The 72,089-nt window shown below is 38.0% G+C and overlaps 1 protein-coding gene across 1 annotated transcript; it reads right to left on the bottom strand.

Moving 5' to 3' along the window:
* Positions 1 to 40,681: 40,681 nt before the first annotated feature.
* On the bottom strand, positions 40,682 to 52,207 carry LOC140861333 (uncharacterized). The gene is made up of 11 exons (XM_073264339.1): positions 52,094 to 52,207; positions 45,161 to 45,283; positions 44,780 to 45,074; positions 44,241 to 44,602; positions 43,683 to 44,144; positions 43,030 to 43,629; positions 42,573 to 42,921; positions 42,214 to 42,251; positions 41,666 to 41,778; positions 41,278 to 41,579; positions 40,682 to 41,157 (listed from the first exon to the last, which is right to left on the bottom strand). Exons 1-11 carry the CDS (start codon positions 52,205 to 52,207, stop codon positions 40,682 to 40,684), a joined length of 3,234 nt encoding a protein of 1,077 aa, XP_073120440.1.
* Positions 52,208 to 72,089: the final 19,882 nt, after the last annotated feature.

The following is a 72,089-nucleotide window of genomic DNA, read 5'->3' as shown; positions in this document are numbered from 1 at the left end:
TGCATGCCGAGACGTTTCATGCCATGCTGTTGAAATCTGAATCTTGATTGTATCGAGATGTCTTTTCCTCGATCATATAAATTCTAGAGCTGGAAATTTCTGTGATTATTGCAAGACCGAAGCTGTTTTGATTGAAGCCAATCCGACATTTGTACCTGAGAATTGAAAATTTTGAGTTCTATAGCAGAGTTTTGAGAGATTCTTATCGCCATGGAGTCGATTTCGCATCTAACTCCAGAGAATGCACTTGTATCTGAACCGAATCTTATGAGATCAGTTTGTTTGACATGAAGAAGAGATCGACCAGAGCTCCAGTAATTCTTATTTTCCTTTGTACTGATAATCTTCATTGCATTGCATCTTCTTATCCAGATTCTGGAGGTATTCTTATTCAGAGGAATTCTGTGATAGCTTAGTCATAGTAACAGCTAGAGTAGAACGTGACTCAATATCCGATTCACGATATTGAATTGGCAGTGATCTTATTGCTTGTAAGATCGGGCATCACTATCTCCAATGAATTTTTGAAGTCTTTTCTGAACTGATAAGTCAAAGTATGAATTTTGCGACCGAACTGATTTTAAGATTTAGGAAAAGATTGGTTTTGATGAAAAATCTGATGGTGAATTCCAGTATGATCCGAAGTAATATAATGCAAAAACCAAAGTTTGTACAGAATGATCTATTATTATTTTATCTACTACTGTTATTCTCTTGAGCCGACGAATCTGTTCTTATTTTATCTACTATCCTTGACTTTGCCGACCGATGAGTGTTGCACTTCTGATTTGGAGTCTAGAACAGATATGAAGTCTATCAGAATTCTCTTATCCGAAATGAGCCAGAATTGATTTAGAAGATGGAGATAGCGCATAAAACAGATTTGAATTGGAGAATTTATTGAAGAAGAGTCAGAACTGGACACAATCTGAGTTTCAGGACAGTGACGATACCTCAGTTGTGATTAATTGTTTTGTTGTGCCAGAGATTTTAATTGAGACAGAGTATCTTGAGATTGGCACTTTGCAGTTATTCATTATTCTTTCAGAAGACTGAAAGATATTCAGAGGATTAAGGAATCGACCTTTATAGGAACATATGAAGAATGAGGTTCGAAGGATGATTTTGTAATTGCTAGTCTGTCCACAGTCGATAGCTGATAGAGAGAAGGAACCGACTGTCTATGGAACAGTTCATTGCCAGAATGAAAAGAAGATTACTTTACGACGAATAACTTTCTGAAGCTATCGATCCGTCTGGAAATTAGAAGTCATCCGAGCTGTTGTTAGACCGATTGCAGAATCTGCTACTGTATTCCATATGGAATGAACTCCAGACTCGACCCAATGTTGATAAGTTGGTCAGAAAGAGTTTCAGATTGTTTTGCTCTGTCGCAGTTTTATCCGTGCAAAATAGAATTGGGAGCGTTCGGCATGTGGTCACGGAGGTATAGAACTATTTGATTTGGAGATGCTATCTGACTATAATCGAGGTATTGCTGTAGTCTGATTTTGTTTCCATACAGAATGGATTTCAGACACGACAATATGATTGAAATTGTTGTCAGGAGGACTTTCAGATAGTTGACTTGTCAAAGTCTGTCCTTTTAGAATGAGATTTTGAGTTAACTCTCACCTTGAACTCAGTCTTTGAGAAACTTTTGTTATTGGATTATAATTGAGCTCAGTTTATTGTCCTCAGAACGACGAACATCCAAGAATAAGCGTTATAGACTTTAAGAGGATATGATGAGCTGTAGTGCTTGATTTTGGCACTAGCTGGATGGATTTCTCATCTTTTGAGAGGTTTCTCTACAACAGCTATCAGATGAGTATCTTGATATCAATTTTTTTTTAAATGAGTTGTACGAGAAGAAATGAGAGGGATGATTTTCTGAGTTCCCTGACTTGGGATCAGATTTGATTCGAGGTTCGATAGACGGATGGAGAATTCCTGTCTAGGATGTAGACGACGTGAAAGGAAGGATGAACGAAGTATTCGGATTCCAACGCAAATCTCTGTACTTATGTTCAGGGAGGCCGAGTAATTCAGAAGATTCCTCCGTTTAGAGGTTGTGGCAGTTATGATGAGAAAGAGGACTATCTCGACGAACTCACGGGTTCCTTTGAGATTCTAGAAGATATTTTCTTTGATGTTGAGACTGAAATTGATGAGTTGCCAATTTTGTTTGAGACGACCGATTCAGATGAGTTTGTGCAGATGAGCTGATACGGATTTGAAGAAACGATACGAGAAGTGGAATTGATTAGAACCGCGATTTCAGAGTTATTTTGAGAGAAGAATTATCATAGCAGTCTTCGAACTTTATCTTGTTTTTTTTACGAGATTGAACTGCTCTGATTTCGAGGACGGAATCGATTCTTAGAGGGGGAGAATTGTAAGGCCCTTAAAATAATTATTTTGGGATTAGTGGAAATTATTTTTTTATCAGGATTTAATTGAAATGAAGGGATTAATTGAGCCGAGATTGAATTGATTTAATTTGGAGTTTCAGGTACCGGTTTGCAATTGTGCCAGTTGACTAGTCAATGGGGGGCGTATATTATTTGACATGACTTATATCTATCACCCTATCACCATTTCTCTCTCCCATCACTCTTCTCTTCCTCCCCACTCCACCACGCAGACCAAGATCGAGAGAGAGAAGCCATGGAAGCTTCTTCAAGCTCTTCTTCCGTCCGATTCGCTCGATCCGAACGTCAGATTTCAGATTCGAGTTGGGATTCACGATCACCGCAACGAGGGCGTCGTTTTGACGTAAGTTTTGCTACAATCCACAAACTTTGATTTTTGTCGGGTTGTCAGAATTTGATAATCTTCGAGTATATTGTTCTTGAGCTAGCATAGATCGTGTATTCGAAGTTGGTTCGGAAAAAGATTGAAGTTTGGATTTTATATGATTTTTTGGAGCTTCAATTCAAAAATGGGTGTTTGGATTTTGGTTGGATTTGGTTGTTTTTGATGGATTGGAAGATGATATGAGTTGTTTAGAATTGTTTAATGATGTTGATGATTTTTGGTTTGACCGTTTATAGCCGTTATGCCGTCGAAATCGAGTTTTGGACTATCGGTTGTTTGTTCGGTTTGATTCCGGGTTTTTTTGAGTTGTTGAATTGATATCGAATCCGTATGTTCAACATTTCAGATTTGGTTGACGATTCGGGTTTGGAACGAACTTGGGAGTTTGAACCGATTCGAGAATTGAAGACGGTATATTGATTGAGTTTCTTTGTTTTGATTTGTTTTGATTCAATTGATTATTGATTGAGTTCGTTGTTATTTTCAGACTTGAATCCTCGGCGAACTTGAAAAGGTAAAAAGACGACGATTGAATGAACGGGACGATTAACTCGAATTTGAATTAATTCGAGTGCCCGAAAGAAATCACATACTCGTATGCTTTTCGAAATATTTGATTTTAAATGAAATGAGTTTAGTTTCATTTGCATACATCTTGAGCCGAAGATTCGATTCGTTTTGAATTTAGACGATTTAGGGAGCTATATTGAAGTGGCATTGGATTTCGAGTTTTTCCAATTGCTAGAATGCTTCTTATAGTTGCTCTGAAGTCTAGGGGTCTGAGTTGAGCGACATCCACCCCGAATGGGTGTGTCGGTGAGTTGTTCGTAAAAACTTGACCCTGGGATCCCAACCGAGTACCGATTGATATTCGATTATCCAATTAGATAATCCCGAGTTTTGAAGTCATGCATTGCATTTTAATGCATTTCGAGTTGATAGCTGATATGCCTTTTTGAATTAATTGGCTCGTTGTTTTATATAGCATGAATTGTTATATTATTTGAAATTGCTTTATTTGTCTCTTTTACTGGGAATTATATTCTCACCGGATTATCCGGCTGTCGTTTTGTTTGTATGTGTACTTGACGGCAGGTGGGGCAGGATCGAGTAACAAGCTGCATGACTAGATCGAGTTGGAAGTGATAGAAGTGAGACACCGTGCGTCGTAGGGTTATGTCTTTGAACTTGTTTTTTTTTTTATTAGTCGAACGAACCCTATTGTCGAACTTGTTATGGTTTATTTTTTTGGCAGAACTTCGAATATTGCATGTTCCAAATTTTGATATTTATGCATTCTTGAGTTTAGGATTGATCGGAATTGATCTTGGTTGATTTTTCCAGCGTTTCCAGGTTTCTGTTCGTTTGGCCTGCGCGCGGACGAGGCTGGACCTCGCGCGCGCGCGGCTAGCCTAGAGGGGCTCTGGAAGTTTTGCCCGCGTGCACGCGAGCACTCCCCTTGCGCGGGCGCGAGCACTTCCGTGAGCCTCTGGACCTTTTGCCTGCGCGCGCGCGAGGAGAAAGCTCGCGCGGGCGCGAGGCAATCTTTTTAAAAAAATATATATATATTGATTCAATTTTTCCGCGGCTCTTCGTGATTGATTGTGTTTAATTATTCGAGATTAGATGATTAGAAACGGGGTCTCACAGAAGTTGTCACCTAGATTGATCGGTCCGTATGAGATTTTACAGAAAATAGGCGATCTAGCCTACCGATTAGCACTTCCTCCTTCTTTATCTGGAATTCACGACGTATTTCACGTCTCGATGTTGAGGAAATATCACCCCGATCCTTCACATGTTCTTCAGCCTGACGAAGCCGAACCTGATGAAACTTTGAGTTATTTCGAGAGAACGATTCAGATCCTTGACAGAAAGGAGAAACAGCTCAGAACCAAATCGATTCCTTTGGTGAAAGTTCAGTGGAGTCATCACGGAGTCAAAGAAGCGACTTGGGAGACAGAATCTGATATGAGGCAGAGATTTCCGGATTTGTTTATCTGATGTGAGTTCTTAATTCTATTCTTGAATTCTTAATTTCTTCTTATGAGTTGATATTGATGATTTCGAGGATGAAATCTTTTCTTAGAAGGGGAAAATTGTAACGCCCTGTTTTCATCTTAAATGAGTTTATTTGATTTAATCGGAGATTACAGAGTTCACGAGCCGACTTAATTTTGATCAGGGTCCTTTTTGCAAATTTTGGAAATTTCAGGGACTAAAACACAAATAATGGATTTTATATATATTCTTGTCTAGCTTGACTTGGTCCATTACTTCTCCTCCTTCCTCAAGCATGCCTCCTCCATTGAAGACGACCCAAATAAGTTTCCAAGCTTTGTGATTTCATTCCGAGCTCGATCCGGCCGTTAGAATCTATTTCTGAAGGTAGTTTAGTGATCACTGCAACGAGAGCTCCGTTATATCGTAAGTTTTTCTACGATCGGATACATTCTAGTTTTTGGATGTTTTTAGAATCGTTCGAGATTCGAGTATGTTGTTCTTGACAGAGTTCTGGTCGTTTATTATCTGTCGGTTTTGAAATAGAGCGACGTTTCGAATTGTTATGATTTTTTTTATTATTTTCGAAAACCTTGATTTTGTGATGTGTTGGGATTGTGTTGAAATTGAGGTTTGAGGATTGGAATGAGTTTATTGAGTTGTTGTTTTGCTGTCTGCATTTCCGGTTTGATCAGTTATAGTCGTCATGCCGTCAGTTTGAGTTTTGGATATCGGTTTGATGTTTTGAATTTTACCGAGTTTGATATGAGTTTTGATATCGATTTTGATCACTATTGAAACGACCCTAACTCTATACTTAATAAATAAATATGCGGAAATTTTTTTTTTTTTATACTTACTAAATAAAATATGTACATATATGCCCATACATATATGCACAGAATAAAAGATTTAAAAATAAATAAATAAATAATTAATTAAATACTTAAATAAAAATGCATTCTTTAAAATAAAATAAATATCTGAGTCAAACATTTAATTAAAAATACTGCATAAATAAAATGAATAAAATTTGCATGCACTGACAACATTCAATAAAATATTCAAAACTCACAACCACTGAAAAAAATAATACAAAATGTGTAACGTGCTGACATAATCAAAAACATGCATGTGACTCAGACATCTATCACGGTCACGGGGTCACTACATGCCCGCTCATACATCCTCGCCTCCGGTGGGTACAACCTCATCCTCATCGTACTCACCTGCACCATACCAGTGTAGTGAGCCTAGAGGCCCAACATGCTAACATAAAAAGGGTTTAAAATAATTTAAAACAATTAAATACTAACACATACATATACATGAATGAGCATGCTTGAAAATATCATAACATAACATAACTTAACTTAACTTAAATAACATAATACATAAACATTGTTGAGCAATTAATTTTCTAACATCGCATGGTTGTATCCGTAGTGTAACCTTAAATCATACATTAAATACTGATCAACGTGAAAACCAACGTACGTGGCGGTGACGAATCACCTCTTAAATTGGCAGTAAACTGCCCTTCAATAGTTCACATATGGGGACGAATCCCCCTTAAATTGTCACACTACTTCAACTTCCAACATAAAATATTTTATTATTGCTCAACCTTAAACATTTAATTATGCATAAAATTATTTCATGAATGCATGTACTTAAATAAAATTTGTGTCCTTCATATATATTTAATTTAATTTCTTACTATCATATAAATATTAAAATAACTTCAATGCATAAAAATAATTAAATATATATTCAGGACACATGCAAATTTCTCATGGATTGTACTGGACTGCTGGCCCTAAAACTCAAATCCATTTACCTAAATCTGGCCCAATAACATAATTAAGCCCAATAAAAATTATTCTAAGCCCAATTAAATGAATTAAAGCCCATTTAAAACATTCTAAGCCCAATAACAACTTAAACTGGCCCAATGGGCCCAAAAGCCCAAAGACTGGCCCAATAACTTTTATGGGCTCAAAAGCCCATAAAATTAATGGACTAACTTAATTAAAATTTTAAAAGTCCAAATAAAATTATTTGGGAGTCCAAATAATTTTATTTCTAATTAATTGACCCAAAAACCCATTATTTCATAAAATATTTTAAAAATAAAAAGACTCAAGCCCGGCCCACCAAACCCGGACCCGAACCCACTTAACCCGACCCACTAACTTACTGACCCGACCTGGACACCCAGACCCGACCCAGGCCCAGAACCCAGCCCAACCCGATCCCCCCCTCTCTCAATTCCTCTCGGCTGCGTGCAGCAGCCCTTCAAGGGCTGCTGCCGCACCAGTCTGGCCACCACTGGCCGGACCGCCATCGGCAGGACCTTCCCAGGGTCCTGCCGGTCCTAACCTATACACTGAACCCGAGCCATGCAGCCCTGTTTCTAGCCAACCCGAGCCCCTTCCGCAAACCCTAAACTGATCTCTACCGGGCTGATCGAACCTCCTGGCTTTTCCTGGGCTTGTCTGGCTCGAACCACTCGAGCCATTCGAGTCCAGGCCACGCCATAAACCCCTCGGGACCCTCGGCCAACAGCTAGCTGCAACCCACGGTTGAAAACGTGACATGATTCCCTCAAACCACATGACAAATTCTCGAATTATATGGAAGCCGACATATCTTTCTGAAAAACTGTAAAGGCTTCGATGCATACATTATACACAAACAATAATAGCTGGTAGGTACAAAAAAATCAGAAGAATACATGCCTTTCACCGAAATATCGATAGATTAACGGACGTAGGACGTGTCCGGGACGACGGGATGACAACGACAAGCTTTGGACCTTCAAAAGCGTGGCTATGGTGTTCTTCTTGTAGCTTGCTCGGTCGAAGAAGATGAAGAATATTGAGGGTGGTGGCTGATGGAGGTGAGTGATCGGTTGAGAGGGTTTTGGGTAGCTTAGGTTTTGATTTTGTGTTAATTAAAAATATAGGTTAATTAAATATAGATAAAAGGTTTTAAATATAAAATATACAACTTAAACTCCTAATTAAAAGTTAAAATCTGATAACTAAATTTAAAATCTCGAAATTACAATTTAAGGGAATTTTAAAAATACTAAAAGTCAATATTTTGGCTTATTTTGAATAAAATGGACTCCTAAAATTATATAAAATTAAATACTAAAAATTTTGAGATAATAAAACTCAAAATAATATTTTAGGGCTCTAAAAAGGCTCATGAAATTAATTGGCTAGAAAGTTGTCATCTCGTCCGTCAACGGTCCCGTCTACGCGATCAAATAATTAAAATACTAAAAATCATAAAAATCACTAATTATGGGTTAAATGCTTAAAAATAAATTAAATCATGCACAAATAATTCACATAATTATTTAACTCATAAATCTAAAATTTAAATAATTAAATATCCTAATTATGCATGCGGATTTACGTATTTAAAAATACCGGGTGTTACAATTCTCCCCCCCTTAAATTGAATTTCGTCCTCGAAATTTAAAGTACTTACCCGAACAACTCCGGGTAGCGATTCCTCATGTCTGCCTCGGTCTCCCAAGTAGCTTCCTCCTCTGAGTGATTCAGCCACTGGACTCTGACCATCGGTATGACCCGCGTCCTAAGCCTCCGCTCCTCCCTAGCCAAGATCCGCACTGGCCTCTCCTCATACACTAGATCTGGTGGCAACTGTAAGGGCTCGAAATCCAACACATGCGACGGGTTGGAGACATATCTCTGAAGCATAGATACATGGAAAACGTTGTGCACTGCCGCTAGCCCTGGAGGTAGAGCTAAACGGTAGGCCAACAAGCCAACTCTCTCCAAGATCTCGAATGGCCCTATATACCTCGGATTAAGCTTGCCTCTCCGGCCAAAACGCACTACTCCCTTCATAGGTGACACCTTCAGGAATACATGATCACCTATAGCGAACTCCAAATCTCGTCGTCTGGTATCTGCATAACTCTTCTGCCGACTCTGAGCAGTCCTCATCCGATCTTGAATCTGAGTCACTATGTCAGCTGTCTGCTGCACAATCTCAGGACCCAGCAAAATCCGCTCACCAACCTCATCCCAATGCACAGGAGATCTACATCTCCTCCCATACAATGCTGCATAAGGAGCCATACCTATAGACGATTGAAAACTGTTGTTATAGGTAAACTCCACTAATGGCAGTCTAGTCTCCCAAGAGCCCCGAAAATCAATGACACAAGCTCTCAAAAGATCCTCGAGAACCTGGATCACTCTCTCAGACTGACCATCTGTCTGGGGATGAAATGTTGTACTGAACAAAAGCCTCGTCCCCAAAGCTGTGTGCAGACTCTTCCAAAACGCTGATGTGAATCTCGGATCTCTGTCTGACACAATAGACACTGGTATGCCATGCAGTCTAACAATCTCTCTGATGTAAAGCTCTGCATACTGTGTCAAAGTATAAGTAGTCCTCACCGGCAAGAAATAAGCTGACTTGGTGAGTCTATCCACAATCACCCAAATCGCTGTACAACCTCTGGCACTCCTCGGTAAGCCAATCACAAAGTCCATCGTAATATTCTCCCATTTCCATTCCGGAATAGGAAGAGGTCTAAGAAGTCCTGCTGGACGCTGATGCTCTGCCTTGACTTGCTGACAAGTCAAGCACTCTGACACCACTCTCCCGATGTCACTCTTCATTCCGGGCCACCAATACAATAGCTGCAAATCTTTGTACATCTTCGTACTTCCGGGGTGAATGGAGTACGGAGATGTGTGAGCCTCAGCTAAAATCTCAGCTCTCAACTGATCGATGTTCGGTACCCACATCCTACCACGGTACTGAACGATACCATCCTCCACTGTATACAAGAGATTACCTCTAGCCTCATCTCTCTGTCTCCATCGCTGTAACTCCTCATCAGTAGACTGTCCCTCCCTAATCTGATCTCGCAGAACTGGCTGCACCGTCAACACTGACAAGATCGGTGCATGGCCACTCGGATAACACTCCAAGCCAAATCTCTGAATCTCGCTCTGTAGTGGTAACTGTACGGTCAAACATGATACCACTGACGACTTCCGACTCAAAGCATCGGCCACTACATTAGCTTTACCTGGATGGTAGCTAATGTCACAGTCATAGTCCTTCACCAACTCCAACCATCTGCGCTGTCTCATGTTCAACTCCTTCTGTGTGAAGAAGTACTTGAGACTCTTGTGGTCTGTGAAAATCTTGCACTTCTCTCCATACAGATAGTGCCTCCAGATTTTCAAAGCGAAAACCACTGCTGCTAACTCCAAGTCATGCGTCGGATAATTCTGCTCGTGAATCTTCAGCTGCCTCGACGCATACGCAATAACCTTACCACACTGCATAAGCACTGCGCCTAAACATAGTTTAGACGCGTCGGTGTACACCACTAACTCCTCGTGTGGTACTGTCATCGCTAACACTGGTGCAGTAGTGAGTGCTTCCTTCAGCTGATCGAAGCTCCTCTGACAGTCTGAACTCCAGATAAACTTCGCATTCTTCTTGGTCAAGGAAGTCAAGGGTACTGCAATAGAGGAAAAACCCTTGATGAACTTCCTATAATATCCTGCCAAACCCAAGAAACTGCGAATCTCTGAAGCATTCTTCGGAATACCCCAATTCTGCACTGCCTCAACCTTAGACTGATCAACTGCAATCCCATCTCTCGAAATAATGTGGCCAAGAAATGCCACCTGCTCAAGCCAAAACTCGCACTTGCTGAACTTGGCATACAACCGATGCTCCCTCAAAGTCTGCAAGGCTGTCCGAAGATGCTGTCTATGCTCCTCAATGCTCCTAGAATAGATCAAAATATCATCAATAAAGACTATGATGAACTAATCTAAATACGGCTGAAAGACTCGGTTCATGAGATCCATGAAAACCGCTGGAGCATTGGTCATCCCAAAAGGCATCACTAAGAACTCGTAATGCCCATATCGTGTCCTGAAAGCAGTCTTGGACACATCTGCATCTCTAACACGCAACTGATGATAACCAGATCGCAAGTCGATCTTGGAGAACACCGAAGCTCCCTGCAACTGGTCAAATAAATCCTCTATCCTCGGCAGTGGATACTTGTTCTTCACTGTGACCCTGTTGAGCTCTCGGTAATCGATGCACAGTCTCATACTGCCATCCTTCTTCTTCACAAATAACACCGCAGCTCCCCACGGAGAAAAGCTAGGACGAACAAAGCCTTTCTCTAACAACTCCTGAATCTGCTCCTTCAACTCTTTCATCTCGGTAGGAGCAAGTCTGTAAGGTGCCTTAGAGATAGGCACGGTGTCTGGCACTAAGTCGATGCTGAACTCCACATCTTTCACTGGTGGAATTCCTACAACATCCTCCGGAAAGACATCCGGAAAGTCACGAACCACCTCTATCTCTCATAATGATCTGCTAGATGGATCTGAAGTCGTGACGATGCTCGCTAGAAACCCCTGGTAACCCCGTCTCAACAACTTCCTCGCCTGAATATGAGATATCACCTGAGAAATATCACTGCTCTGAGATGCATGAAAAGTGAATGGGTCGCCTACTGTAGGTCTCACTGACACTGATCTCCGACAAAAATCAATCGAAGCTCCATTGACTGTCAACCAGTCCATGCCCAAAATCAAATCGAATCCACTCAAATGCAAAACCACCACATCTGCTCGAATGGAGTGTCCCTGCAGCTCTAACTCCAGTCCTCGAATAACCTTCGAGGTAGAAATAATCTGCCCTGATGGCATAGTAACATCATACCCACTGTCACTACTCTCAGGTGTGATGCCTACCCGCCTGATAAACTCCAGGGAGATAAACGAATGCGTAGCCCCTGACTCTGGCAACGCAAACGTGGAGTTGCCTCCAACTAGAATTCTCCCTACACGCAAAAAATTCCCAACAGTTTCATACCACTACTAAATTTTCCCCAACGAGTCACTACTAATTCTTAATTCTAATCACAAGTAAAACATTTTTCCTATTCTAACATGCAGTTAAATAACCCAAATAACAATAAATTCCAAATTAAAGACGAAATTTTTAACCAAAGGAAAATTATTAAAAGTTAGGGGTAAGATATACCGGTGATCAAGGAGGTGTCTGGATCTACCTCCTCGGCCTGCATCACAAACACCCTACCAGCGGTGTTCTTCTTCCTCGGGCAGTTAGCTATCTGATGCCCTGGCTCCCTACAGTGGTAGCAAACTCCTGCTCCCAATAGACAAGGTCCCGAATGCATCTTCTGGCACTTCGGGCAAGTGGGATAAGCTATGGCATTAGGGGCCCCGCCCCTCTGCTTCTGCGGCCTCTGCTGCTGTGGCCTCTGCTGTGGATTCGGGCCCTTAGCCGGCCCTTAGAACTGCTTCTTCGCAGGACGCTGCGAAGATGGTCGCTGATAACCTGCCTGAAACTGCCTCTTCCCTTGCTGCTCTCTCTGAATCTCTCTCCGACCCTCCTCGGAACGCAGGGCTCTACTGACTGCAGACTCATAAGTAAGGACGTCTGCCATGCGAACATCATGCTTGATATCCGCCTTCAAACCCTGCACAAACTGCCTCAACTTCTCTGGTGGACTATCTGAAATCAGAGGCACAAAGTGACAGCCCCTCTCGAATTGTCTCACATACTCAACCACTGTCTTGTGCCCCTGACGGAGACTCATAAACTCATGGATCATGCGACTGCGCACATCCTCAGTGAAGTACTTGGCATAGAAGATACGCCTAAACTCTGCCCATGTCAGTGTAGGAAGGTGAACTCCCCTGGCTGCACCCTCCCACCAGAGCGCTGCATCACCCCTCAGCATGTACGTCGCACAGTTCACCCTGTCGGTGTCTGTGATCCCCATATAAGCAAAGATGGACTCCAGAGAGCGAATCCATCCCTCCGCCACCAAAGGATCGATGGTACCCACAAACTCCTTGGGTCCCTTCTTCTGGAACCTCTCAGCAACGTCCTCCTCATGGGACAACATGGGACGAGTAGCCTGCTGCTCTAACAGAGCAGTAATCCCTGCCATCATATTTGCATTGGCCTGCTCCAATGCTGCAATAGGGTTCTGCGGAGGTGGAGGTGGAGGTGGAGGTCCCCCACGTCTGTTAACTGGTCTCGGAGGCATTCTGCACCACCACATATTACTTTACGTAAATCGACATGCATAACTAAGTTGTTTAAAATTAATGCTAACTTAAATTCTAAAAATTAAATCATGCTATAAACACTTAAAACTTACAGACCGGTAGCGTGGATTTCTGAGCTCGCATAGCAGTTATGACCCCTCCAAGAACCTGACTTTGATACCAACTGAAACGACCCTAACTCTATAATTAATAAATAAATATGCGGAAATTTTTTTTTTTATACTTACTAAATAAAATATGTACATATATGCCCATACATATATGCACAGAATAAAAAGATTTAAAAATAAATAAATAAATAATTAATTAAATACTTAAATAAAAATGCATTCTTTAAAATAAAATAAATATCTGAGTCAAACATTTAATTAAAAATACTGCATAAATAAAATGATTAAAATTTGCATGCACTGACAACATTCAATAAAATATTCAAAACTCACAACCACTGAAAAAAATAATACAAAATGTGTAACGTGCTGACATAATCAAAAACATGCATGTGACTCAGACATCTATCACGGTCACGGGGTCACTGCATGCCCGCTCATACATCCTCGCCTCCGGTGGGTACAACCTCATCCTCAACGTACTCACCTGCACCATACCAGTGTAGTGAGCCTAGAGGCCCAACATGCTAACATAACAAGGGTTTAAAATAATTTAAAACAATTAAATACTAACACATACATATACATGAATGAGCATGCTTGAAAATATCATAACATAACATAACATAACATAACTTAACATGAATAACATAATACATAAACATTGTTGAGCAATTAATTTTCTAACATCGCATGGTTGTATCCGTAGTGTAACCTTAAATTATACATTAAATACTGATCAGCGTGGAAACCAACGTACGTGGCGGTGACGAATCACCTCTTAAATTGGCAGTAAACTGCCCTTCAATAGTTCAAATATGGGGACGAATCCCCCTTAAATTGTCACACTACTTCAACTTCCAACATAAAATATTTTATTATTGCTCAACCTTAAACATTTAATTATGCATAAAATTATTTCATGAATGCATGTACTTAAATAAAATGTGTGTCCTTCATATATATTTAATTTAATTTCTTACTATCATATAAATATTAAAATAACTTCAATGCATAAAAATAATTAAATATATATTCAGGACACATGCAAATTTCTCATGGATTGTACTGGACTGCTGGCCCTAAAACTCAAACCCATTTACCTAAATCTGGCCCAATAACATAATTAAGCCCAATAAAAATTATTCTAAGCCCAATTAAATTAATTAAAGCCCATTTAAAACATTCTAAGCCCAATAACAACTTAAACTGACCCAAAAGCCCAAAGACTGGCCCAATAACTTTTATGGGCTCAAAAGCCCATAAAATTAATGTACTAACTTATTTAAAATTTTAAAAGTCCAAATAAAATTATTTGGGAGTCTAAATAATTTTATTTCTAATTAATTGACCCAAAAACCCATTATTTCATAAAATATTTTAAAAATAAAAAGACTCGAGCCCGGCCCACCAAACCCAGACCCAAACCCACTTAACCCGACCCACTACCTTACTGACCCGACCCGGACACCCATACCTGACCCAGGCCCAGAACCCAGCCCAACCCGATCCCCCCCTCTCTCAATTCCTCTCGGCTGCGTGCAGCAGCCCTTCAAGGGCTGCTGCCGCACCAGTCCGGCCACCCCTGGCCGGACCGCCGTCGGCAGGACCTTCCCAGGGTCCTGCCGATCCTAACCTATACACTGAACCCGAGCCATGCAGCCCAGTTTCTAGCCAACCCGAGCCCCTTCCGCAAACCCTAAACTGATCTCTACCGGGCCGATCGAACCTCCTGGCTTTTCCTGGGCTCGTCTGGCTCGAACCACTCGAGCCATTCAAGTCTAGGCCATGCCATAAACCCCTCGGGACCCTCGGCCAGCAGCTAGCTGCAACCCACGGTGGAAAACGTGACATGATTCCCTCAAACCACATGACAAATTCTCGAATTATATGGAAGCCGACATATCTTTCTGAAAAACTGTAAAGGCTTCGATGCATACATTATACACAAACAATAATAGCTGGTAGGTACAAAAAAATCAGAAGAATACATGCCTTTCACAGAAAAATCGATAGATTAACGGACGTAGGACGTTTCCGGGACGACGGGATGACAACGACAAGCTTTGGACCTTCAAAAGCATGGCTATGGTGTTCTTCTTGGAGCTTGCTCGGTCGAAGAAGATGAAGAATAGTGAGGGTGGCGGCTGATGGAGGTGAGTGATCGGTTGAGAGGGTTTTGGGTAGCTTAGGTTTTGATTTTGTGTTAATTAAAAATATAGGTTAATTAAATATAGATAAAAGGTTTTAAATATAAAATATACAACTTAAACTCCTAATTAAAATTTAAAATCTGATAACTAAATTTAAAATCTCGAAATTACAATTTAAGGGAATTTTAAAAATACTAAAAAGTCAATATTTTGGCTTATTTTGAATAAAATGGACTCCTAAAATTATATAAAATTAAATACTAAAAATTTTGAGATAATAAAACTCAAAATAATATTTTAGGGCTCTAAAAAGGCTCATGAAATTAATTGGCTAGAAAGTTGTCATCTCGTCCGTCCACGGTCCCGTCTACGCGATCAAATAATTAAAATACTAAAAATCATAAAAATCACTAATTATGGGTTAAATGCTTAAAAATAAATTAAATCATGCACAAATAATTCACATAATTATTTAACTCATAAATCTAAAATTTAAATAATTAAATATCCTAATTATGCATGCGGATTTACGTATTTAAAAATACCGGGTGTTACAACTATGACTTCTTCTGATAGATTGATTTGAAGTCCTGAAAGTTGAGAGCCTTACAGCCTTGATCAGTTGGAAGAGTTGAGCCGATCTACGACTGTGAACAACATGAAGAAAGGTATAAGATGACTTTGGAATGGTATAGGACGATTAACTCGAATCCGGATTGATTCGAGTGTCCTAGAAGAAATCACATATTGCGTGTCTATGTTCTTATGTGCTTATTTGAATATATGTCTGAATTGTTATTTGAATGCATTAGATTCATGTGCATTCATATTGAGCCGAATTGATTATTAATTTGAATCTGATGATCTAGAGATTGTAGTCGAGTGACTTGGTAGGCGATTTACTACTTCGTTGTTTAACTCACTATAATGCTCCGGAGTCTAGAGGATTAAAATATGCCTCATCCACCTCGAGAGGGAAGTCGGTGTGATTGTAGGATGTTTTAACCTCGGGATCCCAAACCGAAGAAAGAAAGAAAGAAGAATTCCATTTGATTATCTGAGTCTGATAATCCAGAAGTTTTAAAGACATGCATATCATTTTAATTCAGTACTTGATTGGATTAATTGATTATATGAAAAATGAGTTCATATATGACTTGATATGTTTATTTGATAGCATGTTAGTCTCTTTTACTGGGAATATCAAATCTCATCGGATTATCCGGTTATTCTCTTTGTTTGTATGTGTACTTGGAAACAGGTGGGGCAGGTACCAGTCAGAGACCACGTGGATAGAGGATCGAGAGATTAGAAGTGAGGCTTGGTTTTTAGAAGTCGAATATATTCGAACTTTTGATGTTTTGTAATGCATGCGAATCTAGTTATGTTTTGAAGTAATTACTAGACTCTTACCTTGGTTGTATCTTATTCTATCGAGTAGTAGAGATTATGTTTGACTTTGGATTGATGCATGTTGTTATGATTATTGTTTGGATTGAGTTTGTAAGCAAAGACATTCCATGTTCTGAATTTTTCTGGGCAAGGGGGTGGGCTCGATCCCAGGTTATTGCAGGATCGAGCGTGGCCCCTGCGATTTCCAAGGCAGAGAGTTTCATAAAATGGTGCGCTCTATCCTGGCTTTTTGTTGGATCAAGCGCGGCACACCGCTTTTTCTCGGCAGGGAGTTTTAAAATTTGGTGCGCTCGATCCTGGACTTTTATAGGATCGAGCGCAGCACTGTTCATCAGAAAAATAAATTTTTTTTTATTTATTTGTTGCCTTATCTTATAGATGGTGCATGATAATTGTTTATATTATCTTAAGAATAGAAGATTAAAATCGAGGCCTCACATATCCTCTACCTAGAATTGATGACCTTTTTGATCAACTACAGGGTTCTTCAGTGTATTCGAAGATAGATATGAGATCAGGGTATCATCAGCTAAGATTTCGCGACGAGGATGTGCCTAAGACAGCCTTCGGAACCAGATATGGACATTTTGAGTTTATAGTCATGCCGTTCGGTTTGACCAATGCTCCAGCAGTTTTTATGGATCTGATGAATTGTATTTTTCAGCGGTATTTAGATGAGTTTGTCATTGTTTTCATTGATGATATTCTAATCTATTCGAAGAACCATTCTGACCATGTCGAGCATTTGAGGATTGTATTGCAGATTTTGCGAGCCGAACAGTTGTATGCTAAGCTATCAAAGTGCGAGTTTTGGTTGGACCGAGTTGTTTTTCTAGAACACATTATATCGGGAGATGGAATTGCTGTAGACCCCAGTAAGATCGAGGAAGTCATGAATTTGCCAAGACCGACATCTGTGCTAGAAATCCGAAGCTTTATGGGTTTAGCGGGATATTATTGCCAAGTTATCGAGGGTTTTTCTTCCATTGCAAAGCTGATTACCCAGTTGACCCAGAAGAATGCACCGTTTGTTTGGTCCGAGGAGTGTGAGGCCAGTTTTATTGAGTTGAAGAAGAGGTTGACCAGCGCACCGATCTTGTCTATACCATAAGGTACGGGAGGTTTTTCCGTTTACTGCGATGCTTCTCACCGTGGTCTTGGATGCATTCTTATGCAGAGTAAGCACGTAATAGATTATTCATCGAGGCAGCTGAAGCCGCACGAGACTCGTTATCTGATCCATGATCTTGAGCTTGCTGCGATCGTTTTTGCTTTGAAGATCTGGCGCCATTATCTTTATGGTGAGTCTTTTGAAATATTTTCTGACCACAAGAGCCTAAAATACTTGTTTTCCCAGTCCGAGCTGAACATGAGAAAGAGGAAATTGATGGATTTTCTTAAGGACTTTGACTGTGAGATCAAGTATTACCCTGGAACGTCGAATGCAGCTGCACACGCTCTTAGTCGGAAGCTTTGTTCCTTATCTATCGCTACGATGGGTGTCTCTCAGTTGATTGAATACTGTTGTATTTCTGGTTTGGAGTTTGAGACCGATAGGAGATCCATCAGAGTTTTTGCGATTCAGGCCGAGCTAGAGTTGTTTCAGTTGATCAGAGAGGCACAGAGTTCTGATCCGAGCATTCAGAGTTCGATAGAGAGGGTCAGATCAGGTCACCAGTCAAATTTTCAGGTCAGGGATGATGTTTTATTCATGAATAACCGTATTGTGGTACCCAATGTTTCTGAGTTGAGACAGCATATTCTTCGAGAGGCGCATTGTAGTCGGTTCAGTGTTCATCCCAGAGGACGGAAGATGTATAATGACTTGAAGACTCTGTTCTGGTGGAAATAGTTGAAGGGAGACGTCATGAGGTTTGTGTCCGGTTGTCTGAATTGTCAACAGGTGAAAGCCAAGAAGAAGAAACCAGGTGGCTTATTGCACAATTTGCCAGTTTCAGAATGAAAATGGGATCACATCTCTATGGATTTTGTCACAAAGCTACCGCGTTCAGTCAGAGGTTGTGATGTGATTTGGGTAGTGATTGACCGGTTGACAAAATTTGCTTGTTTCATTCCGTACAGAATGACATACCGTCACGATTAGATGGCCTAGTTGTATGTCAGGGAGGTTGTGAGATTGCACGACGTTCCGAAGCAGATAGTATCAGACAGAGATCCGAGATTCACTTCTCACTTTTGGCACAGTTTCCAGGAGGCCTTGGGTACTCATTTGCTCTAGAGCACAGCGTATCACCCTCAGACCGACGGTCAGTCCGAGCGTATGATCCAGACTTTGGAAGATATGCTTCAAGCCTTAGTGCTTGATTTTGGCTCAGGTTTGCAAGATTCTTTGCCTCTAGTGGAGTTTTCGTACAATAACAGCTTCCAATCGAGTATTGGAATGGCACCTTTTGAAGCTTTGTACGGGAAGAAGTGCAGATATCCGTTATTTTTGGATGAGATTTCAGAATCACTTGAGTTGGGTCCGGATATGATTCGCGATATGGAAGAGCAGGTGAAGTTGATTCGAACAAGAATGAAGACATCCCAAGACAGACAGGTCAAGTACGCTAATATCAGATAGGCGATCTTGCCTATAGGATTGCTCTTCCTCCGTCTCTTTCAGGCATCCACGATGTGTTTCACGTTTTGATGTTGCGGAAATATCATCTGGATCCGTCCCATGTTCTTCAACCAGATGAGGCAGAACTCGATGAGACTCTGAGCTATTTTGAGAGACCGATTCAGATTCTTGACAGGAAGGAAAAACAGCTTAGAAACAAGTCGATTCCGTTAGTGAAGATTCAGTGGAGTCGTCACGGAGTTGAGGAAGCAACTTGGAAGACCAAATCGGATATGAGGCAGCGATATCCAGAGTTATTTGATTGATGTGAGTTATTTTCAGTTCTGATGATTTCTTTATCTTAGCTTTTGTGATTCGTGATTTCGAGGATGAAATCGATTCTTAGAGGGGGGAATTGTAAGGCTCTGAAATTATTTATTTTCGTGATCAGCAGATTTGATTATTATTTATTATGAGAATTGAATTAATGGAGATTAATTGAGCTGGGATTGAATTGATTTAGTTGGAGTTTCAGGGACCGAATTGCAAATATTCCGGTTGACTAGCCAATTGGGAGTATTATATTATTTTCTCCTACAAATATCTATCCTATCACCTATTCCTCTATCTTATCCTTCTCCTCTCCTCCCCCATCCGCACGCCTAAACCGAGAGAGAAGCCATGGCTAACTTTTCAAGCTTCTTCTTTCTTTGATTCGCACGATCCGACCGTCAAATTTCCGATTCGAGTTTAGATTCACGATCACCGCAATGAGGGCGTCGTTTTGCCATATGTTTTGCTAAGATCTTTTGAACTTTGATTTTTTTGGGTTGTCAGAATTTGATGATTTTCTAGTATGTTGTTCTTGAGCTAGCATAGACCGTGTATTTGAAGTCGGTTCAGAAAAAGAATGAAGTTTGGATTTTATATGTTTTTTGGAGCATAAATTCGAAAATGGGTTTTGTGATTTTGGTTGGATTTGGTTGTTTTTGATGGATTGGAAGATGGTTTGGGTTATGTTGATGATGATTATTGATTTGAGATTTTTGGTTGGACCGTTTATAGTCGTTATGCCGTCGAAATTGAGTTTTGTATTATCGGTTATATTATTTCGGTTTGATTTTCAGGTTTGTTCGAGTTGATAATTTGATATCGAATCCGTATTTCATATTTTCAGAGTTTGGTTGAAAGAATTCAGGTTTGGAACGAACTGGAGAGCTTGAACCGATTGTAGTCGATGAATGATTTGAATCACCGACGAACTTGGAAAGGTAAAAAACGACATTGAATTGAATGGGGTTGAATACTCGAGTTCGTTGATTATCGAGTCCCAAAAATCACATACTGCATGTTAATTTGTTGGTGTGAACTTGATTGATTTACTTTGTTTACACTTGCATTCATATTGAGCCGAATATTGGGTTCATTTTGAAATTAGACGATTTAGGGAGCTATATTGAAGTGGCCTTGGATTTCGAGTTTTTCCAAGTGCTAGAATACTTCTTATAGTTGCTATGAAGTCTAAGGGTTTGAGTTGTGCGACATCCACCCCGAATGGGAGTGTAGGTGGGTTGTTTGTAATGACTTGACCCCGGGATCCCAACCGAGTACCGATTGATATTCCGATTATCTGACTTGATAATCCCGATTTTTGAAGTCATGCATACATCCACTCTTATTTTGATTTATTGATGATAGATACATTTCAATATAAGATGTTTAATTGTTATTGTATGCTTGTCTCTTTTACTTGGAAATTAAATTTCTAACCGGGTTATCCGACTATTGTTTTTGTTTGTATGTGTACTTGACAACAGGAGGATCAGGAGCCGGACCGAGTTGTCTGGGTTAGCACGGGGTGAGAATGATAGAAGTGAGAAACCGTGTCGTAGGGTTGTGTCTTTTGAACTTGTATAATTTTGATTAGTCGATCGAATTCTATCGTCGAACTTGTTATGTTGTATTTTGGGCAGAACTTAGAATATTGTATGTTTAAATGTTGGTTTGTATTTATTCATGGGTTTTAGTTGATTGGAGATTGTGTTGTTTGGCTTTTCCAGAAATCCTGCATTTTCTGTCTAGTTCGCCTGCGCTGAAGTGCGCGAAGAGCTTGGGGAGCTCGGGTTATTTTGCCCCCGCGCGCGCGAGACCAGCACTTCGCGTGGGAGCGAGCCTTTCCTGAGGGTTCTGTTTTGGAACCCTGCGCGCGCGCGAGGAGAGCATCTCGCTCGAGCGCGGGGTCTTCCGCCGGGCACTGATGAGCAAGACCGCGCGCGCGCGAGATGAAGATCTCGCGCGAGCGCGGGTTCTTAAAATAAATTATTCGAGTTCTCTGCTCTCAGTGTTCGATTGTGTTAATTTTTCGAGATTAGATGATTAGAAAATAGGGTCTCACACTTTCCCTTAAAAGAGAAAACAACAACATTTTCATCCCACTGTTTTCTCTGCTAAACCAACAAAAATCCCATAGAATCAACAAAATTACTTAAATCAAAGATCATCGGATCACTACCAAGAATTATTAAAATTTAAACCCATAATTAATTGTTGCAAAAGAATACAATAAATATAAAAACATGTCCCAAGTTTTTCGCACAAGGGAAAAAATAAAAAGGAAAAAATGACTATGGAAGAATCACACTTGAAAATATACAAAAGTAACTTACATGTCATATAATCAATTACCTTTATATTAAATCAAAGCACATAAAAAAAATAAGAGTATGTACCCCATCTTGATAAGTTTCAATCAGCTCCAACTGCAGCTCCAATCTACCCAAGGTCTCAACAACTTTTGCAAATTCACTCTGATGCAAAATTTCAGGACTTATATTCACCAACAGAGCCAACAATAAATATGATACATGCTAAACTTAAGGATAAATACAAAAAGTCAATGAGTTGAATTCTCAGTCACAATCAATAATTGAGTAGCCTTTCAAAGGACTTTGATTAAGCCCAAATTTGTGAAAATTAAAATAAATCATTCGGATCTAAAAGACCAATATTAGGCCAATAAAAGAACAATGTCAAGAAGGGGAATGAATGCATCAGTAAGGTTGGATGTTAGAGTAGGTGCCCATCAACCCAAGTGTTGGCCGATGGTCTTTGAGAGAACTCTTATATGACAATCTTTATTTTAATAATATTTGACATTATTTAATTTGGCACACCTTTTTCAGTATATCCATGCTAGCTGCATAGATAAAGCACTTGAATATACAAATAGTATAAAGAATATGAGATGGTCATGTGATGACTATCATGAAACTCATATTTGGAACCCTGTATATTCTAAACCATTCCTAGTCAATTCAGCCGCCACAAAGAAAGGATAAAGGTCGCTCGAGCTTGAGACTAGTATTTGCGATGTGATTACCATGTTTGATTGGTAGGAGACATGGTGATGTCCAAGCATACAAATAGGTGCTCCTTGTAGAGTGCACTAAACAACCCTCCCTAAAGGACTTTCCAAGTGGTTCTCACTTATCGAGTGGAAAAGTTATAGTTTATGGTTGTACACCATTAGTCCTTATGACCTGGGACAACATGGAGACTCTATATGCTAGCGCTTATTTTTGACTTCTTTACCAACTCAACTAGGGTCATCAGGTGGCAATGTTGGGTATTGTATCGAAACATATAGGAGTCGATGCATTGTAGTCGGGGATTCACCGCTTACCTTAGGGTATGGATATCCTATGTGATCTCATGCATATGTAGCTTGAAATCTCTGATCAGAGTAGGTGGTAATTAAGAAAGGGGTTTCTTGAATTACACATTCGATGCAACTACGGCATGACACATAGTTATCGATTCAATGAAAACTCTCGATAAACCAATAGTTTTCAAATCGGTCGGGATATATGAGTTGAAGGGAACGTACTGTACGCTAACCATAATTGATTGGTTCTTGCTGACACTATCATTTGATACCTAGGGATTCATGTAAGCGATGTTGCTAGATGTTTATCATGACTAGTTGGGTACTATCAGACTTGAGTTTTCTAACGTTCTTATTATCAAGAAGTTGATAAATAAGAATGGAGCTATATGGAGTATGCTCATATAAGAGACTTGTTGATCCAGAATCACATGGATATGTGAATCCTTTGTTAGTTGTATCATTGAACCATTGAGGGTCACACAAGTACTAGCTTTCTAGATCCCGTTGAGAATAAAATTAGTTCAATGTGTTGAACAACTTATAAAGGAGTTTATAAGTGAGATAAATTAGAAGTATGATTTCTAACGGAGAATAAATGAGAAAATAACTTTTAATTTGTGAATGTGTTCCAAGATTATAAGTTGACTTGAAAAAATAATTATTTTTTGTAAATGTGATTTACAAAACTATTATTATGAACTTAATTAAATTAATTCAAGTGTTGAATTAATTAAACACTAGTGGGCCTTGTAGAGTCCAAATAATTAAATTAATTCAAGTGTTGAATTAATTTAAGACTATTGGGTCTTGTAGAGCCCAAATAAAATAGTGTTGAATAATCATTCAACTAGTGGGCTTGAATGAGTCGAAGTTGGATTTAATTAATTGATTAAGCTTAAATAGGTTTAAGTTTGATAATTAATTAAATATTAAGTTCATGGGTCATGTATGTATATGTTTGACATATAATACATATAATACATGAGAGAGAATGAACATGAAGGGTTAAAGGACAAGATGCACACTTTTCTATGCATGTTTTAACTTTTTTCATGCATGCTTTGTCTCTTGTCATAACACACTTTTTAAGTACCAAGACAAGCAATATTCCTCCTCTCATTTTTCTCTACCATGGCCGAACACTTCTCCCCAATATTCTCCAATTTTTTTCTTTCATCTTGGGAGAAAAAGCAAAGAAATTCTCAATGAAAAATGCTCTAAATATTCTAGTGCATGTTTAGAGTGGATCTACTTTGACTGGTCGTGGACCTAATTTGAAGAGGAGTCCATTTTCGAACAAGGAGTGTTCTTGGAGGCTTGTTAAATTTTTGAGCAAGGTGTGCTCTTGAAAGTTTGTAGATAGTGTCTACCATTTTAAGAGCTAAGTTGTTCACAACTTAGTAGGAGCCATAAATCAATCATTTGAGATTGATAGGTAAAATTTCTTAAACACCCTATGGATGTTTAATTTTTTGAATGCTACACATGTGCTCGGTCTTTACATAAAATTTTAAACTTCCATTACATTTCTGGACATGAAAGAACCGATCCAACAAGTGGTATCTAGAGCCTAGGTTGCTCTTTATTGTGTAGCATTCGTTGAATATTGTAACGCCCCGATTTTATTTTAAATGAGTTTATTTGAGTTAATCGCAGATTACAGAGTTCAAGAGCCGACTTGATTTTGATCAGGGTCTATTTTGCAAATTTTGGAAATTTCAGGGACTAAAGTGCAAATTTGAGTTTTTATATATTATCTAAACTTGGTTTAAGTTGGAAAAGTCTTCATCTCCTTCTCCAAGCCGTCTCCTTCACCATTGTTGCGCCCCAAGCTTTCTTCAAGCTTCCAGATTTCTTTCCGAGCTCGATCCGTCTGTTGGAATTTATTTCTGAAGGAAGATTAGCGATCACAGCAGTGAGAGCTCCGTTATATAGTAAGTTTTCCTTCGATCAGTTAGATTTCTATTTTCGGATGTTGTTATAATCGATTGAGTTTCGAGTATGTTGTTCTTGACAGAGTTCTGATCGTTTATTCTCAGTCGGTTTTGAAATAGAGCGACGTTCGGAATTGTTATGATTCTTGGAAGATTATTTCGAAAATTGAGTTTTGAGATTTGAAGGATTTGAATTGTTATTTTTGTATTAGCATTGAATTGAGTTATTTGCAATGCTGTACTGCTGTCTGCGTTTCTGGTTTGTTCAGTTTATAGTCGTTAGCCGCCGGTTTGAGTTTTGGGATTTCGAACCATTTTGAGTTGTTGAACTTTGGCTTGTGAGTTTGATCGTCGTCGTTGATCATCTATTGTCCCTGAACAGATTCGTTGAAGTTGTCGAGCCCAGAGTTAGCAGTTGTCGATCGTCAAAGAGTTAGACGAAGAACGGTAAAGAGACTACCTTGAGCCATTGTTGTTGTTAGGTTGTATAGTTTCTAATATAATCTTTTATCGTAGCTTATCCAGAGTTGGAGCTATTACATTGAAAGGTACAAGAAGTCATCGTTTAGCGGGATAGCATACTCGAGATAGTTGGTTCCTGAGTTTCCGTTAAAAATCACATACTTTCATCAATACTTGTTCTAGCATGTGGAACTTTTATTCTGTTCTTGATTGATCATTTGTTATATGGCTTAATGTTTTATGTTTTACTTATGCATTCATTTTGATCCAAACCTTTGATTTCAGCGAGCAGAACGACCCTTTTTATTTAGACGTTTTGGGGGCTATGTTGCGAGTGGCCTGGGTTGTAGAAGTTCACCTAGTGTCAGCATACTCCTCATAGTCGCACCAAAATCTAGGGGATTGAGATACTTGGCACCACCTTGATTGGGAGAGTCGGTTAGTTGTTACGTGATCTCATCCTCGGGATGCCAAAAGCATAGCAGCAATCCCTTGTTTATCATAATTGATATCCCGATTTTAAAGACATGTATTTTATTCGTCTTAGCATCGAATATGTTGTCTTGATATCTTGTTATTGATATTATACTTGTTATTGCATGTTATGTTGCTTTTACTGGAAATATCATTCTCACTGGAATTATCCGACTGTTGCTTTGTTTTGTATGTATACTTGGCAACAGGTGGGGCAGGATCGAGTCAGCGAAGACCTGGTTAGCATCAAGAGTGAGAGATAGAAGTGAGACTCGGTTTAGAAGTCGAATTCAGCATGTCAATCTAGTCTATGTTTTGAAGCATGTTTAGAACTCGAACTTGGATTGAAGGTTGTCTTTGCATGTGATTCAAACTTTTTATGTTTTGTATTCGGTTTGTAATAGCTAGAACCGATGCATGTTCTATCCTTTTGAGCAGTTGATCAACTCTAGAACTTCATGTATTAATTGGAGAGTTTGCGATTGTAATGCATGATTATGATTTGAATGTTTTGGATTTGAGTTTTATCAAGTCTTCTGTTGTATATTTGTATCTGTACTGTCATCGCTCGATCGATGAGATTTGACCAATCAAGCGAGTGACATATTTTCTTGTTTTTGTTCTTGTTTCAGGGTGCCCGCTCGATCAGTGGTTTTTGACCGATCGAGCGGTGCTGGGTTGTAATCTCGGGCAGAAAGTTGAAACTTTTGGGCTCGCTCGATCGATTGAATTCTATTGATCGAGCGAGGCAATATTTCAAAAAAAAATTTATTGCATTTAATCTTGGATCTTGTATGCTTAATTGTTGTTTACTCCGAGATTAGTTGTTTAGAACCGAGGTTTCACAAATATTATGTTGAGGTCAATTTCTAACCGCATGAGAAAATCATTTCCATCAACTTAGGGGTTGTTTTGAAAAAAAAAATTGGGGTCGTTTTGGGCAGCTCAGGGGCTGTTAAATTTGGCCGGAATCCGACGACGGAGCTCCGGCAACAACTTTGACGACGAGGGTTTCCAAAATTGTTTTGGAATATTGGTAGCGCTTAGTCGTATTGCGCCCAAATTAACCCAACTCAGATTAACTAAATAAACATGTAGTAGCGAGAGTAAGGATGATTTCTACGAGAAAAGTGAAATTTATTTATGTTTTTAAAAATACTAAAAATAAATAAATGGGGGTTTTCGAATTTGAAACTTACTACCGAAAATTAAAAGCAAATCAAAATAGATTTTACCAAGTAGCATGCAAGAATTAAAATTATAACGAATAAATTAATTAAAACAAGCATTGTTATCGGTCAACTACACACTTGAAATTATTCATTCGATCACCGATTATCTAAAAATAATTAATTATCATTGAATATTCATCATTGGAAATATAATTCCTATTTCACCTTAATTTAATTTAGTTAACTAGATACAAACATTCTAAATTAACCCTTATCAATGAATTAACTCAATACAAGCGATTAGATTTAAATCCAAGGAAGCATTCAAACTAGTAAAACTAATGAATCTAGACAACGCACACACAAGCAGATGTATTTAATCTAATCAATCGTTGTTCCTACAAATTAATAAATTCACAAGAGAAAGATTATTAATTGCCGTTGATTCACAAATTAGAAGATTCAAACAATTACAGATTTGAATTCTAATTTAGCTGTAGATTGTATAGCTAAATCCTAGGGTGATCAATCCAAAAATCTCACATACAAGCATGAAATAATCCAAAACAACTTTTGATACTCAATAATAATTAAACACGAAAAATTTGAATCTCACAAATAAATAAATTCAAGGGTTTGTCTTCCTCAACCAAATATTAAAGCCTAGCCAATAATATTCATGAATTCTCTAGAACATTTCATGAAATAAAATTAAATCTAAGAAAAGAGAGAAGAAGCCTAGCCACCAAGAGAGTTCTTCAAGCTTTCTGCCGTCAAAAGATTTATTAAATTCGGGTTCTAGATGATATTTAAAGTATAGAGTCCTTCCCAAGAATGTTTCCTTTTTAAATACAATTTCCTAATTTCTCGTCTCGCTCGATCGGTCAAAAGTTACCAATCGAGCGAGCAACTTTCTGCCAAATATATTTTTTTCCCGCAGCACAGGTCTCCCTCTATCCGTAAAAAATGACGGATCGAGCGAGCAAGTTTCAGTCCAGCGCGTAACATTTTTGAAAAATTCATATCTCAAGATCTAGCCATTGGATTGAGTTGAAATTTTGACAGCAGCTTCAAAACATCTTGAATTCATTCTGAAAAGTGGATATCGGATTTGGATCTTTTTAAAATTAAAAATGATTTTTTTATCATTGTTGCTCCGTAATTCATTCTTGTGCAATAGCTTTTCCATATTTTCCTCTCAAATTAATCTACCTTTTGCTCATTCTCCTTCTTCTCCTAAATCAAACCAAAAACAATAATTAGGAACTATAAAATGCATTTAATCAATGTAAATTCTCCTAATCATACAAATTAACTCAAATAAATATAAGACAATATCACCACATCAAACTCCCCCATACTTAAACATTGCTCGCCCTCGAGCAACACAAAACCAGGAATAAGTTCGAGCTCATAATCCGTAACAAAAATAACCATGATTTACACATTTGTGCCTCAGGAATTAACTCAATGCATGATCAAGAAAGGCGTTATAATGCAAACAACGGAACAAGTTCAATATCCAGACATTTCAACTAGTGAAATAGTCTCGAACGTGTGTGTGTATGGTCATTAGTAAGTGTCATGCACAATCCACAGATCCATTCAATGTAAAACCCTACAATAGCTCAAGTTTCACACCAACAAATCTAATTAAACCATTGAGAAGTTTTATAGTCTTTTCACCAGTCCGGGTAATTGCACCCGGTTATCCTCAACTCTGTACATTCTCCTCCATATTTCACTTTTGGAATTTGTAGGATTAGAATTTCAATCCCCAATCCAATACCTCCCCTAACCTTACTAACTTCATTTTTTTCTTTTCTTTTTTTTTTTGATTAAGCTCAAAAAGGAGGTTGATAGGCTAGCGACTTCCTAAGACTATCACAAGGCTCATACGACCTTCACTATGTCATATAAAATTCAGAAGCCATGACTCATGCGTGCTAAAGAATATTCAAGAACCATATCAAAGTCTAATTTGCATTGGAGATCAAAGTGTTCCAAGGTTAGCAAATCATCTATTTTCAAAAGCATGCATGTCATCAATTAGATATCATCATGGACTAGTAATTTTCAATAGTCATGTTCATCACTAACTATGAGCTCTTAAAAAAAAAATTCAAAAAAACGGCTTAATTCTCTCAATGAGTGGCTAAGGCCTCTCCCCCATACTTAAAATCTTACATTGTCCCTAATGTAAGTAAAAATTCAAAACAAAAATAAATAAATACTAAGAATGAAAATAAATACTCCCCTTGGGTTGCCTCCCAAGCACTGCCTCTGTTTACAATTGTCGGCCCGACTGCATGCTTCAGTTTCTCATGGTGGTTCATATCTAGTTGTCTTGTCCACCTTCACCCAGTTGAGAGATTTTGCAGTTATTTTTAGTCCATGTCGCTTCTCCTTGGATTTTTTTGGGTATTTTCGTGTCTTTATCTGGAGGAAGGTTTTTCGCAATTCGAGGTGCCTGTAATTCAAAAGGAAAAAATATTATCATTGGAGTTTTTAGCATATTGTGCAACAACTTTCTCTAACTTATCCCCATTCAAAAATTTCTTTGAAAGAGTAGGTGCCCGGTGAGCCAACTTGTGGCTAAGGGCTTTGATGACTCTTTGTATAAACAATCTTTTGTTTAATATAATTTACACTTTTATTAATGGCAATGACTTTATCTTTCTTCATATTGTTATATTGTGATATACTATTGTTGTTTTGATAAAGACCTTGAATATACTATAGTGTATGTAAGATGTGGTAGAACATGGAGATGTCTATCATGAAACACATCTTATAGTCACTGTGTATTCTAAATTGTTCCTAGTCGATTGAGCCGTCCGATAATAAGGATAAGGATCGCTCGAGTTTGAGACTAGCATTTGCGATGCAGAGTACCACGTTTCATTGGTAAGGAACATAGAGATGTTCGAAGCATGCAAATGGATATTCATACGATGAATGATCGAACTACCCTATCCGGACTTTCCAAGTGGTTATCACTTATCAAGTGGATAAAGTCCGCGGTTTTGGTTGTACACCATTAGTCCTTACTACTTGAAACATCATTGAGACTCTATATGCTAGTACTGTGCTTTGACTTGTTTACCGACTCTATTGGGGTCATCAGGTGTCGGGATTGGGTACAGTTATAACACATATAGGAGTCGATGCTTTGTTGTCAAGGATTCACCACATACTTGCGAGTGTGGATATCCTATGCGATCTGAGGAGATATTAGTGTGATGAATCTCTGGCCAGAGTACATGATGTGTTTTAAGAAATGGTTTCTTAGTAGCACATGCGATGTCACTATTTGATCTTCAAGATGTATTGCATAGTTATCGAATCTCGAACAACTCTCGATTTACCAATGGTTGTTGATTCGATCGGGATATATGGATGAAGGGACCGTACTGTATGCTAACCAAAATCTATTGGTTCTTGCAGGCACTATCAGTGATACCTAGGGAATCATGGGGCGATGTTGCTAGGCGCTCTTACCATGATTCGATGGGCAAGTCGGAAATTGTTGTTCCGAGTGACAAGGAGTTGTGAGCCCACGGCTAGCTGTATCCCTGAACCATTGAGGGTCACACAGAGTAATGAATTTTTAACCCCCGTTGAGATAGTTAAATTTAAAGAGTTAAATTTAATGAACAAAGAAGTTGGACTTCTTATTTAAGAGTAGAGGAGTAAGATTTCCTAAAATGACATAGGGATGGGCATTTTTGGAAATCACTGAATTCGAATTCAGAAAAATTTATCTTGACTTTAAAAGGTGCAGAAATGGTTTCTGTGCACATTGGTGAAATCGGTTTATCAATCGGAGTCATGATGAATTTTATATTAATTTCTGAACATGCGGGCTTTGCTTGTCGGGCTTGAACTTATGACTAATGGGCCCTAAGATGTTAGCGGCCTACATTATAAATAAGTTATTGCAGTACAGAAATTGTTGGGAAAACTGGCGGTCAGATCAATCACGATTGATACCCGGTGCAGCGGAAGTTTAAAATTTTTATCATGGAACAATTCCATGGTGTGGGTATCAACCATTCAACTACTAAATTATTGTGTGTGTAAAATTCAAATAACAATTAATTAAATTTTACCTTCAATCTCGAAGCGAGATTAATAGACACCAACAGAATTAATCTGCTCTTGTTGTCTCTCCCAGGAACCGATGAACTCCTTCAATCAGGTCCACGAATAGGGTTTAAATCCCTCTGATAGATTGCACTAGAAAATCTATCAGAAGTTTTCTGCGAAGAGATTAAACGAATCTGATTCGTTATTCCTGACTGCGATTCAAAATCACAGACCGAAATTTCTCGGGCAGAGGTAGGGAGGGGTCGGCCGATTACCTTTTGAGAGAGAGGAGGGTTCGAAATTTCTGTCTCAAAAATAATGAGCTGTTGTGTCTAATTTCTGTACTGCAATAACTTATTTATAATGCAGGCCACTAACACCTTAGGGCCCATTAGTCATAAGCTAGGGCCCGACAAGCAAAGCCCGCACGTTCAGAAATTAATATAAAATTCATCGTGACTCCGATTGATGAACCGATTTCACCAATGTGCACAGAAACCATTTCTGCACATTTTAAAGTCAAAATAAATTTTCCTGAATCCGAATTCAGTGGTTTCCAAAAATGTCCATCCCTATGTCATTTTAGGAAATCCTACTCCCTTACTCTTATTTAAGAAGTCCAACTCCTTAGTTCATTAAATTTAACTCTTTAAATTTAACTATCTCAACGGGGATTAAAACTCCATTACACTGTGTGACCCTCAATGGTTCAGGGATACAGCTAGCCGTGGGCTCACAACTCCTTGTGACTCGGAACAACACTTTCCGACTTGCCCAACGAATCATGGTAAAGCGCCTAGCAACATCGCCCCATGATTCCCTAGGTATCACTGATAGTGCCTACAAGAACCAGTAGATTTTGGTTAGCGTACAGTACGGTCCCTTCATCCATATATCCCGATCGAATCAACAACCATTGGTATATCGAGAGTCGCTCAAGATTCGATAACTATGCAATACATCTTGAAGATCAAATTAGTGACATCGCATGTGCTACTAAGAAACCATTTCTTAAATCACATCAAGTACTCTGGCCAGAGATTTGTTACACTAATATCTCCTCAGATCGCATAGGATATCCACACTCGTAAGTATGTGGTGAATCCTTGACAACAATGCATTGACTCCTATATGTGTCGTAACTGTACCCAATCTCGACACCTGATGACCCCCATAGAGTCGGTAAACGAGTCAAAGCACAGCACTAGCATATAGAGTCTCCATGATGTTTCAAGTCGTAAGGACTAATGGTGTACAACCAAAACCGCGGACTTTATCCACTCGATAAGTGATAACCACTTGGAAAGTCCGGATAGGGTAGTTCGATTATTCATCCTATGAATATCCATTTGCATGCTTCGAACATCTCCATGTTCCCTACCAATGAAACGTGGTACTCCGCATCGCAAATGCTAGTCTCAAACTCGAGCGATCCTTATCCTTATTATCGGACGGCTCAATCGACTAGGAACGGTTTTAGAATATACAGTGACTATAAGATGTATTTCATGATAGACATCCCCATGTTCTACCACATCTTACATACACTATAGTATATTCAAGGTCTTTATCAAAACAACAATAGTATATCACAATATAACAATATGAAGTAATATAAAGTCATTGCCATTAATAAAAGTGTAAATAATATTAAACAAAAGATTGTTTATACAAAGAGTCATCAAAGCCCATAGCCACACAGTTGGCTCACTGGGCACCCACTCTTACAATCTCCCACTTGCCCTATAGCCAACTAGTCATACTACGTAGACCCATTGCTTCGCGATGTTTGTCAAACAATGGTCCTGGCAAGGGCTTAGTAAGCGGATCAGCGATATTGTCTGCAGAGGCCACTCGTTCGACAATGATGTCTCCTCTTTCCACAATCTCCCGGATTATGTGGTATTTCCTCAGTACGTGTTTGGATCTTTGATGAGACCTTGGTTCCTTTGCTTGAGCAACGGCACCCGTGTTGTCACAGTACACCGGGACTGGACCAACAAATTCAGGAATGACGCCCAACTCTTGGACGAACTTCCTCATCCAAACGGCCTCTTTAGCAGCAGCTGATGCTGCAATGTATTCAGCCTCAGTGGTGGAATCCGCTGTGGTGTCCTGCTTGGAACTCTTCCAAGAGACAGCACCGCCATTGAGCATGAACACAAATCCAGAGGTAGACTTCGAGTCATCCACATCACTTTGGAAGCTAGAGTCGGTATAGCCTTCCAGTTTGAGTTCTCGTCCTCCATAAACCATGAACATATTCTTAGTCCTTCGCAAGTACTTAAGAATGTCCTTCACGGCTTTCCAATGCATTTGACCAGGATTAGACTGATATCTGCTCGTGACACTCAGAGCAAATGCTACATCCGGTCTGGTAGATATCATCCCATACATGATACTACCTATAGCTGACGCATATGGTACATGTGTCATATTCTCTATCTCTTCATCAGTCTTGGGACACATAGACTTGGATAGAGAAACTCCATGACACATGGGTAGATGTCCTCTTTTGGACCCATCCATTGAAAACCGTTTCAATATGGTATCGATGTAGGTTGATTGAGTGAGTCCTATCATTCTCTTAGATCTATCTCTATAGATCTGAATCCCTAGAATGTAGGATGCCTCACCCAAATCCTTCATCGAAAATCTACCTGATAACCATATCTTCGTTGACTGCAACATCCCTACATCATTCCCAATGAGTAGGATGTCATCAACATAAAGTACTAAGAATGTCACCGCATCCTTAACTACTTTCTTGTACACGCAAGGTTCCTCCGGGTTCTTGATGAAACCAAAATCTTTAATTGTTTCATCAAATTTCTGGTTCCAACTTCTTGATGCTTGTTTTAGACCATAAATTGATCTCTGAAGCTTGCATACCTTATGCTCGCTTCCCATGGATGTGAACCCCTCAGGCTGCTTCATATAGATTTCTTCCTTAATGTCTCCATTAAGAAAAGCAGTCTTCACATCCATTTGCCATATCTCATAGTCATACCATGCAGCTATGGCAATAAGGATTCTTATGGACTTGAACATAGCAACTGGTGAAAAGGTTTCCTCATAGTCAACTCCTTGCCTTTGAGTATAACCTTTCGCCACCAATCGCGCCTTGTAGGTCAATACCTTACCATCAGGCCCAAGCTTTCTTTTGTAGATCCATTTACACCCTATTGGAACAATTCCATCGGGAGGATCTACCAAAGACCAAACTTGGTTTGTATGCATCGAATCCAATTCTGACTGCATAGCTTCAAGCCATAAATTCGAATCCGCATCAGAAATTGCTTCCTTGAAGTTTCTTGGATCACATCCAATGTCGGGTTCATCTTGATCCCCTTCAAGAAGAAGACCATATCGAATAGGAGGTCTAGAAGTCCTCTCGGATCTTCTAGGTTCAGGCGTGTCCAGCAATGGTTCCTGAGGTGTAGGATCGTTATTTTGTATTTCGGGTTCTTCTCAAACTTCTTCGAGTTCCATCATCTCGCCTTTCTTATCCAATAAGAACTCCTTCTCCAAGAAGGTGGCATTCCTAGAAACAAACACCTTTGTTTCAGCAGGATAATAGAAATAATATCCGATTGAATTCTTCGGATACCCTACAAAATAACATAAGCTGGATCGACTATCCAACTTATCTCCCACTGTCCGCTTCACGTAAGCAGGACATCCCCAAATCCTCAAGTACGAATACTTAGGAGCTTTGCCATTCCATAACTCGTATGGTGTTTTGTCCGCTGCTTTAGTGTGGACGTTGTTCAACAACAATACCGCCGTTTCAAGCGCATAGCCCCAAAACGAAGGTGGAAGCTCAGTGAAGCTCATCATAGATCGAACCATGTCCAACAAAGTTCGATTACGACGCTCCGATACACCATTAAGCTGTGGTGTCATAGGAGGAGTCCACTGAGAGAGAATCCCATTCTCTTTCAGATAGTCCAAAAACTCGGTACTCAAGTATTCTCCACCTCGATCCGATCGAAGTGCCTTAATACTTTTACCTAGCTTGTTTTCTACTTCAGCCTTGAATTCTTTGAACTTTTCAAATGCTTCAGACTTATATTTCATTAAATATAAATACCCATACCTTGAATAATCATCAGTAAAGGTAATGAAGTAGGTGTGGCCATGTTGAGTCCCTACTCTAAATGGACCACAAACATCTGTATGGATCAAATCCAACAGATTCTGACTACGCTCAGGTTTCCCCTTAAAAGGAGATTTAGTCATTTTTCCTTTTAGGCAGGATTCAAAAGTAGGTAGAGAGTTAATATCAGACATATCAAACATGCCCTCTCCCACTAGCTTGTTCATCCTCTTTGAGGAAATATGACCTAGCCTAGCGTGCCAAAGGTTTGCCGGGTTTTGACTATCGATTTTCCTTTTGTTTGTTGTAGCCGGTTTATCAAAATAATTAATTGGAACGTCTTTTAGTTTTAAATTGTATAGATCGTTTTCAAGTTGTCCATTTCCAATTAAACATTCATTCTTGTAAATATTGCAAATCCCATTCACAAAATTACAAGAATAACCATCTCTATCAAGCATAGAAATAGAAATAATGTTTTTAATTAAATCTGGCACAAATAAAACATCTCTCAACAATAATTTAAAACCATTCTGCAAAATCAAACAAACATCTCCAATGGCCGTAGCTTCAACTCTGGAACCATTCCCGAGCCTCAGCTGGGTCTCACCCATTCTAAGCCTGCGACTTCTTGTCATCACCTGCAAATCATTGCAAATGTGAGATCCACATCCGGTATCCAATACCCAAGAAGTTGTATTAAGTGACATGTTTATTTCGATATAGAACATACCCTTTGCAGTTCCCAACTGCTCAAGATACTCCTTGCAGTTGCGCTTCCAATGACCCGGCTTCTTGCAGTAATGGCAAACATCCTTGGATTTTCCATTGTTTGAAGCCTTTGTCTTTTGCTTCTTCTCGGGTTCCACTTTCTTGGGTGGGGCAGAACGTTTCTTGCCCTTCATACTTGGCCCCTTCTTAGCAGAAGATGAGGAGCCCACCAAAAAAGCTGGCTTATCCTTCTTAAGTGTGGATTCATATGTAACGAGCATATTGACCATCTCTTCAAGGGTGGCCTCTATCTTGTTCATATTAAAATTTATCACGAATCCATCAAATGAAGAAGGAAGAGATAGAAGCAGCAAGTCCACATTGAGTTCATGCTCCAACACCAAATCAAGGGTCGCTAACTTCTGTATGAGCCAAATCACTCGTACCCCATGATCACGGACCGAAGTCCCTTCACGCATGCGGCACGTCATCAACTCCTTAACAGTAGAGAACCTTTCAGCCCTCGACTGAGCCCCAAAAAGTTCCTTGAGTTGCGTATGAATGTCAGCAGCATTCACCGTGTCCTCAAATCGCCTCTGGAGTTCATCAGACATCGAGGCTTGCATATAGCATTTGGTCTTGATGTCATGGTCACACCATGCATCAAGTTTGGCCAATTCCTCCGGACTTATGTCAGCTGGTGCTTCCTTCGGAGGTGCTTTCTCTAACACGTAGAGCATTTTCTCCGAAGTTAAGACAATCTTCAACTTCCGGAACCATTCCGTATAGTTGGCGCCAGTCAGCTTGTTTTGTTCGAGGATCGAGAATAAAGGATTTCGCGAATTCATTGTATGAAATACTGAAAAGGAAAACAGACATATATCAATGATTGTTTAACAATTTACTAAGACATAAAATAGGCGAATTTAATTTTATGAATCTCACTCCCACTATTTTAACGATTTCACCACCCTCTAGTGAAAACGGGAAACTTTTTCCTTAGTGAGAACATGGAGTCCAATTGACAAACTTATGGTCCCGAATAATATCAGCCAACCATAATTCTCAAAAGGTAGAGCCCAATTGCTTCCAAAGCAACCCCCATGTGTTTACCTCATGTCCAATAAGGGCCCAATAATATGACGCCGTTTAAAGTGACATGTCAAGATGACCCATCAATATTAAGTTGTGATGGACGGTCGCCATGTGGATCCCCCAATAATATGAGCCGATCCCATGGGAGTTCCACCCAACTTACAACATTTGTCGATCCAATGTACAGCTTTCCGACGGACGGGCCCCCCCAATAATATGAGCCGGACCGTATCCGCGGGGGTAGCGTCACATACATTGACCGTTGATGGAAGGTGGGAACATTTAAACAAATTTAAATTTCCTTTATTTATCTTGATATAAATTTTAAATCATATTTAAAATGAGGGATTTTTAATTATAAAAATATTTGTCTCATCATATTATTTTATTGCATGCTTGCCGGATTCACGCAATTTATGTCTAAACATGCATACAATCATAATATCAAATATTATATAGGATGATCGATTCCATTTCTAATTGACCCGTGGTTGCCAATCACGGGTCTTAGTCCAATCCTAGGTAATATGCAGTATGCAAATGCAATCCTATTACATATGCTTCCAATTTACATTTCTTCAGTCTTCATTGTCTGCTGGGCCCACCATCTTCAAATCTTGATCTCCCACTAAATCTAATGTATTTACAATAAATAACAATGACAAGTAGGGGATACATTTTTAGGGGGTGGGAACGGGCTATAAACCAAGCCCACTTTTATTACATATGACATTCATATCGGGCCATAAACCAGGCCCATTAATAAAACCAACAATAATAAAGACAAAATGTAAATTCCTAACATACACCTACAAAATTGGTCATGGCAATCGATCATCCTTATCCAATAACATTTAATTCAAAATTAATTTATTGGATAACATGCTGTGGCAATTCAAATTTAAACAAGATAAAATCATATTTTATATATAAAATCTCATTTCACATATAAAATCATATTTTATCTCTATATCAAATAAAATCATATTTTATCTATAAAATCCAATTTTACAAATAAAATCATATTTTACTTAATATATCATAAGATCATATCTTATCATCAATTGTACCAAAATAATTGATTTCAAAATTCAATTTACGGATAAAATATTAAAATTTTCCAAAAATTCAAATTTATCCAAAATCAATTTTAAAATTTACGGACTCGAACAATTCGATCCGAAATCTCGTGAACCAATCAAAAACAATTTTTGACCGGACCAAAAATAAAATTTTAAATATTAAAATTAATTTTTAAATAAAAATATAATTTTTCCCGCGGGCCGCCCGGGACACTCCCGGGCCGGCCCGCACCCGGGGCGCGGGCCGGGGGCAGCCCGGCTGCCCCCTTAGGGCAGCACCTGGCGCCGCCCCTGGGCGGCGACGGTCGCCGCCTTGGGCGGCGCCGTGCGCCCCCTTTGGGCGGCGCCGTGCGCCGCCCGGGGCAGCAACAATTGCTGCCCCACCGGGCAGCGATCCAATCGCTGCCCGGGTTTTGCCTCGAAAAATTATTTTTTTTTTTTTTATTTAAAAATATTTATTTTGTTTTCCAAAAACCGAGATTCAAAAATTTTGTACAATCGATTAATTTAATCGTTTGATCTGAGCAACCTGGCTCTGATACCACTGCTGGAAAAACTGGCGGTCAGATCAATCACGATTGATACCCGGTGCAGCGGAAGTTTAAAATTTTGTTATGGAACAATTCCATAGTGTGGGTATCAACCGTTCAACGATTAAATTATTGTGTGTGTAAAATTTAAATAACAGTTATTAAATTTTACCTTCAATCTCGCAACGAGATTACTGGACACCAACAGATTTTATCTGCTCTTGTTGTCTCTCCCTGGAACCGATGAACTCCTTCAATCAGGTCCACGAACAGAGGTTTAATCCCTCTGATAGATTGCACTAGAAAATCTATCAGAAGTTTTCTGCGAAGAGAATAAACGAATCTGATTCGTTATTCCTTACTGCGATTCAAAATCACAGACCGGAAAATCTCGGGCAGAGGGGGAGGGGTCGGCCGAACAGAGAGAGAGAGCTAGGGTTCGAAAATTTTCTCTGTCTCAAAAATTATGACCTTTTGTGTGTAATTTCTGTACTGAAATAACTTATTTATAATGCAGGCCACTAACACCTTAGGGCCCATTAATCATAAGCTGGGGCCCGACAAGCAAAGCCCGCTCGTTCAGAAATTAATATAAAATTCATCGTGACTCCGATTGATGAACTGATTTCACCAATGTGCACAGAAACCATTTCTGCACATTTTAAAGTCAAAATAAATTTTCCTGAATCCGAATTCAGTGGTTTCCAAAAATGTCCATCCCTATGTCATTTTAGGAAATCCTACTCCCTTACTCTTATTTAAGAAGTCCAACTCCTTAGTTCATTAAATTTAACTCTTTAAATTTAACTATCTCAACGGGGATTAAAACTCCATTACACTGTGTGACCCTCAATGGTTCAGGGATACAGCTAGCCGTGGGCTCACAACTCCTTGTGACTCGGAACAACACTTTCCGACTTGCCCAACGAATCATGGTAAAGCGCCTAGCAACATCGCCCCATGATTCCCTAGGTATCACTGATAGTGCCTACAAGAACCAGTAGATTTTGGTTAGCGTACAGTACGGTCCCTTCATCCATATATCCCGATCGAATCAACAACCATTGGTATATCGAGAGTCGCTCAAGATTCGATAACTATGCAATGCATCTTGAAGATCAAATTAGTGACATCGCATGTGCTACTAAGAAACCATTTCTTAAATCACATCAAGTACTCTGGCCAGAGATTTGTCACACTAATATCTCCTCAGATCGCATAGGATATCCACACTCGCAAGTATGTGGTGAATCCTTGACAACAATGCATTGACTCCTATATGTGTCGTAACTGTACCCAATCTCGACACCTGATGACCCCCATAGAGTCGGTAAACGAGTCAAAGCACAGCACTAGCATATAGAGTCTCCATGATGTTTCAAGTCGTAAGGACTAATGGTGTACAACCAAAACCGCGGACTTTATCCACTCGATAAGTGATAACCACTTGGAAAGTCCGGATAGGGTAGTTCGATTATTCATCCTATGAATATCCATTTGCATGCTTCGAACATCTCCATGTTCCCTACCAATGAAACGTGGTACTCCGCATCGCAAATGCTAGTCTCAAACTCGAGCGATCCTTATCCTTATTATCGGACGGCTCAATCGACTAGGAACGGTTTTTAGAATATACAGTGACTATAAGATGTATTTCATGATAGACATCTCCATGTTCTACCACATCTTACATACACTATAGTATATTCAAGGTCTTTATCAAAACAACAATAGTATATCACAATATAACAATATGAAGTAATATAAAGTCATTGCCATAAAAGTGTAAATAATATTAAACAAAAGATTGTTTATACAAAGAGTCATCAAAGCCCATAGCCACACAGTTGGCTCACTGGGCACCCACTCTTACACAAGACATGTGTCCTCCACTAATCCAAGAAATTGCATTTTGGCCCCTCAAAACTTCACTATTTGCAATTCAGCCCTTATGAAATCTTTTAATTTAATTTCAATCCTAAATAATTTAAGAATAGTAGAATTTAAATTCAAACTCCAAAATTCACAATTTAAATATACTCGGATTAAAATTAAATAATCTCGGGCCTTACAATTCTTCCCTACCAAAATATGATTTTGTCCTCGAAATCGCATGCAATCGGAACACACATAAGATAAAAGAATAGCAGAAATATTGAATAAAACTCACATCAGTGAAATAGCTCTGGATAACGCTGTCTCATATCATGTTCTATCTCCCAAGTTGCTTCTTCAATTCCGTGTCTACTCCATTGCACCTTAACAAGTGGAATGGATTTGTTTCGAAGCTGCCTTTCCTTGTGATCAAGGATTTGAATAGGACGTTCGAAATAGCTCAATGTTTCATCCAACTCAGCTTCATCTGGACGAAGAATATGGAAAGCATCGGGCTCGTACTTCCTCAACATAGACATGTGAAATACATCGTGAATACCTGACAGTGCTGGAGGTAATGCTTGTCGGTATGCAAGATCACCAATTTTATCAAGAATTTCGTAAGCCCCAATAAACCTCGGTGATAGCTTACCCCTCTTTCCGAATCGAAGAATGCCTCGAAAAGGAGATATTTTCAAAAATACCCGATCACCTTGTACAAAACTCAAAGGTCTACGCCTCACATTTGCATACTTTTCTTGTCGATCTTGCGCTGTTCACATTCGGATCTGTATCAACTTCACTTTATCAGACATCTCTCTGATCATGTCTGGCCCTGTAACTGGTGTTTCAGAAAGATCATCCCAAAACAATGGTGATCGGCATTTTCTACCATACAGTGCTTCAAATGGAGCCATCTGAATGCTTGACTGATAGATGTTATTATAAGAAAATTCAACAAGTGGCAAAGATTTTTGCAAACTCACACCAAAATCAAGTATCACAGCTCTCAACATTTCTTCTAGAATCTGTATAGTATGCTCTGATTGTCCATCAGTCTGAGGATGATACGATGTACTCAAATGCAGACGAGTACCCAGAGCTTCTTGTAGACTATGCAAGAAATGTGAAGTGAATCGAGGATCTCGATCAGATACTATAGATTTAGGTACACCGTGCAATCGTACCACATCTCTGATATAAATATTTGTCATTTGATCATGAAGATACTTAATCTGATAAGGAATAAAACATGCAAACTTAGTCAGTCTATCAATCACGACCCAAACGACATCACATCCTCTCGAAAATCCATAGTAATATGATCCCCTTTCCATTCAGGAACTGCTAAACTGTGCAATAAACCACTTGGTTGCTTCCTTTCAGCCTTTACCTGTTGACAGTTTAGACATCTAGATACAAACTTTGTCACATCAGCTTTCATTCTTTTCCACCAAAAATGTTGTTTCAGATCATTATACATTTTTTTTCCCCCTAGATGAATACTAAACTTGCTACAATGAGCTTCCTTCAAAATTTGCTGTCTCACTTATGCAATATAAGGCACAACAATACGTCGATTAACAAACAAAATTTCATCCATACTGACCTAAAACTCTGACTCATGTCTAGTTCTAACTCTTTCAATCTAATTCTGAATGTTTTGATCAGCTTTCTGAGCTTCATTAATTCCAACAAACAACTCCGGTTCAGCTTGGATTGCATAAACTCGTACAGGTTGTATATCTGTCTCAAAATCCAAACCAGACACACAACAATCTTCAATTAACTTAGAGACACGCATAGTAGATAAGGATAAATCACATACCTTTCTACTCAGTGCATCAACCGCTGCATTAGACTTCCCTGGATAATACTTAATCTCACAGTCAAAATATTTTAGCAAGTCCAACCAACGTCTTTGTCTCATATTTAATTCAGCTTGAGAAAACAAATACTTCAAGATTTTATTATCAGAAAATATCTCAAAGGTCTCACCATATAAATAATGACGCTAAATTTTCAATGCGAAGACAATAGCTGCAAGCTCAAGATCATGCACTGGGTATCTGATCTTGTGAGGTTTCAATTGCCTAGAAGCATATGCTATCACATGACCTCGCTGCATCAAAATACAACCCAAACCCTTGTGAGAAGCATCAGAATAAATAGTAAAACCACCCGTACCTGATGGAATAGATAATATAGGTGCCCTAGTCAGCCTTTTCTTCAATTCCACAAAACTAGCTTCACATTCATGTGTCAAAACAAATGGAGTATTCTTCTGTGTTAACTGGGTAATCGTCTTTGCAATGCTAGAAAATCCTGCAATAAACCGACGATAATCCCCGGCTAAACCCATGAAACTACGAATCTCATGTACGGACGTAGGTCTAGGCCAGTTAATAACTGCCTCTACCTTGCTAGGATCAACAGATATATCGTCTCCTGAAATAACGTGGCCAAGAAAAATAACTCTGTTCAACCAAAACTCGCATTTGGACAACTTAGCATACAAGTGCTCAGTTCTCAAAATCTGCAAAACAATCCTCAAATGCTCTACATGCTCAGTTTTATTCTTAGAATATATCAGAATATCATCAATAAAAATGATAACAAACTCATCTAAGTACATCTGAAATACTCTATTCATTAAACCCATAAAGACAGCAGGAGCATTTGTTAAACCGAATGACATTACTATAAACTCATAGTGACCATACCTCGTTCGAAAAGTAGTTTTAGACACATATGCTTCTCTTAACCTCAACTGGTGATAACCATACATAAAATTGATCTTTGAATAGACGGAAGAACCCTGCAATTGGTCAATCAAGTCATCTATTCGAGGTAATGGATATATATTCTTTACCGTGACCTGATATAATTGGCGGTAGTCAATGCATAATCTCATCGATCCATCTTTCTTCCTTACAAATAAAACCGGAGCGACCCAAGGTGACAAACTCGGTCTAGTGTAACGTTTGTTCAGCAAATCTTCCAGTTGATCTTTCAACTCTTTCAGTTCAAGTGGTGCCATCCTATAAGGAGCTTTAGAGATAGGCAATGTACCTAGTACCAACTCGATACTAAAATCAATCTCACGCATTGGAGGTAATCCCGGGATTTCATCCGGAAAAATATCTGCAAACTCACATACAACAGGAATATCTGCCAGTTCAGGACTAGCTTTCAACACATCCAATGCATAAACTAGAAATCCTTCAGCACCATTCTGCAATAACTGTTCCATAGATAAGCTAGAAATCAAATGAATTTTAGCACGAGAACCCTTACCGAAGAATTTCCAATCATCTTCCATGTCTGGTCTAAATCGACAATCTTATGAAAACAGACAATCGTGGCCCTGTACTTGGTTAGTGCATCGATGCCAATAATACAATCAAAATCAGACATACCAAGTACTATACAATCAAGCTCAATTGCATTACTGTCAAACTGTAATTCACAACTCCTGACTATGCTTGCAGATGTCTTATCTTTTCCCACGGGCAATAAGATAGCATATACAGAAGATAAACGCTCAACAGGCAAAGCATGCAATTCAACAAATTTTTCAGCTATAAAAGTATGTGATGCTCTAGTGTCAACCAACACATAAGCAGGATAACCAAAGATAACACAATTACCTACAATCACATTGTCCGATGCCGCCTGTGCCTGATCTTCTGTCAATGCAAAAACTCTAGCTGGCTGTTTTGGAGATTGGCCTACACTCTGACTCTCTCTCTGTCTACTCTGAGCTGGTCTACTTGGATATTAAAAGGAATGCACAGCAGGAGCTTGTCTGTCAGCTTGAGTTGCTCCCTGCGATATTCCACGTGTAGGACATACTCTGGCATAATGCCCTGGCCTATTGTAGAGATTACAAGTTCCAGTAACTCCCTTGCAAGCATTACTTGAGTGTCTTCCCCCACACTTACTACAAAACCAAACTGTAGACCCTGAACCCTGACTTGATCCATACTGCTTTGAACCACCAGAACTAGAGGAAATACTTCCTGGCTTCTTGAACTGTTTACCTTTGGGCCTAAACCGATCTCTTTTGTTGCTACTGCTGCCACCTCCTTCATACCTACTTTGCTGCTGAGGAAATGATAATTGAGGTTGCATTGGTGGTGGCTGTGGCTGTTGAGAAGACTGTGGCCTGTACGAAGTCCCTTTCTGTCTCATAATACCAGCTTCTGCACCTTTGGCTTTATCAAGAGCATCAACAAGATTATTAGGTCACCCCGCATTGACCAAGCTAAAGACATCAGGATTAAGACCGTTGATGAATTGATCGGCCTTTGCTTCCTCATTATCAGCAATATGAGGTGCAAAACGAAGTAAAGTGGAAAACTTTGCAACATAATCTTCAATACACATATTACCCTGTTGCAAATTAGCAAACTCCGCTCCCTTGTCCTTTCTATAAGACGGAGAAAAGAAATGCTTATAAAACTCAGCTTTAAACACAGTCCTGGTAATAACAGTACCTCGGTTTTCCAACGCTTTCTTGGTCATGATCCACCAACTTTTAGCCATATCATGCAACTGATGGATAACCAATCGAACTCGTCGGTCATCGGTGTAATCAATTGATTCAAACAGTTGCTCGATATCATCAAGCCAGCTTTCACATGCTACAGAATCCTCAGTACCGTGCAGACTCGGTGGTTTGAATGACTGAAATCGTTTCAACAACACCTCCATTGGATTAGCAGTGTATCCATTGGAGTAACATTAGTACTGCCCTGCTCAGTCATAGGTACCGGTGGAATATTAGGAACTACCGGAGGAACCTGTTCAATCAGAGGTACTTGCTCAGTCGATGGTGACTGTAGATTCATTTGACCACTGCGAAGAGGTAAAGATCGGGGAGGCATAGCTGATAACTGAGAGTAGGCAACAATTCAGCACATAACAACATCATATCTACTCTTTACTCCCATGAGTATGCCTTATTCCCATAACACAACACTTTATATTACATGTTTAGCAAGTAATTCATATAAACACATACTTGCAATAGATGAACATGCTAGCATATAACATTTGATTGCAAAGAGTAGAACATGCTCACATAAAATTCACATAAACAAACCATGCAGTAAACTCATGCATAATGAATTTATGCGACTCAAGCTACCCCACTCATCTTCTAATGTCGACTCAAGACAACTTAAGCTCTGATACCAAACAATGTGGCGACCCCGGGCGCTTCTACTTTAATCCCATGACTTAACAATAAGCATTAGAACTAAACACAAGTAATTCAAAAATAAAAATAATTTTTTTTTTAAATCAGAGCCTCGCTTGCTCGCTCACCGATCGAGCGAGCATAAAAACTCCTACTCTCGGGTTGGAAATTCAACAGGCCCCGCTCGATCGATTGAGTTGCTCCGATCGAGCGGGCAATCTTTGTTCCAAATTTCTGCAGAATTCCCTTGTGTTGTTCCTTGCTCTTTCTTGCTATCTTACAACATGTAATTCAATGTAAACAAAGCTAAACATACCAGAACATGTACATGATACATGACAACTTTATTCCAAAGCCAAGGATACAAGATACTACAAGTATTCAAACTAAACTCCAAGTTTACATTCACTAGGTTTGTACAAATACAACCAACACATGCTATAAACATTAACTTAAGTTCTTGACAACACTTTTACATTCTTAGCCTGGAACGCCACTTCTCTATTCTTCCAATCGTTCAAGACCTTCTAAGACTCGGCCCTTATTCATCTGTTGCAATGCACACACAAAACAAAGCAACAGTCGGACAAACTGGTAAGTATAAAACATAGTATAAAACAATAGTAACATATATTAAAACATAAATAGCAAGTTTCATGCATTTTAATATAAAATACAATATAGATACCACAAGGCAATCAGATACACAATAAAGGTTTAGGGCCTAATGAACGACTCGGTTTAGATGCTAAAATGCACCACTCATCATCAGGCTCAAGCTCATCACTGTTGCTATAACCAAAGTCAAACTATCAATGATAAATACTCGTCATTGATACTTGATATCAAAATTTATAACTCATCGATAATATCAGCAAGGCTTGAATAAATGATAAGCTCACATATATAACAAGATGACATAACCACAATCATCATCTCTTAGCTCAACAAGCATAACCAACAAGATAAACATGTATGTCAAGTAATGTGTGATTTAAGGGAATCGAGATGATAAACTCGTCTCAACGAACATCCCCAACTTGATCATCTTCGTATCATAACTTAGTCTTGATAAGGAACGAGCTAGATCCACAAGCTACAAAATACACAATTGCAATCACAATTCTTCTCAAGCTAAACTCAAGTATCAAAGTCTAAATCTCACCAACTTTGATCAAATCTCTCCCGGTTCGAAACCGAAACTCCCGAAGTCGATGTCCTTTGATTCAATCTGAAATGAATAATATACAAGGCCATAAACATCAGCAAGAATTCATTTATACCACAGCTCAATCATACGGAGTCAAAATCTAACACATTCGTGAACCGGCGGCGTAATGATAACAAAACCGATAACTGAAACTCATAACCATCAATTCTAACAACCATATAAGTCTCATATACATGTCATACCAACCAAATATCATCAAAAACCAGCCAAATCAGATATCATAATTTTCTAATAAAAGCTGAAAATCGATATCAATTTCCAACGACATCCTTTCTCCGGTCCGACTTCGATACAATCACGCATACAAACTCAAGAACGCATAGCCATAATCAAATTCCAAGTTCTCCCAACAACATATTTTCGAAATATACAGAATCAAGATAATACTTACATCACAATGAAGCTCTTGTTGTGAGGATTCCAAAACTAGGCTCGATTTTGAAATCAGACGAACGTATCTTGCACAATCAAAAATCTAAAATGAGGATTCAAGCAAGAAGATGGTGTATCGGTTTCTTGGCTGAAGAATTACAATATTCTGATGCACTTGACATGATATACACGTACAAAGGTTAGCACAAGACATGTGTCCTCCACTAATCCATGAAATTGCATTTTGGCCCCTCAAAACTTCACTATTTGCAATTCAATCCTTAAGAAATCTTTTAATTCAATTTCAATCCTAAATAATTTAAGAATAGTAGAATTTAAATTCAAAATCCAAAATTCTCAAATTAAATATACTCGGATTAAAATTAAATAATCTCGGGCCTTACAATTTCAGTGGCTAGATCATTGCACGACACTGAGGGTTTTTCAAACTCGAACTAATACCTTGTGACTTTAGTTGAATCCACTAATGCACTGATGACTTTGGAAAGTAAATGATTCATAGCGCACTAATTTTTTTAATTTTTTTTAAAAAAAATGTTCCATCCGGGCTTGATTTAGGGAATAAAATCCTAATCCATAAATCTAAGCTAAGTTTGCGGATTTAATGGGGCATGAAAAACTGATTTCTTGCAAAAATAAATCCAAATTTTGAACAAATATACTTCATCCGGGCTATAGACGAGGGGATTGAAATCTGAATCCTATAAAATTTATAGCTAAGCCTACGGGTTAAATGGGGTATGAAAATATTTTTTTTAATAATTCCATCCGAGCTTGATTTGGGATTGAAATTATAATCCCTAAATCCGAGCTAAGTTTGCGAACCAAATGGGGTTAGAAATTTACCGGATGTAAAATCCGGTGGTGCGTAATTAATATCTATGGATCATTTATTGGTGACTATTTTATGAAAATTTCAAAGGAGGTGAAAAGGTGGAGGACATAACTGAGAGAACGGGTGTTTAAGGGGTAGATTTACCTTGATGTGTCATTTAAATCTTATAGCCCAAGTGAATTGAGTATCATCGAGGTGCATAACGCTGGGGCTGCTACTCACACACTCACGTTCACATGAAAATCTAAAAGGAATATAGAGACTTGGCTCTTAGGCATTGAAGCATCTGAGGCTTGAAAAGTATGATTTTATCCATAGTTGTTGTGTGTCGTTTTTGTTTTGTGTTGTGTTTGCATTCTAGTTTGTCACCTACTTTGCTCGTGGGCAAACAAAAGGTTAGTTTGGGGAGGTTGACATGAGTCAATTTCATGTGTTTTTATTGCATGTTTTTTATTTGTTTTGAATTCGTTTTTTTCATTTTGTTCGTTTTAATCTAATTTTGTTTGCATTTAGTGTTTTTCCTTGTGTTTTGTTCACTCCTCTTGATTTGTGGTTGTTTAGCAGGAAAATAAGAAAAAAAGAATTTATTTTGGAAAAGTCAAAGTGCGCTCGAGCTGCTAAATTCTACCGCCTGAGCGCAGCATTGGAGAAAATAAGAAAAAAATAAGAGAAGGATGTGCCCGAATGGTAATTTATTACCGCTCGAGTGCGTGCTCGAGAAACACGAGCAGTGAGGAAGCGAAATTCTCAGCGCCCGAGCTGCAAATTTCTACCTCTCAGGCGCTCTTGCGTAATTTTGGAAATTTTTATTCCAGGTGTTTTAGAAGTAAAGGACTCTGAGGGCAATATAAATAGAATATTTTCAGACGTTTTGAGGGTTCGATTCACGGCAGATTACGAGGAGGCGGCTACTGAAGATTGGAGGCTTTCTTCATCTCGTTTTGAGTTTTTCATCTTTCAACTTTTAGATTTTTATGTTGAGAAACATTGTTAGATTAATTTTTATTATGGTTTGTTGTAGATAAACCTTATTTTGTTTGAATTTCTGGGATTCGAACCCCGAAACACATTTGTGTGATTGAATTTGTTGGACGAATTGAGTTTACTTTATACTATTATTTGATTTTGTCATGGTTTATTATTTTATGTTAAGGAGTAGCTAACTTTAGCATAGATTTGTAGGTTGTGAATTGTTATCAAGAGATAAATTCATGATTAGGACGAATGACACAATCCATGGACTTAAAATATGAATAGAGATATGATATTTAGTACATGTTGATAACCATAGACCACCAGGTGAAAGTTGTACGAATTCAAAGAACGCAAAGCAATCAGTATTGATAAATAATTAAAGAGATTTAATTGTTTCATTAACTTGAAATAGATTGGCATAAACTTGAGAGAGAGTGTCGATATATCAGGAATTCCTGTCGAATTTATGTGTATAAAAGTAAATGTCAATCGTCCAGTTCAATTAGGGGGAAGGTGAACCGAGATTCCAACAAAATATTCTTATATTATATTTTTCTATTCTAAAATTTGATGTGGTTATTTATTTTAATTCAAGTTCTTTAAGTTGAATTCATTATTTTATAATTTTAGTATAATCATTCATCAATTTTTTGTTACTTTGGGTAGAGGAATAAAATAACTGAATTATTGTGACATAGTCCCTGTGGACGATTCTCGTACTCAGTACACTTTACTATATCTTGATTCGGGCACTTGCGATAATTTTGAGCATAATTGAGAGATATTTATATTGATTTTAAGTGTTAGTATTTGCTCTATCATGCGCCTTATCGTCTAGCACCAGCAAAGATGAGAGAGTTGCAACAACAGTTGAAAATTTGTTGGAGAAGGGATATATCCGACCGAACGTTTCTGTAGAGCCTAAAATCCAATTTACTAAGTCGCATGCATAAAATTAAATAAATATTATGATTTTTATTTTTATATTTAATTTATTTAAATCCTTTATTTGATTTATGAGTTAATAAAATGTTAATTATTTATTTAAATAATTTTATTGTACTAACTATTTATATAATGCTTTTAATTGTTTAAGTTTATTTATTTAAATGATTTTATTATATAACGTTTTTTTTAATGATTTTAAAGGTTTAAACTTGCTTATTCAAATGATTTTAACTGTCTCGCTTATTTATTTAAAATGACTTAATTTTATTGGATGGTTATTTAAATAATTTTAAATGTCTAGCTTATTTATCTAAAGGCTTTTGATTGTCCAATTTGTTTTAAGATTTTTAATTTCTCTTGTGTATTTATTTAAAAGACTTTTAAATGTTCAAATATTTTATTTAAATTATTTTAATCTCTCTTTTATTAATAAAATGACTATTATATCGTTGTGACATCAAAATATTTGAGTATTGATTTAAAACAATTCTTGAGTTCTGAGGAATTGTAGCGCCTAGAATCCATAATTTGAATTGTATGCCTAATTTTGTTTTAATTTTTATAATTTTAATTTATGAGATTTAATTACTTTAAATTCCTTTAAAGTTTATTTTTCTTAAATATTTAAGATAATTATTCTTGAGATTCTTGAGTTCAGTGGCTTCCGGTTCCGGCATGAGGTGATGGTGGATTTTGGCGGTACATTATTAGATTTTTTACAAGAGTTGATATTTGTGAGGAATTGAGGAGAATAAATAAAGTTTTTATTTTTTTAAGATTTTTCTGGTGAACAAAATCGCCTTCAAGGAATTTTTGTGTTTATTTCAAAATTTTCCAAAAAAAATAGCATTTTATAAAGCGGACTAGTTAAATTCAATTAATTCCTTCAATTTTTGAATTTTCAAACATAAGATTTTAAAGGGGCTAAGTTTGAGTAGTGCTAAAGTTGTAAAAATTCAAATATCACTTTTATAAGTTGAAGGAGTAACACTTTTAAGCTTTTGCACACACATGCTTACACCAATACACACATATACATATACACACTTGACGCGAATATGGATGGCTCGCATACGGATTATGTTGCTGAGGAAGCTAAGGATCCGTTGGAAATGCCAGATGGACCAATTACAAGAGTTCGAGACAAGTAATTTAAGGAGGCACTTCAATCGTTGATGATAGATTATCAAGAGGGTGTTGGAATGCTTGAGAATCACTTTGAAGGAAGATATAATGTTATTGAAGTCCAAAGGGATCAAGGAAGTGAAGAAAATATTAAAGAAAAGTCAAAAATACAAAGCTGGGTTCGAAGCTCATGCGCGCCCGCGCCATCATATGAGAGAGTCACGCGCGCCCGCGCCTTGGAGATCGTGCGCCCGCGTTGATGAGTGGAATTTTGACGGAGAATGTTGCAAACGTGCCGCGCGCCCGAGCCTTCAAGTCGCGCGCCCGCGTTGCACCCTGAAGAAGCCGAATGGAAAAGTGTGTGACTCATGCGCGCCCGCGCAGCCTAGCTTGCGCGCCTGCGCAGCTGACTTTTACACACGTCGAGTGTGTTTGTGTGTTTGTTCGGGAATTTAATTAGTTTGGCATTATTTTCCTATTTTAAGTCTTTTAAGCTTACGAGGAAACTTTTAGGAGATATCTTTGATATCTTTAGTTATATTTTTGCGATATCTTTTATTATTTTGGGATGTAATATAAATACTATACATTCATTGTTTTTGAAATAGAATTCAGATTTTATGATTATCAATTCATAAAATTATCTCAAGAATTTTACTAAAGATTTTGCTTTGCATTCAAATCAAACTTATCAAAGTGTCAAAACTTTTTGGCGTTTGTCGATCGATTCTTCGCTTGGGTTGTCAAAGTTCCTTTGAAGGACCAACTGAATTATTGGTTGTTTATTTCTTCGTAATTATTTGTTGCAAGTTTCAAGTAAACTAAAGGTGAATAATCCAAATTCGTTACTTGTTTCAAGATCGGGCAACTTCTTTGATTTCTTTTTGTTATCGGATTTTGTGTGCGATTCAATATAATCGTGTTTGTCTTCCATACAACAAAAATTTATATCAAAACTATTATTTGTTCCAACCATAAATCAATTAAAAGATTAAAACCCTAGCCCTCTTTTTCACCCTTGAAGCCGCCACCCTTCTCTCCCTCACTCCTAAGACCTGTCGGCCACCTCCATCCTCCACCTTGCCGCCGCCTCCGCCACCATTCCACAACATCACCGGTCGGATCACGTCCAAGGAAGGTGTAGATGCTATAATTTTTTATTTCTAGCTCTATTCCATCTCCTTTTCTTGCTCTTTGAGGATTTGAGGCAAGTATATGACATTTCCTTGGCCACCAAGAAAAGCCTACATAAATTTGAGTGAAAAAACGAGTGATTGAGTGAATTTTCTTTGGAGTGACTTGTGGTATTTTGGGTGAGGAATATTATTACTAACCTTTTCTTGTAGGTACAATGAGTTCTACTAGCAAAAATTTTTCTCAAGGTCAAATGGATGAATTTTCCATGATGATGGTGGCAGCTTTGGGGCCAATACATGAGAAGTTGGACATTCTTGAAGTTAGTGGGGTAGTAGTAAGAATAATAATAAAATTTTTGAAGAAGATGATGATGGTGGTGAGGATGAAGAAAGTTTGGGTAAAAATTGGGGTAGAAATAGGAGGGCTCGTGATGGTGAAAGAAATAGAAGGAGAGCGGTGAGAGGAGGATACATTGAAGGGGTTCAAGATGATGGAAATATTAGTGGGATTAAGATAAAGATTCCTTCATTCCATGGGAAATCTGATCCGGAAGCTTATTTAGAGTGGGAGATGAGAGTGGAGTCCATGTTTAATTGCCACAACTACAGTGATTTTAAAAAAATAAAATTTGCGATTGGGGAGTTCGTGGATTTTGCTCTTATTTGGTGGGATCAGTTTGTTACTTCTATGAGGAGGAGTCGAGAGAGGCGTATTGAAACATGGGTTGAGATGAAGCAAATTATGAGGAAGAGATTTGTGACGAATTACTAATATCGTGACATGTTTAGGCGGCTGCAGAATTTGAAGAAAGGTTCAAAGAGTGTTGAAGATTATTTCAGGAGTTGGAAGTCACCATGATTCGAGCTAACATTGAGGAGGATCGTGAAGCAACTATGGTTCATTTCTTATTTGGTTTGAATATGGATATTCAAGACCAAGTGGAGCTTAGACATTGCATGGATATTGAGGAGATGGTGAAAATTGCCATGAAAGTTGATCAACCACTCAAAAGGAGGGGCGTGGGTCGAAATCCTATGATTGGAAGTTCGTCTACTCCTTGGCATCCAAACGTTGGAAAACGAGAGGATGTCAAGCCGGTGTCCAAACCAAAAATCAACACCAAGCAAGAGACACCAAATCAAGGGGTGCAAGGTAAATCTGAAACTTCTAATAATCGTTCTAGAGATATTAAATTCTTTAGGTGTCAAGGTGTGGGTCATATTGCAAGTCATTGTCCTAATAAAAAATTTATGATTTTGAATGCTTGTGGTGAGTTTGATTCGGAGAGTGAGGAGGAAAATTATGATTATATGCCTGCGCTGGAGGATCCCGATGATGAGGGATATGATGTGGTTGTTGGAGAGTTGTTGGTGACTAGGAGAGTTTTGAATGTACAACAAAAGGATGAGGAAGAAAATCAAAGAGAAAATTTATTCCATACTAGATTCTTTGCGAATAATTAAGTGTGTAGTGTTATTATTGATGGTGGTAGTTGCACTAATGTAGCGAGTTATGAGCTTGTGGAGAAGTTGAGTTTGCCTACTATAAAGCATCCTCAACCTATAAATTGCAGTGTTTCAATGATAGTTATGAGGTAATGGTAGCCAAGAAAGTTGTGATACCGTTTTCTATTGGGAAGTATGTGGATGAAGTTTGTTGGGTGATGTGGTGCCTATGAAAGCTTGTCATATCTTGTTGGGTAGGCCATGAAAATTTGATAGGAGGGTGGTACATGATGGCTTTAAAAATCATTATTCATTTACTTTGAAAAAAAAGCTTATTGTATTGTTACCTATGAATCCAAAGCAAGTGTTGGAGGATCTTTTGAAAAAAAAAAGAGAAGAGGACGAAAAAAAGAGTGAATAAAAAAGAGAGATGGCCTTAGAAAAAAATAATGAAAGAAAAAAAGATGAGAAAAAATTTGAGAGAAAAGAGGATAATAAAAAAATATGTATGGCCCAAAAAGTAAGTTGAGAGAGATTTTACATATGCATACTCCATTTATGTTGGTTTTTTATAAGGAGATTCTTCTTAACACAAGTGAAATAGCCGTAAATCTTACGAGCAGTGTTGTTTCTCTCTTACAAGGATTTGAAGACTTATTTCCGGAGGATCTACCTCAAGGATTACCACCTTTGAGGGGAATTGAGCATCAAATCGATTTTCTGCCCGGAAGTGCGTTGCCAAATCGTCCAGCTTATAGGAGCAACCCGGAGGAAACAAAGGAGCTACAAAGGCAAGTAAGGGAACTTTTAGAAAAAGGGTTTGTATGTGAGTCTATGTCTCCTTGTGATGTGTCTGTTTTGTTGGTTTCTTAGAAAGACGGTTCATGGAGGATGTGTGTGGATTGTAAAGCCATTAATAACATTACCATCAAGTATAAGCATCTTATTCATAGACTAGATAATATGTTAGATTAATTGCATGTGTGAGACCCCGATTATAATCATCTAATCAAGAGTTAGTCCTATCGATAATCAATCAAAGGCCAAAAGATAAGACATTAAATAAATAACAAAAAATATTTTTTTTTTCTGACGAACAGTGCTGCGCTCGATCCTATAAAAGTCCAGGATCGAGCGCACCATATTTTGAAACTCTCTGCCGAGAAAATAGTATGTGCCGCGCTCGATCCGGCAAAAAGCCAGGATTGAGCGCACCATTTTGTGCAAGTCTCTGCCTCAATAAAAAAGAGGCCGCGACGATCCCACGAACTCGTGCGATCGAGCGCATGGTCTGCCCAGAAAATCTGAAAATTCAGAACATGCACTTCTATTTCAATCATCAATTCAACTCAATCTAGATGATCATAATTCATAAACAACAACATGCAACCATGCTTAAACATCATTCAACATACATGGTAGTTCTAGAGTTATACATTTCTTCGGCGAAGAGAACATGCATCGGTTCTAGGTTCGACACAAATACAACCTAAAACAAAAGACTAGATTGACATGCTCTTCTGTTCTAAACCAAAGTCTCACTTCTAATCTTCGATCTCAATCTATTCTTGTCATCTCTGACTCAATCCTGCCCCACCTAATGCCATGCACACATATAAAAACAAGACAACAGCCGGATAATCCGGTGAGAATACAATTCCCAGTAAAAGAGACAACATGCTATATCAAAATAAACATATCAAACATGATATGCATCAATTCACCTCGTATATCAACTTCAGATATAATTAAAGTAATTCATTCAAGTACTGAATTAAAATGATATGCATGTCTGTAAAACTTCTGGATTATCAGACTCAGATAATCAAATAGAATTCTTCTTTCTTTCTTTCTTCGGTTTGGGATCCCGAGGTTAAAATATCCAACAATCACACCGACTACCCTCTCGAGGTGGACGAGGCATATTTTAATCCTCTAGACTCCGGAGCATTATAGAGAGTTATTTTCGCACATGTAGTAATTCGCCTACAAGGCCACTCAACTATAATCACCAGATCGTCTAATTCAAAACGAATAATCATTCGGCTCAATATGAATGCATATGTCATCTCATGCATTCAATCATAAATTCAATAACCAATTCAAATAAGTATTCAATCATGATTTCAACTAAGCATTCAATCATGATTTCAAATAAGCATTCAATCATGCAAGTATGTGATTTCTTTGGAACACTCGAATCCAGTCTAATTTGAGTTAATCATTCCATTCAAGTCTAAGTCGTCTTTTACCTTATTCGCTTCGAAGGTACTTCAATCTGAAATCAAATAGCAAGGATAATAGTCAATATCCAATCAAACTCATTCAAAACTCAATCAACTTCTGCAATCGATAAAAAGAATATCGATATTGTACCGACTTCAATCTTCCAAACTGACCAAAGCTGTTATCTCACAACTCTGCTGACTTGAGTTCAATCTATCAGAAGAATTCATAAGGATCAATATCGACATCAAAAGCTCAATCAAACTCGATACGATCAAAACATTGAAACGATATCCAAAACTCAAACTGACGGCATAACGGCTATAAACTGATCAAACCGGAAACGCAGACAGCAATTCAACAATCCAATATACTCATAATCATCTCAATATCATCAAAACAATTCAAATCCTTCAAATCTAAAAGCTCCATTTTCGAAATTTCACAACAAAAATCATATCAATTCCAATCGTCGTTATTTCTTTGAACCGCCTTAGATATACTATCACAGCTATCTCATAATCATCCTCTCCGAATATAAATCAATTCTAAAGACATCCAAAAATTCAAACTTCTCAGAATTAAGATATACTTACTTCCAAACGGAGCACTCGTCGTTGAGATCGTAGATATCCAGTCAGAAATCAATTCTATCGGACGGATCGATCAAAAATGGAAATCCCAAAGCTTGGAATTGAAATGGGGCGATTTCCATGGTGGGAGGCGAGGAGGATGATGATGATGGAGTGAAATAGAAAGTCAAAAGGGGCTTAAATATCTATTAAATCCCAAAATTGCATTTTAGTCCCTGAAAATTCCAAAAATTGCATTCTAGTCCCTGATCATAATCAAATCGGTCCTCGACTTCTAAAATCTCTGATTATCTCAAATAAAGTCCATTAAGATAATTTTGGGGCGTTACAATTCTCCCCCTCTAAGAATCGATTTCGTCCTCGAAATCAAACATGATTCTATCACAAGGTCGAGACTTGAATCAAGGACTGCAATAAGAATTTACATCTCGAAACTAAGTTCAGAATCTGCTTCCAATCTTACTCTGAATCGTTCATCTCAATCAATTCGGCATCTCAACAAATAGATAAAGTCAGAAACTCTAGTCGATTAATTCATCAACACTCCGACCGTCTATCAAAAGTCAACTCATCCTCGTTAGAAAAATCCTTCTAATTTCTGTCACAATTCGAATCATCTTTCGTTCTAACTCATGTGAGACAGAAAGTTCATCTCGAAAATGAAAGAGATCTTCATCTCTCCTCGTACAACTTTTAGAAAGTGTTTTCAATAATCATCTAATCGCTATCGTTGTACGAAGTTTCCACAAAAAAATCAAGAATTCTGCCAACTAGTGCTAAGTCGAGCACTACAACTCATGGCAATTCCTCTAAAGTTCGATTCAACTAATCTGGCTGTATGTCGTTCTGAGGGTATCGAATCAAAAATAGTTGAATCAACAATAAAAAGTCTCTTCTAAGTCTATGCCAAAAGAACAGTTACATCAAGGATCTCTGTCTAGACTGACAGACTTCGGCAATTCATGACATCTGAAAAGCTCTGACCAGATATCAATCCTCTGTTCTTCATCAAAAATCATTCTGTACAGAAAACTGTAACGGATTCTATCAATCAATCAATCAAAATCAGACAGTAGATGAAATAAGAATAATTCCAAAATCTCAATAAGAAGAAATCCCAGCACTGAAAGATCATCAGCACTGAAAATCAGAATACACGAGAGCGGATAATCAGAAATTCCATCATCAGATAATAAGATCAAATAAATTCATTCGGTCCAATCAGAATTCAAACATTGAATTTAGCAAACAATTGATTGGCGTACAATTCTGAAAATATTGTAGAAAGCTCTGTACGATCAGTAGAATTCTCATAACCAGAAAGCAAGAAATTCATCAATAAGAATTCCTAATTTCAACTAAGACTTCTGAGAGATTCGGTCAACAGAAAATTCTTCAACAATACAGGATTATTCTTCAAATCAAATGGCCTGTTCAAAGTTCAAAACGGCCTTACCTCATTTCGCAAATGATTCTGAGAAAGTTCTCTTCACGAACTTCCTGAAGATAAAATTCGGATCCCCATTCAGTGTCGAACTCGTTCTGACAATCGGGACCAATCTAGAAGTTCATTCCAAACAACTTCAGTCGTTCAATAACCACTGGCACATCAACCAGTTCAGGTTACAATCCAATTCATCAACTGTAAAGCTTCGAGAGTTCGTTCATACTATTCTGTAACAACAATCATTCAAAAGAATAAATCAAGAATTCTTAGAATCGAGAATTCTTAACGGTGGATTCCATCACTCGTCCAACGATACTCAGATGACATCTCATCTCAGACTCACAAAGTAGCCTTGCTACAAAAATCATCGAATTGTGATCCCAATTCCATTCTGAATCAGAATAGACTGTACAAAAAAAAATTTGGATTGTTCTCTCTCTGACTGTTGACAGTTCAAAATATCAGAAGCCATACTTTGGACTTCATACTTCATCATCCTCTATTCGATCAGATTCCTCAATTCATCAAACATCTTCCGATCATCTGGAAGAACTCTGAATAAACTTCAAAGTGCCAATCTCCTGATACTCTGTCTCAAACCAAATCATCTGGAACAACAAAAGTTATTCGCTAATAAGGCATCAATATAAACCTGAAGCTCAGATTATACTCAGATCTGATCTCTCTTCACCGGTTTCTGAAAGGTCGAATCAGATTCCAAAGCGTTCTCAATCTTCTCAATCAACTCTGGTTCGAAGTCGAATGAAGGAGTCAAGACAAATGTTCCATCTGTTCCAGACTCTGTCAGAAGTGCAGCAATCATCTGTCAAAGAGGACAACTGAAGTAGATAAAATAAGATCAGATCATTCAGCTTAAAATCTTAGCTGTTACAATCAGTTCTCTAGATAACAATAGAATTCGCATTCAGATTAATCGTCCTCTTAAACTCTCTCTCCCAACTCATAATCAGTTCGGACTGCGACAATCAAAACATCTATCTTCCAAGATCGGAACAAATTACTGAAATCTTCCAAGCAAAGAAAATGATGCTAGATCTTCCAAGAAATAAGATCTTTGTGAGACTCAAATCGGAAACTAACATTGCATCTCGAGCGTCTTCAACTTCTTCGATGCTCAAGATAACAAGGAGTTCTTCTGAAGAAGAATAAGTCTCAACTCTCAATAAGAAGGAGTGCAAAGCACCGAAAGGTCATCAATACCAAAGAATCAATAATACTGAGGTGCTGATCAATCTCTCCTTCAATTCAATAAAAACTGGTCTCAAAGATACAAACTAAACAGAAAAACATACTCTGCTGAGTAATCTTCTTCTCAACAATCACGAATGCCGATTCGTGATAGAATTTGCTAAATAAAAAAATCTTCAATTTCAGATAAGGACGTCGATCCAGATCAATTCATAACAGCTCTAGTCTTGAGGTATTCAATAAAATTCCATCTTCCTAGATAAAAGATCGAGGAAAATACAACTCGGTCTCACAAGATTCAGACGTCAAAATAATAACATAATTGATCGACATGAAAATCTGCGAACAATACTTAAAGAATTTGAAAGATCAATACGGCTCTTCGAAGGATAAGAGATTCATCGATAAGAATACTCAAGAACTCATCTATAAATCTCTGAAAGATTCGGTTCAAAGGACTCCTAAACATTGCAGATGCAATTCCCATTTCAATCTGTATGATTAAAATTCAAATCGGTCGTACCTCATTCCAAATTCGATCTCTGAAACCTCTTCCCTTCAGATTATCAGTCGATGATGTCTGATCTAAAATTAATACTGAACTCATCCTCTCACTCGGAGGCAAATCAAGAATCTCAACTAGAACAACATCAGCAAACTCAACAACTATGTTGAATCAATCAACACGGCTGATTGAAGACATCATCTGCATACCTCAAACATTCCTCCGCACCTTTCAGTAACAAACGGTAATCGACAAACTACAAGAAGGAATTCTTAATTCAGGAATTCTTATCGGAGGAAAAATCCATTCGTCTATCATCTCGGATCCGAATCTGGCAACAATCTGAAATCAACCTCGGTTGAACTGTACTCGGTTAATATACTACATCGATAATATAATCAAAAACTGATAACCGAATATAGTACTATTCAGTACAATCAACTCCCATTGAAACAAAATTCACAATTTCGAACTAAACTCATTGCAACTAATTCAGATACTCAAAAGTAGAGGAAGCATCAATCTCACTTCTCCACAAGAAGAAAAGTTGCATCAATATCTAACAGCAAAAGATTCGAAAGACTAAAATCAAATAGTTACCTGCTTCGTCATCGTCAGGAGTTGTTTGAGTCTGTGAATCCTTGGTAAAAGCAAGTACTAAAGTCTGTCGCAGAAACTTGGATTTAACAAACTCTACGAAACGAACAAACCATGTTTCTCCAAGGCTTTCTTCTTTGATATCCACCAAATTTTTGCAATACCTAGCAGTTGGTAACCAACTAACTGAATCTGTCGTTCGTCGGTGTAGTTTAATGAATCAAACAACTGATCGATCTCTTCTAATCAGCTTTCACACCCAAACTCATTCTCAGAACTCCTTAGAGTTGAAGGGTTAAAAGACTGAAATCTCATCAGTAATGCTCTCATCAGTTCGGAGTGACATCCATCAGTTCAGTCACAGAACAATTCTGCACAATCGGGTTTGCTACTAGTTGAATCCTGTTCAAAACATGCCGAGTAGAAAATCTGATTCAATAGGATTAGGACACAACATCTCAAATACATCTATCTGGTGTCCAACAACCTCAGCTCGACATACTCATTCGATCTCAAGAGTAACTAATGTAACCAGTAACCCGAAACAGTTCGTATCTCAATTAATTCATGCTTTAAAATTTAAATCACATATCCAAGCAATTCAAATAATTCTCAATCATAAAGCGTGCTCGCATATTCTTCAATCATAGAATTAATCAATCACATGTGAGAAATTAAATTCAAGCGGACTCGATCTACCCCGTTCACTTCTAGAAATAAAATCCAGAAACTTATCTCTCTGATACCACTTAATGTGAGAACCCGATTCTAATCATCTAATCAAGAGTTAGTCCTATCGATAATCAATCAAAGGCCAAAAGATAAGACATTAAATAAATAACAAATTTTTTTATTTTTTTCTGATGAACAGTGCCGCTCTCGATCCTATAAAAGTCCAGGATCGAGCGCACCATATTTTGAAACTCTATGCCGAGAAAATAATATGTGCCGCGCTCGATCCGGCAAAAAGCCAGGATCGAGCGCACCATTTTGTGCAAGTATCTGCCTCAATAAAAAAGGGGCCGCGCTCGATCCCACGAACTCGTGCGATCGAGCGCATGGTCTGCCCAGAAAATCTGAAAATTCAGAACATGCACTTCTATTCCAATCATCAATTCAACTCAATCTAGATGATCATAATTCATAAACAACAACATGCAACCATGCTTAAACATCATTCAACATACATGGTAGTTCTAGAGTTATACATTTCTTTGGCGAAGAGAACATGCATCGGTTCTAGGTTCGACACAAATACAACCTAAAACAAAAGACTAGATTGACATGCTCTTCCGTTCTAAACCAAAGTCTCACTTCTAATCTTCGATCTCAATCTATCCTTGTCGTCTCTGACTCGGTCCTGCCCCACCTGTTGCCATGCACACATACAAAAACAAGACAACAGCAGGATAATCCGGTGAGAATACAATTCCCAGTAAAAGAGACAACATGCTATATCAAAATAAACATATCAAACATGATATACATCAATTCACCTCGTATATCAACTTCAGATATAATTCAAGTAATTTATTCAAGTACTGAATTAAAATGATATGCATGTCTGTAAAACTTCTGGATTATTAGACTCAGATAATCAAATGGAATTCTTCTTTCTTTCTTTCTTTCTTCGGTTTGGGATCCCGAGGTTAAAATATCCAAAAATCACAACGACAACCCTCTCGAGATGGACGAGGCATATTTTAATCCTCTAGACTCCGGAGCATTATAAAGAGTTATTTCCGCACATGTAGTAATTCGCCTACAAGGCCACTCAACTATAATCACCAGATCATCTAATTCAAAACGAATAATCATTCGGCTCAATATGAATGCATATCTCATCTCATGCATTCAATCATAAACTCAATAACCAATTCAAATAAGCATTCAATCATGATTTCAACTAAGCATTCAATCATGATTTCAAATAAGCATTCAATCATGCAAGTATGTGATTTCTTTGAAACACTCGAATCCAGTCTAATTCGAGTTAATCGTTCCATTCAATTCTAAGTCATCTTTTACCTTATTCGCTTCGAAGGTACTTCAATCTGAAATCAAATAGCAAGGATAATAGTCAATATCCAATCAAACTCATTCAAAACTCAATCAACTTCTTCAATCGATAAAAAGAATATCGATACTGTACCGACTTCAATCTTCCAAACTGACCAAAGCTGTTATCTCACAACTCTGCTGACTTCAATTCAATCTATCAGAAGAAGTCATAAGGATCAATATCAACATCAAAAGCTCAATCAAACTCGATACGATCAAAACATCGAAACAATTTCCAAAACTCAAACTGACGGCATAACGGCTATAAACTGATCAAACCGGAAATGCAGACAACAATTCAACAATCCAATATACTCATAATCATCTCAATATCATCAAAACAATTCAAATTCTTCAAATCTAAAAGCTCCATTTTCGAAATTTCACAACAAAAATCATATCAATTCCAATCGTCGTTATTTCTTCGAACCGCCTTAGATATACTATCACAACTATCTCATAATCATCCTCTCCAAATATAAATCAATTCTAAAGACATCCAAAAATTCAAACTTCTCAGAATTAAGATATACTTACTTCCAAACGGAGCACTCGTCGCTGTGATTGTAGATATCCAGTCAGAAATCAATTCTATCGGACGGATCGATCAAAAATGGAAATCCCAAAGCTTGGAATTGAAATGGGGCGATTTCCATGGTGGGAGGCGAGGAGGATGATGATGGTGGAGTGAAATAGAAAGTCAAAAGGGGCTTAAATATCTATTAAATCCCAAAATTGCATTTTAGTCCCTGAAAATTCCAAAAATTGCATTCTAATCCCTGATCATAATCAAATCGGCCCTCGACTTCTAAAATCTCTGATTATCTCAAATAAATCCATTAAGATAATTTTGGGGCGTTACAGCATGGTTCTAGCATTTTTAGTAAAATTGATCTTAAAAGTGGTTACCATCAAATTAGGATGAGAGAAGGTGATGAGTGAAAAATAGCTTTTAAAACTAAGTATTGCTTGTATGAGTGGTTGGTTATGCTTTTTTGATTAACTAATGTGCCTAGTACTTTTATGAGGTTGATGAATCATGTCTTGCGTGCATACATTGGAAAATTTGTTGTGGTGTATTTTGATGATATTTTGGTGTATAAAAAGAACTTGAATGATCATGTTAAACAATTGAGAATTGTTCTAATCACACTAAAAGCTGAACACTTGTATGCTAACTTGAAAATGTGTGTATTTTGTACAAAATAACTTGTGTTTCTTGGTTTCGTTGTAAGTGCTCAAGGTGTCAAAGTTGATGAGGAAGAGGTAAGTGCTATTCGAAATTGGCCAACATCTACCTCTATTGGTCAAGTTCGAAGTTTTCATGGTCTTGCAAGTTTGTATAAAATATTTGTAAAAGATTTCAGCAATTTGGCGGCTCCTACGACAGCGGTGATAAGAAGAATTTTCCATTCTATTGGGGCGAGGAACAAGAGAAGTCCTTTAATATTATCAAGAAATAATTAATTAATGCGTCTTTACTTGTATTACCTGATTTTTCTAATACTTTTGAAATTATATGTGATGCATCAGGTGTAGGGATTGGAGGTGTCTTAATGCAAGTAGGACGGCCAGTTTCACACTTTAGTAAGAATCTTAGTGGGGCGTCTTTGAATTATCCTACCTATGACAAGAAGTTCTATGCGTTGGTGAGGGTATTCGAGACATCGCAACACTACTTGAGGCCAAATAAGTTTTTGATTCATACGGATCATGAATCCTTGAAGCATCTTAAAGGACAACAAAAGTTGAACAAGAGACATGACAAGTGGGTAGTGTTCGCGGAGACTTTTCTTTACATTATCAAATACAAGCAAGGGAATGAAAACGTGATAGCGGATGCTCTATCACAAAGGTACTTACTTTTATCTACGCTTCATTCTAAATTTTTAGGATTTGAGTATGTGAAAGACTTGTATGCTAGTGATCTTGACTTTGGTGAGATTTATGCGTCATGTTTGCATGGTCCAAAAGATAAATTTTTCATGTATGATGGGTATTTGTTTAAGGAAGATAAGCTATGTGTTCCTAAATCATATATTCGTGAATTACTTGTTAGGGAATCACATGGGGGTGGTTTGATGGGACATTTTGGTGTGGCTAAAACTTATGAAACTTTGCATTAACATTTTTATTGGTCTCACATGAAGCATGATGTTGAGAATATTTGTGAGAGATGTGTGACTTGTAAAAAGGCTAAGTCTAAACAACAACCACATGGATTGTATAATCCACTTCCCATGCCTAGTGAACCATAGGTAGACATTTCTTTGGATTTTGTTTTAGGACTACCAAAGTCTAAGAAGTGGAGGGATTCTGTTTTTGTCGTGGTTGATAGATTTTCTAAGATGGATCATTTTATTGTGTGTCATAAATCTGATGATGTTTCTCATGTTGCGGATTTGTTCTTTAATGAAATTGTGAGATTGCATGGCATTCCTAGGAGTATTGTGTCTGATAGAGATACTCGTTTCTTGAGCTACTTTTGGAAAACATTATGGTGCAAACTTGGTACTAAACTACTGTTTTCAACTACTTGTCATCCTCAAACGGATGGCCAAACCAAAGTTGTTAATAGGACGTTAGGAACTTTGTTGCGTGCTATAATCAAAAAGAATTTGAAAGGTTGGAAAGAATGTTTTGAAAGAGTGGGTGCCCGGTTAGCCAACTTGTGGCTAAGGGCTTTTGTGACTCTATGTATAAACAATCTTTGTTTAATATAATTTACATTCATTAATGGCATTATCTTTGCCTTTCTTCATATTTTTATATTGTGATATACTATTGTTGTTTTGATAAAGACCTTGAATATACTATAGTGTAAGTAAGATGAGATAGTGAATAAAGAGAGATCACTATTATGAAACACATCTCATAGTCACTATATATTCTAAACAGTTCCTAGTCAATTGAGCCGTCCGCTAATAAGGATAAGGATCGCTCGAGATTGAGACTAGCATTTGTGATGCCAAGTACCATATTTCATTGGTAATGGACATGGAGATGTTCAAAGCATGCAAATGGATATTCATATGATGAATGATCGAACTACCCTATTCAGACTTTCCAAGTGGTTATCACTTATCGAGTGGATAAAGTCCGCGGTTTTGGTTGTACACCATTAGTCCTTATTACTTGAAACATCATTGAGACTCTATATGCTATTACTGTACTTTGACTCGTTTACCGACTCTATTGGGGTCATCAGGTGTCGGGATTGGGTATAGTTACGACACATATAGGATTCAATGCTTTGTTGTCAAGGATTCACCACATACTTGCGAGTGTGGATATCCTATGCGATCTGAGGAGATATTAGTGTGACGAATCTCTGGACATAGTACATGATGTGTTTTAGGTTACTCGGTTTTCCTAGTAACACATGCGATGTCACTATTTGATCTCCAAGATGTAATGCATAGTTATCAAATCTCGAACGGCTCTCGATGCACCAATGGTTGTTGATTCGATCGGGATATTTGGATGAAGGGACTGTACTGTATGCTAACCAAAATCTACTGGTTTTTGCAGGCACTATGAGTGATACCTAGGGAATCATGGGGCGATGTTTCTAGACGCTCTTACCATGATTCGATGGGTAAGTCGGAAATTGTTGTTCCGAGTCACAAGGAGTTGTGAGCCCACGGCTAGCTGTATTCCTGAACCATTGAGGGTTACACAAGTAATGGATTACTAAAACCCCGTAGAGATAGTTAAATTTAAAGAGTTAAATTTAATGAAAGAGAAGTTGAACTTCTTAACTAAAGGGAGTGGGATTTCCTAAAATGACATAGGGATGGGCATTTTTGGAAATCACTGAATTCAGATTCAGAAAAATTATCTTGACTTTAAATGATGCAGAAATGATTTCTGTGCACATTGGTAAAATCAGTTTATCAATCGGAGTCACGATGAATTTTATATTAATTTCTAGAACAACAGGCTTGGCTTGTTGGGCTTAAGTTATGGATTGTGGGCCCTAAGGAGTTAGAGTCCTAATGCAATTATAACTTAATCTAGTCTAGAAATTATCTATAAATATATGTACTGTGTTCGAAAATTACACAGGCTTTCAGTCTAGAAATTTTCGAAAATCAGTCTATATTATTCAAGAGGTTTTTCGAAAAATTCCTCTATCCCTTTTGAGAAAATTCGGACTGTGATTTTTGTGAAAAATTACAATTCGAATTAACATATCAAATCTGTTTATTCTCTACGTAAAATTTCTGATTGATTTCTAGTGCAGTCAATCAGAGGGTTTCTGTTTTTCGTTCGTGGACCTAATTACGGTGATTGATCGTGACGCCATCGGTTCCCAGGATTTACAAGAAGAGCAGATTAAGTTCTGTTAGTGTTCATAATCTCGCTTCGAGATTTTAAGGTAAAATATTTAATTGTGATTATTTGTTTTACTTACACATATTTAATCGTAAAAAATTTGATACCCTTGATATGGAATCGTTCCATATAATAAAATAAAATTTTAAACTTCCGCTGCACCGGGTATCAATTCTTGATTGATCTGAACACGTTTTCCAACAGTGGTATCAAAGCCAGGTTGCTCAGATCAAACGATTAAATTAATCGATTGTACAAAATTTTTAAGCCTCGATTTTTGAAACAAAACGAAATTTTAAAATTGAATTTTAATGGGCAAATCGGGCAGCGATTGTCGCTTCCCGGGGCAGCGAGTCCATCGCTGCCCAAGGGGCAGTGACGGGCTGCCCTGCCCAGGCCCCTTTTTGGGACGCGGGTTGCCCGGGATTGTCCCGGGCAGCCCGAAAATGTCCCGGGCAGCCCGGAAAAATTAATTTTAATTTTTAGTTAAAATTTTAATTTTTTTTGAAATTCTAGTTTTTGATCCGATCGAAAATTGTTTTGATTGGTTCACGAGGCATCGGATCGAATTGTTCGAGTCCGAAAATTTTAAAATTGATTTTTGGATAAATTTGAATTTTTGGAAAATTTATAAATTTTATCCGTTAAATTAAATTTTATAAAATTAATTATTTTGGTACAATTGATGATAAGATATGATCTTATGGATGGATAAGATAAAATATGATTTTATCTTTTAAATTATGATGCCTTTGCATGTTTATCTAATTATTTAATTATTGAATTAATTATTGGATAAAGGATGATCGATTGGCATGACCAATGTTTTAGGTGTATGTTAGATAATTTACATTTGTCTTATTGTTGTTGGATTTTATTAATGGGCTTGGTTTATAGCCCAATATGATTGTCATATGTAATAAAAGTGGGTCTGGTTTATGGCCCGTTCCCACCCCTAAAAATGTATCTCATATTTGTCATCGAAATTTATTGTAAATTTATTAGACTTAGTGGGAGACAAAGATTTGAAGAAATGGTGGGCCCAGCAGACAATGAAGACCGAAGAAATGTAAATTGGAAGCTCAATGTAATAGGATTACATTGCATACTTGCATATCACCTAGGATTGGACTTAGACTCGTGATTGGCAACCACGGGTCGATTAGTTAATAGGATCGATCATCCTTAAATAATATATGATATTATTAATGTATGCATGTTTAGACTAAATTGTATGAATCCCGCAAGCATACATAAATTGCATGATGAGACAAATTTTCAAAATAAAATCCCTCATTTTAAATATGATTTAAAATTGATATCAAGATAAACAAAGGGAATTTAAATATTGTTTAAATATTCCTACCTTCCATCAACGATCCATGTATGAGATGCTACCCGCGGATACGGTCCGTCTCATATTATTGGGGGGCCCGTTCGTCGGAAAGTTGTACATTGGATCGGCACATGTTGTAAGTTGGGTGGAACTCCCATGGGATTGGCTCATATTATTGGGGATCCACATGGCGACCGTCCATCACAACTTAATATTGATGGGTCATCTTGACATGTCACAATAAACGGCGTCATATTATTGGGCCCTTATTGGACATGAGATGAAAACATGGGGGTTACTTTGGAAGCAATTGGGCTCTACCTTTTGAAAATTATGGTTGGCTGATATTATTCGGGACTATGATTTGTCAATTGGACTCCATGTTCCCACTAAGGAAAGGGTTTCCTGTTTTCACTAGAAGGTAGTGAAATCATTAAAATAGTGGGAGTGTAATTCATAAAATTAAAATTCGCCATATTTTATGTCTTAGTAAATTAATTAAACAAATCACTGATTATTGTCTGTTTCCTTTTCAGTATTTCATTACGATGAATTCGCGAAATCCACTATACTCAATTCTCGAACAAAACAAATTGACTGGCGCAAACTATACGGAATGGTTCCGTAAATTAAAAATTGTTCTAAACTCGGAGAAAATTTTTTACGTGTTAGAAAAGAATCCTCCAAAGGAAGCACCGGCTAATATAAGTCCGGAAGAATTGACAAAACTTGATCAATGGTGGGACCATGATATCAAGGCTAAATGCTATATGCAAGATTCAATGTCTGATGAACTCCAAAGGCGATTTGAGGATGCCGTGAATGCTGCTGACATACACATGCACCTCAAGGAACTTTTTGGAGCTCAGTCAAGGTCGGAAAGGTATGCCACCATCAAAGAGCTCATGACATGCCGCATGCGAGATGGGACTTCGGTCCGTGATCATGGGGTACACATGATTGGGCTCATTGAAAAGTTGGTAACACTCGATTTGACATTAGAGCATGAGCTAAACGTGGACTTATTACTTCTTTCACTTCCTTCGTCGTTTGACGGATTTGTGGTGAACTTCAATATGAACAAGATAGAGGCCACCCTTGAAGAGATGGTCAATATGCTTATGTCTTATGAAGCCACATTAAAGAAGAATAAACCGGTACTCTTGGTTGGCTCCTCTTCTTACTCCAAGAAGGGGCCAAGTGGAAAGGGTAAGAAACGTTATGCCTCGCCCAAGAAGATTGTACCAAATAAGAAGGGAAAGGCCAAGGTTTCAAATGTGAATAAAGATGATAACGTTTGCCACTACTGCAAGAAACCCGGTCATTGGAAACGTAACTGCAAGGAATACCTCGAACAGTTGCGAACTGCAAAGAGTATGTTTTACATTGAAATAAATGTTTCGCTTAATACTTCTTCTTGGGTATTGGATACCGGATGTGGATCTCACATTTGCAATGATTTGCAGGTGATGACAAGAAGTCGTAAGCTAAGGATGGGTGAGACCCAGCTAAGGCTCGGGAATGGTTCTAGAGTCGAAACCAAAGCTATAGGAGACATTTATTTAGTTTTGCAGAACAATTTTAAGTTATTTTTGAGAGATTTTTTATATGTTCCGGATTTGGTCAAAAAAATTATATCTATTTCTATGCTTGATAGAGATGGTTTTTCTTGCAATTTTGTGAATGTGATTTGCAATATTTACAAGAATGAATGTTTGATTGGAAATAGACAACATGAAAATGATATATATAGCTTAAAATTAAAAGAGGTTCCAATTAATTATATTGATAAACCGGTAACAACAATTAAAAGGAAAAACGATAGTCAAAACCCGGCAAACCTTTGGCATGCTAGGCTAGGTCATATTTCCTCAAAGAGGATGAACAAGCTAGTGGGAGAGGGCAAGTTTGATATGTCTGATATTAACTCTCTACCTACTTGTGAGTCCTACCTAAAAGGAAAAATGACTAAATCTCCTTTCAAAGAGAAACCTGAGCGTAGTCAAAATCTGTTGGATTTGATCCATACAGATGTTTGCGGTCCATTTAGGATTGGTAGTAAATGTGGCAACACCTACTTCATTACCTTTACTGATGATCATTCTAGGTATGGGTATTTATATTTAATGAAATATAAGTCTGAAGCATTTGAAAAGTTCAAAGAATTCAAGGCTGAAGTAGAAAACAAACTAGGTAAAAGTATTAAGGCACTTCGATCGGATCGAGGTGGAGAATACTTAAGTACCGAGTTTTTGGACTATCTAAAAGAGAATGGGATTCTCTCTCAGTGGACTCCTCCTATGACACCTCAATTGAATGGTGTTTCGGAGCGTCGCAATCGAACTTTGTTGGACATGGTTCGATCCATGATGAGCTTCACTGAGCTCCTACCTTCGTTTTGGGGCTACGCGCTTGAAACAACCGTATTGTTGTTAAACAACGTCCATACTAAAGCAGTAGATAAAACACCATACGAGTTATGGAATGGAAAAGCTCCTAAGTATTCGTACTTGAGGGTTTGGGGATGTCCTGCTTACGTGAAGCAGATGAAAGAGTCGGTGCCCGGTGAGCCAACTTGTGTCTAAGGGCTTTTATGACTCTATGTATAAAAAATATTTTGTTTAATATAATTTACACTTTTATAATGACATTTACTTTATCTTTTATCATATTATTATGTTGTGACATACTATAAGATGTTTAGATGAAGACCTTGAATATACTATAGTGTATGTAAGATGTGGTGGCACATGGGGATGGCTATCATGAAACACATCTTATAGTCACTGTATATTCTAAACAGTTCCTAGTCGATTGAGCCGTCCGTTAATAAGAATAAGGATCGCTCGAGGTTGAGACTAGCATTTGCGATGCCGAGTACCACGTTTCATTGGTATGGAACATAGAGATGTTCAAAGCATGCAAATGGATATTCATACGATGAATGATCGAACTACCCTATCCGGACTTTCCAAGTGGTTATCACTTATCGAGTGGATAAAGTCCGCGGTTTTGGTTGTACACCATTAGTCCTTACTACTTGAAACATCATTGAGACTCTATATGCTAGTACTGTACTTTGACTCGTTTACCGACTCTATTGGGGTCATCAGGTGTCGGGATTGGGTACATTTACGACACATATAGGAGTCGATGCTTTGTTGTCAAGGATTCACCACATACTTGCGAGTGTGGATATCCTATGCAATCTGAGGAGATATTAGTGTGACGAATCTCTGGCCAGAGTACATGATGTGTTTTAAGAAATGGTTTCTTAGTAGCACATGCGATGTCACTATTTGATCTTCAAAATGCATTGCATAGTTATCGAATCTCGAACGACTCTCGATTTACCAATAGTTGTTGATGCGATCGGGATATATGGATGAAGGGACCGTACTATACGCTAACCAAAATCTATTGGTTCTTGCAGGCACTATCAGTGATACCTAGGGAATCATTGGGCGATGTTGCTAGGAGCTCTTACCATGATTCGATGGGCAAGTCAGAAATTGTTGTTCCGAGTCACAAGGAGTTGTGAGACCACGGCTAGCTGTATCCCTGAACCATTGAGGGTCACACAAGTAATGGATTTTTAATCCCCGTTGAGATAATTAAATTTAAAGAGTTAAATTTATTGAATAAAGAAGTGGGACTTCTTATTTAAGAGTAGAGGGAGTAAGATGTCCTAAAATGACATAGTGATGGACATTTTTGGAAACCACTGAATTCGGATTCAAAAAATTTATCTTGACTTTAAAAGATGCAGAAATGGTTTCTGTGCACATTGGTGAAATTGGTATATCAATCTGAGTCACGATGAATTTTATATTAATTTCTGAACATGCGGGCTTTGCTTGTCAGGCTTGAACTTAGGACTAATGGGCCCTAAGCTGTTAGCAGCCCACATTATAAATGAGTTTTTGCAGTACAGAAATTACACACAACTTACACTCAGATTTTCGAAAACCCTAGCCTTCAGTCTAGGAATTTTGGCCGCCCCCCCTCTCTCTGTCTTGGAGAATTTTCAGTCTGCGAATTTCGAATTTGCAGTCTGAATTAGCAGATCATATCTGTTTTTTCTCTTCGTAGAAACTTCT

This window comes from Henckelia pumila, chromosome 4, assembly GCF_033568475.1.
Source record: "Henckelia pumila isolate YLH828 chromosome 4, ASM3356847v2, whole genome shotgun sequence".
NCBI lineage: Eukaryota > Viridiplantae > Streptophyta > Magnoliopsida > Lamiales > Gesneriaceae > Henckelia > Henckelia pumila.
The sequence above is the reverse complement of the archived record's forward strand: the minus strand, read 5'-3'. Positions and strand labels throughout refer to the sequence as shown.

Excerpts from the sequence above, each read along its gene's own strand:
- LOC140861333 (XM_073264339.1), bottom strand. The coding sequence starts at position 52,207 with ATGTTGTGGAATGGTGGCGGAGGCGGCGGCAAGGTGGAGGATGGAGGT. Across the intron at positions 43,630-43,682 it reads AGATGATTGGAAATTCTTCG|TTATTGCAGAATGGTGCTGA; the intron begins GTAAGGGTTCTC and ends TCTATGGAACAG. Across the intron at positions 41,158-41,277 it reads TCCATTTGAAGCACTGTATG|CGCAAGATCGACAAGAAAAG; the intron begins GTAGAAAATGCC and ends GAATGTGAACAG.